We start from the raw sequence: 60,948 nt of genomic DNA on the forward strand, positions 1-60,948 counted from the left end.
CTTGCTAACATACTTTAAAGAAATGATAGAAACGAGAGATAAATATCAGCGAAAATCTAAATGCAGGCATGGATTAAAAATGGAGCCCAAAATAAGTGGGTGAATGTTTGCTAGGAGATGAGATAGCTGTATAATCTTAAAAAAAATCTTTCCGATAGATGTTTTCTAATTAAAAAGGGACAAATAAGCTGACAACAGTCACTGTTGTCAGAAATACATCTTAACCAACTCATCCGAGCACCATCACCTAGAGACATGCTTGTTTATATATAATCCCAGAAGAACATGACAACACTCTTATGTTATTTTCCCCAAAGATGTATAATATCCTTATAAGTTACAGGGTATATCATCAGGAAAACCAAAATTGAGGGCTATTTTATAAAAACAATTTGTCTGCCCTTCCCCAAGCACTAAGGTCACATGCCGCAGTCAGCCTTGAGGATTACTTCCTCCGTGAGCCTGCATCAGGCTATGCAGCTGCATTCGAGATTTCCTTCTACATAGTATTAGGCACAATAGGGAGAATTTTGAGACTCTTCTTCCTCAGATGCTTTAATAAACTGAGTATAGATCTTGGCCTGTGGTAATGGCCCCCTGAAAGTACAATTAGGCGACCAGTTTGTCCATATGACTACTTTGAAAAGTATTTAATGAAAACACTATAGCTTGAGTGTGGTTTCATGCTCTTTGTAGCAAACACTGCCACACCATTAATTCTTTATTTTTATTTTTATTATTATAATTATTATTATTATTATTATTATTATTATTAGTAGTAGTAGTAGTATTTTGGTTTTTTTGAGACAGGATTTCTCTGTGTATCACTCACTGTCCTGGACTTACTTTGGAGGCCAAGCTGGCCTAGAACTCACAGTGATCCACCTGCCTCTGCCTCCCAAGTGCTGGGATTAAAGGCATGTGCCACCACATAATTCTTATGCACTGTCTCATATCCTAAGGAATGAAGTTTTTCCTCCTAACAACCAAAAGATCTTCCATTGCTAGCAAGCCTTCATATGATTAAAGTCCAAGTCAACGTTTTTATTAGAACCTCTTAATTGACATCAAATTAGAACTAGCCAGCAAAATTGATCTCCGGTTCACAGGAGAAACTTACGATAATTCACATTTGTTTAAAGGCTTGAAAATAAAGACTTAGCAATAGGAAAGATGACATGGAATAAAAGGGAAAAACTAAAAATATTCTTGGTTGGAAAGATCCAAAACAAAAAAAGCAAAAAACAAAACAAAACAAACAAAAAACCCCATTAAACCAAGGATAGGATCCAGACCATGTAAAGACCACCAGTGTCTAACATAATTTCTTCCTAAGTATTATACTGGGCATTTTGATAAACCAAAATGAAATAAATATGAGGGCTAAATTTAATCTGTAAGTCCCCATGCCCAAGAACAGATAACTTCCTAGAACGCTGGGGACTGAAGTTCATGCAATATTAAGTCATAATGTTTTCACTTTAGTAAACAAGGTTGGTTGCCCAACTGCTTAGAATGTGTTTGATCACATGTAAGCAGTGGGTATGTCAGCAGGAATTACATCAAGATGCATCCTTGACTCTGATTGGACAAAGGTGGGAAGCACAGCAGCCTCATAGGTTTTGCCTTTATGAGCATCTGAGTAACTTAATTCAGCACCATCCTCTGAGAATCCTGGGTACAGACCTTCCAGTGTCCATATTCCTGGCTGGTATTTAATAAAACTTGCATTAATTGGACAGCCATAGATTTGGTCTTTGTCTTCACAATTTTCAGGTTTAACAATGAACACATTCTCCTCCCACCCCCCCCCAAAAGTTATCTTTGTAAGTAGCAAGTACTTTATGTCTGAAAAAGTCCATACAAAACATGAATTATTCTTACATAATTCACACATATAAACTATAATGTAAAAGCACTTTCCTAGACAGTAATGAGTACTCTTTCTATTGACTTGCATACACCTACTAAGACACAAAGCCACTGGATTGTATTCACTAAGTTCAAAAGCACATTGATTTTTTTTCCTTTCCCATTCATAAAATGTGTTTAGATTCATAAATATAGATCAGCCATCTTTCAAGGACTATCAGACTAATGCTACAGTTTGGATTCAGAATGTCTTCAAAAGTTTGGTTGCCAGCTGGCATCATTTCTAGGAGGTGGTTGAAACTAAGAATTTGGGGAAGTTGGTCCTTAGGGGCTTGGCCATGAAGGGTATAGTGGCACACCAGCCACGTCTCTCTGCTTTCTTGCCATTATGAGGAAAGCGATTTGGTTCCCAACTGATATGTTCTGGCTTGCCATAATTTCAGCAAAAAATAACCAAATGATCACGAACTAAACCTTTGAAACTATATATCCACAGTCTTTTAAGTTATTTTTCTAAGGTGTCATGCATGAAAGACACTGCCAGCCTACTGGGATCTAGAATCACCGTGGGGACAAACATCTGGTCTATGAGGATTAATCCGGATCAGGTTAATTGACGGGGGAGGCTATGCACTAAATGTGGGCAGGCCCATTTCACAGGCTGGGGTCCTAGACTGAGTAAAAAGGGGAAAATGTAATGAAGCACAAGCATTCATTTCTTTCTGCTTCCTGACATGGATGTCGTGAGACTGGCAGCTTTAAACTCCTGTTGCCAAGGCTTCTCTGACATGATATTGGATAATCTCAGAGTGAGGCAGGATCCATCTTTTCTCCCTGAAGTTGATTTTTGTCAAATGCTTTGTCACAGAAATGAGAAAGACAACCTAACCAAACATTTAAAACAATGTGAGGCTAGAGAAATGGCTGAGTGATTAAAAATTCTGGCTGGTCTTCTAGAAGACCAGAGTTCAACGCTCTCTACCCACTCACAGGGCATCTCACAATCATCTTCAACACCAGTTCTGGGATTCAGCACCCTCTTGTGGCCTTTACAAGTACTGCATACATGAAGGCAAAACACCCATATACATAAAATAAAAAGAAATAAAACAATGTAATATAAATATTCCAATTTAATAAAAATTACATATGCCAATTATTTACAGAGTTGTCAGAAATAAAGAAAATACATCTATATTTTATTTATGTCTTCTTCCAATTTACAGAGCAAAGTCAAATGTATACAATTTATCCATGTTTAAGACTTTAATATTTTTATTTGCTGCAGCTTTCAAAATCAAAATTTACAAATTTCAAGATATATTTCAATTATGTACAAACTTACATCAGGCACACCTGCAAGTTATTTTAAAATAATTACAGCCTGAGGCAAATATATATCATTTAAAAATATGTTCTAAAAGCAGCATATCAACCTACATAATCTGCATGAATTTACAAGTGGGAACAACTGAGACCATAGTAGTGTGTTTATTCCAAATGGAGGCATCTTTTCTAAATATGTATATGCACGTGTCAAAATTATTGGTTCCCTTTAGCCATTTCTACTTGCAAGTTTGTTTTTTAAAAGATGTATAAGAAATACTTCAAAATGAGTATACTGAAGACTGTCAGTATGATGAACACTAACAACTATGGATACCAATTTTTCCTGGCCAGTCCATCAGACTACGTGTTGGAATCTGTCTTCTTTTCCCTAAGCCTTATGCTCATCTGTCTGCTTTCTTGTTCTCCCTTCATGTTTCTCTCACTGAGCTTCTCAAGGCTGCATTATTGCATTAACTTATTTATAGTCTTCCACAGGCTTCTATGCTTCCACACACGGGACACAGAGAGTCTAACACCCGTTGCCCTTGGACAATGGAGGCAGTATCTAAAACGTGCCTAGAAGGCGGGAGGAATATTCTCATCTGAGGTATCATGTGTATTTACCCATCTTTCTTGTGTTGTGCCCCTGCCTGATGAAACTGTCTGCTTTCCAAATACCTGAATTTTGGCTCTATTTTTTTAAAGTTGATTTTTGGTATATAAATGTTCCTGAGATAAGCAGGTCTAGCCCTGTTTCCTGAGATGGTGTATCTTATTTAATATTCGAGGTGCTTGCGAGGCTAATGCCTAGCTCACTCCTCCTTGAATTTCGGCTTACAAGCACTGCCAGGTTCTGAGGTCACGGCCCACACATGGGTCACCACCAAAGACAGCAACGTGAATCCTCTGAATTCTAGTGTGTCTGACTGTGACTTCTGTCCAGGTCTTTTCTTCAGGCCTGTGTTGTCCTGGTTGCAAACCTGATATATGAGGCTTATAAAGAGCTAACGTTGGGGTGGAGGAGGGGGTGGCTGGCTGGCAAGGGAAACTGATTAAAGTATGAAGCTTTCTTTTGCAAAAACAACTCAAAAATAATCACCCTTAGTTTTAAGTAGATCTTTTCAGCACTGAGTATCAAATTTAGACCTTGCGTTCAGCTATAGCCTAAGCTCTTCTTTTCTTAATTAAAAATAGTATCCACAGTAGCAAGGCATTTTTGTTGATGCTCAATGACGGATTCCTTTAGTATCGTAAGCAAATTTGTTAGGAACCTGCACAGGTGGAATTAGCCACCGTGATGTAAGATGTATGAAATACTTGAGCTCCCAGTAAATGCATCAGGGAGTTTAAAACTCTCACTAACAGTATCTGATGCTTATTAAATGAAACTCTGCTTAAGTTACTATAAGTAATGTGCTAAGTGATTCTTGTTTGTAAAATAAAATTTAAAGTTTTCGATACATAAGCCTTTGTCAATAGTGTGCTATGACATTTTGTCCTGTCTAGTTGGCACTTTGGTTAAGAGAGCTGGTTCTTTTCTCTGAAAACATCATTGAATAATACTATCACAGTCATAAGTTGTAGTGTTAAAAGTCAATGCTATTAACAAATTACCTCCTAGAATTCTTATTCTAAACTGAAAATGTGCTGTCAATGTTGATGTTTCTGAGGCGGTAGGGTAGTGGGACCCAAAGAACATAACTAATCCTACATTCTATCAGCTCAGTAACTCACTGTGACAGCCTGTGCTGGAAAGGCGGTGCAGTGTAAAACCTAATTTCACTCTAAGGCTGCTTTTAATTTCAAGAGTTTTAAACAACTCATCCCAAAGTCGTCACATACATTTGATTAGTTTAAATGTTTATGCTGTAAACTTCTCAAATAAGCTCAAACTACTGACAGTAAAATTAAAGTAGAACTAGTTATGGAAATAATTTTTAAAACATCAGCATGAAACAATGGTGGTCACACAGACTTGTAACCTTAATACATTAGATAGAACGCTGGGAGAACGAAGGTCAAATGTCATCCTCAGCTACGTGAGTTCCTGTGCAGCAGGGGTATGTGAGGCCCTGTCTTATAAAAAGCAAAAGAAACAAAAACTGATGTTTTAACTGGTGTGTGTGCACCTATGGTTTTTTTTTCCAGTATGAACTTTTAGCTACTTGTTGTTGGCTAGTATCCTTGTTACCTTTTGGTGATTGCATAGGTAGACAGAAATAAATAAGAATCTGTGTGGTTTGAGGCTTTTTGTGAACTTTAAAGGCACTGGCCTGTTCTGTTTTCCACGTTTGTTTGATTTTTTTGTTTTGTTTTGTTTTTTTCATTATAACAAAAATAAGAATGTGTACATGGACAACAAACACTCGGTTGTGGAACTTGGGTTTCCAACCGTGGTCCACACAGGCTAGATGATGTGCCTTGGCGCAGTGTCCATACAGACATGAATAAGCCAGTTTTCCAAAACAGTCTCCTTTTCCCTTTCATCCTTCATTTTCCGCTTTGTTGGGATCCCCTTCCAATGAAATAGTAGACACAACTACACTCTGACTTTGAAACGACACCTCGGCTCCTGTCGGTGGTGGCTTATAGAGAACTATTGCAAGTCCGTTGAAGAATATGGTGATAACTTTACAAGTAACACCTAAATACAAAGTTTAAAAAAAAAAAAAACGGTCATGCATTTGGACCTTAACTGATCAATTAAAACACTTTGCACTGTGTAATTCTTCATAATAGAAACTTCCTATTTTAATGTGAATAATTATAAGGCACAATAATTCTATTGTTTCAAATGTTAAACCACAAAAGAGGATGTGTGTGGTAGCACACACCTGTAATGACAGTTTTCAGGTGCCAGAAGCAGGAGCTTCCCATGAGGCCAACCAGGGAACTACAAGGAATTTCCTGGCAGCTGAAACAGCAAGACCCTATCTCAAGTTACTATTATTAATGATAATAAAATGTATGCAACTTAATGACCATGCATTTATTTTCTTCCTAAACACTAAAAATAAAAATATGAAATACAAATTATTCTATTCTTGAGAATAACTACAAAAATTATATATATATATATATATATATATATATATATATATATATATATAGAGAGAGAGAGAGAGAGAGAGAGAGAGAGAGAGAGACCCTAACTCATTCCTAGCCCAAGCTGCCAGGTTCGACTCAAGGTCATGCATATATGCACACAGCCCCCAAGTTCTAGGCTCACAGCTGAGTGCCATCATGGCCAGCTAGGAGTTTTCTATATTCAGACATTGTAATGTCTTACACTGATTGATAGGAAATGTTTACCTGTCAAGTTGTTACATACTTATATGTATCCTAGTGTCCTTAATCATATTTAGTTTATCACTTAACCTGGAATATATCAACTACCATCAACAAAATGAATTAAAGATCGCAGCAAAACCTCTGAGCTGTGAAACACCTCTTGCAGCTGCAGCACATGCAGCAATTCCCCTACCATAATTGTACATAGCTTTCTGAGCCCAGACACCCATATAACAGTTGTTCCACAGAGTTTTTCAAGTTCTCTTTCATCTTTTTGTCTACATTCCAAAAATTTGAGAGAAATTTGTCCTAAAAAGGGGCATGACATGATATGCAGAAAGTGACAATCTTAGTCTTCTGATCAGAGGCCATTCTCAGCCTCCCAGATCATACTGAGTAACTGCTTTTAGCTTCACGACTGCAGAACGGCCCCCCAGGGTGGCCTGAGCATCCCGCCAAAACTAAACCACAAGTCACTAGGAGTGATTCACGTTAGCTTACTCTACAAACAGCGAGATGTCAACTTACTTATGGCTACCAGCATATGGGCCATCCTGATGTTGTTGTAAATCCAACAAGCTCCTTTTGTCCCACATTCATTGACGTCCCACAGAATACATGTGCTGTCAATCGTGACACCAAATATAATTGGGCCAGGTATCGTGCCTAGAGGAATTAGAGGCAAAACAAAAATAGGTAAAGATGATAACATTATTATCAGATTATACCTTATTATCATATATGATATATATATGTATATATAATAATAAGTTATAATTACAAACAGGCTTTACTCTATCCACATGAGCCAATTCATATGCAAGTCAAAATGTTTTAAATAATTATTTGTAGCTAACAACATTCAAAAAAACATTTCCCTAGCTTTTTAAAATGTTAATTTAGTAAATATTTTAGTTCATCACTTCTATAAGCTAAGAAATGAATCCATCTTTGAAATTGACTATGGTATTTAGAAGATAAAAATGCTTTTTTTTTTTTTTGGTGAAGAAAGCAGGCTGATAAACTACTGTATGCATTGTCTGTACATTGTGCCTGTATATACATCTACTAGTGTGACCATACGTGTATAATGTAGTGTGAATATATGTATGAGTGAACAAGTCAGCACACAGAGGCTGCTGTGTGCAGCACACAGCATATAGAGGAGAATTTCTTACCCACACAAGGAAGCACTGATCTTCCACATGTAAATCATTCTCCCCACCTTTATATATTCAACACTAATGATTTCAAACGAATGAAGACTAAGTATTTCAAAAATTCATTCTGAGTACGCTCAGTTATTAAACAGCAGGTGGTGAGAAAAATTATATGCTGAGAATAATAATTTATATTTCAAGTAAATCAGATATTCCGTTTAGTGTTATGGCTTCAGTGGGACTGGAAACCGATAACACGTCACACAGGATGTAAGTCACTGCATCCTCGTTCCATGTGACCAGTGCTACATCCTGAATGTTAGAAAACAGCTTTCTCCACCAGCAGCTTGGCATTACTTGTCCTTCATCGTCCACGTCATGTGTAACATGTCTGAACAGATCAATAACACTAATGAACCAAATACTAATATTTTATTTAAAAAAAAAAATACCTATCAGCCGAAGCAACATGAACTGCACTCCCAGTGCTAGAGACCGCTGCCTGTGATTGACACACCTGTAAATACATCCAAAGCAAATGAGGGGGGAAAACGTCAGGGTATATATTAACTATAGCCACATTTTCACATAGACATCAGTTTAGCATTTCTACTCAAGTAAATGTTGTTTGTAATAAAATAGTTGTATAATCTTACAAGTAAATTATCGTGGGATAACAAAAGAAAAATATTATCAGTAGTAAAATGTTACAAATAGCACCAAAAAATCACTAGGTTCTGTGCTTTTCAACAAGTTACAGCGGGGTGGGGAGGGGGGAAGCACTTGGTTTCAATATTTATCTTTCATAAAATCCCTAAACAAACCAGGCACGGGTGGATTGAACCTCAGCAAAATAAAAGTCGCAGACGACAAAGATCACAGGTAACACAGTCAACACCGGGATTAGGAACAGGAAAGAAAGTCCATTCTCAGATGTGCACCCTCAATGTTCAAAATTCTGTCCAGAGGAATTTGGTACCAAAACAAAATAAAAACGAAAGAAAGAAAGAAAGACAGGATATACAAACTGGAAAAGAAGAAATTGCCTATTTTTTAGTGGCAGTATACTTCTGTCATATAATATTTTTTTTAATTTTTTTGAATTATCACTATTGAATTAAAATTTTTTTTGACTATCACTATTAAATATACTTTAAATACTATCACATTGAGACTGAAACTACACATACGGGATAAGGATATAAACTGAGGCAATTATGAATTCAATAATATTAGTAGTTCTTTCTTTCATGGCTGTCCATTGACAGTGATGTGTGGCATAAGCACACAAGAAGGTCATGTGAGATGCAGAAAAGATGGCTCATCTTTACAAACAAGTAAACAGGACATGCGGAGGGGAACAAGCTTGTAATCCCAGCACTTACAAGCCTAAGAGAAATCTCACTGCAGGTTCAAGGCTCAATGGTACAATGCTGTCTAAAACAACAAACAACAACAACAACAAAAAACCCACAAGTACAAGCAAGTAAGCAGTTAAAAAGTCATTTATATAATTTTTTATATTTATATACATATATATATATATTTCTCTTTGCTAAATACCTCCAATTCCCAGGTAATATTAATCATTTAATATAATTTAGAAAGCATACACTTTCCACATATTAAAAATATGAATAATAGTGGGTGAATATTAAGAATAATGTACCAAGAAAAAAGCTTGATGTTTGTAAGGAAAGATGCAGAAAACATGCAGATCAGATGAAAGGTAGACATTCCTGTAAAACATCATAGAAGAAGAAGAAGACCCCACAAATGCCCAGGTGACCGCTAGCTTCTTAGCAGGTTGTAGGGAGTTGATTTGCCAGCATCCACTGTTTAATTTAGAATGAAAATTGTTGTGACTAGGTCAGACAACTCACAAATACAGCTGAGCAAATCTCCAACTCACACTGGTCATGTGTGGAACCCACTGAGAGACTAACACGATGCTTATGAAATACGGGCAACAGTTTGACACTTTGATATGTTAGCATCTTTAAACCTCAGGCATCTGGGCTTCTGTGGTGTCCAAGAATTCATGATGCATTGGGAAGGTATGACCCGACTCAATAAAAGCCTGGCTGAGCCTCTATGTCCACAAATGCTTCTGTAGAATGCTTCTATGGTTTCATAGCGCAATGCTTACCTTAATATAGACACAGTTATAGGAGTCCCTGCCATAAAGGTAAAGATAACTGTAATGAAGAAAATGCCAAGAAATATGGGCAAATTTGCACACCGAGTTTTACATTTTCCAGCTTTAGCTTCAAAATCAATACTTTCTCCAGCAGATGTGATTTCTACTTTCCTTTCAATACAGGAACAATTATAATATTCCTGGAATTTGAGCACAAAGAAGTGAAAGTTGTTGTTTACTTTGAAGATATATCTGTGTCATTTTGTCACTGTCCTAAGCTATACACACACAGTCAATTGTGCTGAGGGTCACTAATCCTAAGAAATTAAGGAAATAGTAACAAGCCACGTGTGCCAACTGCATTTGACTCTGTTGCTATAAGTGCAACTTGTAGCCTATAATGGCTCATGACATAAAACAACTTGACAATAATATGACAGTTACACACTTTCTCATGTTCTGCGTACATTACTTTCAGTAGACCATAATTGCCCAGATAATATCTTCCTGCTAGCTCTTCTTTTCCATTATAGGGCATGCAGAGGCCTCCATGCTGACAATCTCATTATGTGCACCAGTTTGATAGAACAAGCACTCTAATTTTTGCTGACTGCCACAGTAAAATTACCATGTATCCACTACAACTTTAATAAAATGCTGCTTTTAGCCGCAAAATTTTAAAGACAATTCTCTGAACTTCTGAGCTACTTCACAGGAAGCACGGTATCCTTCTTATAGCATGTTTAGGATAACAAAAGGGAGTTACTGCATAGATCATATTAATTATTTCTCATGTACTTACATGTAGGCATAGATGTATATGATATTGTGAAAGGCAATGACAAAAAAAACCACATGCTTTGTGTTTGTCTTTATAGAAAAAAAAATCAGCTATTTAGAACCTGTATTAGCTCCTAAAGGCATTGTATATCTCTTTAATTTATACTTTTTACACACTCCAAACTTCAACAACATCATAGTGAGATGGGGAAGTCAAACAAAGTGATGCTCTCGGTGTTCTGAAGGGGAGATTCTTTCTGTGTCTTAAAGCATTCTACGATCAGCCGTGCCAATTTGGGAGGGGCAAATATGCAGCCAATCCTCCAATATGCATTGATCAGATGGACATATAGAAACAAGGCCGTTCAACCATAACACTTATGACATGTGAATGTGTGTCACAGAACATGTTTGGAGGTAATGTGACAGCTGGTGAGAGTCTGTACCTCTACCATGTGGGCTCTGGGACTCAAACTCAGCTTTTTATGCTCAGCAGCAGGAACTTGTGCCCGCTGACGGATGTTGGGGGCTCCAGCCTGAACACCGTAAGAGTGGAAAGTGATCACAGGATTTTTCTGTCTTTCTCTTAATGTATAAAGAGTAAGCAATGTAACGATGCTCTCAGCCAATGTCACTTTTGTATTTGGGTCACAGAAAGAAAATATTAATATTGCTGGAATATGCACAGATGTTTATTATTTTATTATATGTTTACTTTTGTCAATCTGAAATAGTTCATAATAAAAGTATGTCTTGGGCTGTAGAGATGTCTCTCAACAGTTAAGAGCACCTGCTGGCCTCAGAGGATCCAGGTTCAATTCCAGTACCCATCATGCCAGCTCCGGGGGAACCTAACATCCTCTTCACTTCCTCAGACCGTAGGCCCACACATGGTACACTTCCTACCTACAGGAGAACACTAGTTACTCACTCCCTTTGCTGGTGGTTCTGACTCCACTTTGTTGCCAAGCTCACTTGGAGGACGTTGATTCCTGGCAACTGACAAACCACTAAATTCTGTCAAGGTGCTTGAAACTAAAGCTTTACAACATAACTAGAGTAAGCAGCCTTCCCTTTGCAGGCTAAAATCTCAAGTTCTCTTACATTGGTCCTTTCTTTTCTTTTTAAATGGTGCCTCACTAGGTTGTGTTTCAGATGCAGAGCTCTATCTGCCTCTGCCCCCTGAATGCTGGCATAGGCGGGCTTGTGTTTTGTGCCAACACATGCATTGTACACCACCGTGTACATGCTGGCTCCCATGTGAAAGACAAGCACACTGCCTACTAAGATAGCTGCTTGGATTCTTTGATATGATTTAATTATGTTTAAAAGAAAGAATGTCTAAGTGAATTGATAAAAGATAAAAAAAATGTATATTTGAGGCTGAATTAATGATTTGGATGTTTTACAATGCATCTGTGGTATGTACAATTTAATAATAATCAGTGAGTTTCCTTATATAACTGATTAGTAACCAAGCTCTCTTTCTTTTCTTGGGGGGAGGGGATTTGTTTGTTTGTTTTTTGTTTGTTTGTTTGTTTGTTTGAGACAGGTTTCTCTGTGTAGTCCTGGCTGTCCTGGACTGTCCTGTTGTGTAGACCAGGCTGGCCTCTGCCTCCTCAAGTGCTGGGATTACAGACCTATGCCACTGCACGGGGCATTCAAGATTATTATAATTGAGAAAGAAACAAAACACTATAAAACGGTAATATAGCTGCCATGCTGAGTTCAGCCAGAATGGCCTGATACACGAGGGAAAGAATGTGAAGGGGCCGGGGCAGCTTAACCAGGACGGTGAGACAAGCAGAGGGAAAGACCGAACAACCCACTAGGAGAGGCAAGACAGCAATCCCAACACACAGTGCTCATTGCTTGCTGAGGCAAAGAGGAAAGCGTGGCTACCTTGGGTTTCCTGTTTGAAACTGAGTTTAAACAACCTGCGAAGCAGGGAGAAAAATACTGGACTCCGTTTCTCCCACAAAGCGGGTAATAATAGGAGCGCAAACAGTTGCAATCCATGTTACAAGGTGCAGTCAAATTTCCCAGTTCTCCTGTTCTGTAAATAAGAAAAGGCAGAGAAGGTGAGATTTTTCGGTGACGGGACTCTAAAGTAATAGTTCCGAAGCAGTTGTGTCTTGCCACTGTATCATTTAGTCAACACAAAAGGACTAGATACAGAAAACAACATGTCTGCTTTCCTATGAGATTTAGCATGCAATTGGCCTACCTCTATCCCTGGACTGAAAGTTTTGAGAAAACGTGCTATGTTGCTCAGCTCCACGCTCCCATTACTCCACACAGGAGCTACTTTATCACCTGCTTCAGACACAATGCTGAACAAATGACTAGGTGGGGGCGATGGGACAGCTCCTCTGATCAGAGTCAGCCTTTAATGAGGAGAGGTGCTAACAACTCTCACAAAAGAAAAATCAAGTCAATGTCTCAGTGAGTATCAGGGTTTCCTGGTGACAGACAGCTCTCTGGTTCTTGGGGCTTATCCACGGGATGGCTAGCAGTATCTGCTACCCACCAGCTACAAGTGGCTTTTTCCTTAATTATGACAACGAAAACAAACTAAAAGCTGAGTACAATCAAGTTGTTTAACACATGCCTATCACCGAAGGATCTCTTTCTTTGCAAAAAGTCAATTTCCTGAGTTCAGACCCGCTGATGTTTTGTTTCTACCCTTCCTTCCTGCCTGTGAGAAGTCAAATATGTTTTCATACTACAGGGACCTAGAAGCCATAATAGAAATGGTCACGGAGGTTCCAATATAAAGGCTTACTCTAATCAGAGGTGCTCCCCAGTGCTTCACCCGTTCGTTCATTCATTCATTCACTCATTCATTCATTCAATAATGTGTCTGAAGCACGTGACAGCTAGCGACTGTGCTGTCTAATGTGAGCATGAAGCTGAACAGGATAGCATCTTTCTTCAAAGACTTCAGTCTAGGGATAGAGGTAGGTTGACTGTATGCTAATCTGCTGACTGTGCTTTACTGATATCTACAGACACCGTTTAGAAACCCCAAGGCAGGACAAATAACATAAGAAAAGGGTTGGAAAAAGGAGGCCCTAGAACCTACTTCCTAGGTGAGTCTTACAGATAAGCAAAACTTAGCCAGACACTGGGTTATTGGAAATGGTATCTGTAGCAGAAAATGGAAAGGTATGTTCCTGTAAGAAGCCAGGATCTAGAATAACGGTGGCTTCAGGGGCCTTGTTAAAAATTAATGAAGTTAGCTAATAAACAGATACATGCTACATTCAGTGATGATATTGTCAAAATCTCATCAAAAATGTTTTGATACGTGCACACAATGTTTGGATGTGTGAATACACATTTTTGCACATGTGCCTGAGGTGAACATCAAGTGGCTTCCCTGATTACCCTTTTAACTGAGACAAGACCTCTCACTAACCCCAGCAATCTCTGGCACAGGGAGGTCTAGCTAGACTGCTTGCTCAGCAGATCCATAGGCTCTATCTTCCTTGGTAGGCAAAACACATAAACCAGTCAACACATGTAAATATTTGAAAACAGTCTACAAAACTGGAGAATGGTGCTCAGGTAGTAGGCAGAGAAGGTTTTGAAGGAGGTGGATCGAGGGAGGAGGTAGAAAACAAGTCAGTGGAAATGGAAATCAAGAGCTAAGGTTCTCAGCGCTTGGAAACAGTGTGGCAGGAATAGTAGGGGCACTTGTCACCAAGCCTGATGGCCTGAGTTCAGTGCTTCGAGCCCACATGGTAGGAGATAACCAGCGCCTACAAGCTGTCCAGACCTAAACTTACATACATGCATAATGAATAAGTGCAAAAGACCGCCCACAATCTGTCCTTCTGAACAGAGTATCTTCTCGTGCACCTGTGCCCTACAAAGTGCTATCATATGGGTCTTTTATTACACAAAAAAAAATTACAGTGGACCACAAAGACTATAGAAAATCCATCCTTGCAACTCAAGCTAGTAATATAAAATTAACAATAGTTTCAATTTAAAATTTCTGGTACTTCATTGTCACATTATTTCTAAGCACATACTGAAAATACTTAAAGTGTAAGATAGCATTATGCAAAGCACAGCAGGAATAATGAAAAAGCTTTTGGCTTAATATCAAGCTCCTATCAATTTATCTGTATTTTAAGTTATGTGATGTATGTCATTTGATGAAAAGGAAAAGGAAATGTAAATTATTATTGAAAACTTCTAAATGCTGATGAAATATATATTTCTTCTTTCCTTCCTATATTTCTTCTTTTTCTGTCTTTTTTTTTTCTTCTTTTCCTTATAAGATAAGATCTCTTTAAGTAGTCCTGACTGTCCTGGGACTTGTTATGTATATTAGGTTGGCTTCAAACTCTTAAGAGATCAACCTGCCTCTGCCTCCCAAGTGCTGGAGTAAAGGCATGCACCACCACACGTGGCTTCTAAGGTATATCTTCAACATTTCTAGGTTTGTTTTTTTCTATTTCTAGACATGTTATCCAAATTCCACTCAAAATGCTTGCTGAAGGTAGCCTTTACTTCCAGCACCATCTATGTGCCCAGTAGTGTGCCCTCCCTCCCTCCTCCCCTTCCCCATTGCTGTGCATCCACTATTTCTCTTCCTTTGGCAGTTAGTTCACCTTTTCTCCTTTTGCTCCTTCTTTGCTTCTTAAACCTTTATGCTCTCTCTGCTTTTAGATCATGTGCCTTTCCTAGTCAAATAAAATTGAAAAGTCCTCCTTTTGCTGGGCAGTGGTGACACAGATCTTTAATCCCAGCACTCAGGAGGCAAAGGCAGGCAGGCAGATTTTTGTGAGTTTGAGGTCAGCCTGGTCTACAAGAGTCCAGGAAAGCCAAGGCTACCAGAGCTCTTATTACACAGAGAAACCCAGTCTCAGAGCAGCAACAACAACAACAACAACAAAAAACGAAAACAAAACAAACAAACAAAAAAGAAGAAAGGACTCCTTTTGTGAATGCTACAGAACTTTCTAGAGCTCCAGTTACTGAGCCCATTGTTCATTTAGTTTTTTGTTTTTCCAATCTCTGTTTTAGAGTAAGAATTTGCTGCCTCTGTAAGAGGAAGTTGAACATATTTTGATTAAACGTAATGGAGCTTAACCAAACACTGATTTAGAACATTCTGCATCATATTAACGTAAATGAATGACAGACATGTGATTATAACTACAAATCAAGATTATTGTTTTTGGGAAAAATTCCTAAACAAATTTAATGTCACGTGAATACATTATTACACAAAATTATGGAATCTCATGCCTACGGTGACACCTCCCTCAAAAGCCACAAACAAGGAGTGAAACAATTAAAACAGCACAATGAAGCGCCAAGGAACAGTGCTGTGACCTTTCACGTGCCTGGTCTATTACTGGTGGCTTAGGACATCACAGTAAAACAAACCTGGCCAAGGAAACTGCTTAGCGGGAGAAACCTCTCCGCAGCACAGAACAAGAAGTTATTTATTTCTCTAAAACAAACATAAATTTCAAAGAAAGCAGACCAATAAATATGACGCAGGCTTAGTTATCTTTTAATGTATTTTTAGTATGCTTAGCAACCCAAATAAGAGAGTTTTATCATAAAGAATAGCTCCTTTAAAAAATATTTTAGTTAATAGGAAAAATAAGATGTCAAATTCTCTCTAGGATGTTGCCATAGTCTGCTGTTTGTAGCCATAACAAAATATCTGAGGTGAACAATTTAAAAAGACTGTACATTGGCATGAGGATAGAGAAGAGCTAGAGGAAGTGCCTGGCCTCTGATAATAGATGAGGATATCCCAGAACAAATGAGACATGAGGCTATCCCAGGACAGGTCAGAGAAGACAAGCTAGCTTGGATGTTTCTTTTTAGAAAACCATTAATCATAAACCTGGTGCTCCTACTTATTTCATAAAATCCTTTTGTCCAAGTGCCATTAGTACATGGATCTGGGGACTGTTCCTCACAAATGAGCCTTTGTGGAACGTATTCAAACTACCATACATGAGTCCTTCCAGACAAACTCTCTGTAATGTTTTATTCCTACTTGAATCCCTGAGCCAAACACATTGCCCTTAAAGTGCTTCCTTAATTAACACCTACAGCTGTCAAAGGGGCACTAAATATTCAAATTAAAACAAACGAACAAAAGACAAAAATCCCACACAGTGTTACACTCAAACAAATAAAAGGTATCAAAATTTTTTTAAACGCAATTCCTAATCATATATTTTGAGAAAGGAAACACTAATAAATGTGTACATAATATCTGACATTAATGTAAAAAAGCAGTGAAATATATTTACCCATTATACGATTCAGACACACCAGCAAATGGCTCATTTTCACATTTTGCATAAATAAATACAAAACTCAGCATAAGTGCTGCTCCGGATGTAAACAATGCAAACTTCATTGTACTTTTACACTTCATTTTGAATTTTGAAACAAGAACACCACCTAAGATTTGACCAAGAGCAGCTCCAGGGATTAAAACAGCCCCTAATGAGAAGTGAGATAATGAAAAACACAGTTATACTCAGGAACCCACACTGACAGCTGGCAAACACCTAAACCAGCACCAGAAGGGCTCCCAGAGATAAAAGCATTCACCAGACAAAAAACACATGTGCAAAAAGTGTCATGGGTACAGTGGAAGGCTAATAAAAGTGTTACCCTAATTAATATATTCTTCTTAGCCCAGTTTTGTCTGTGATAGGTTGGTACAGAACACTGACTTCATAGAGTCAGAAACTTCTACCAAAACTGTGGGCTATCCAAACTGATGTCCTCTCCCAATAAAAAACAATGCACTTAAGTAGAATCAATATACTAAGTGATAACAAAAATAAAAGCTCTTACCTCCGAGCGTAGCTGCAAAGCTGGATGTCAATCCGAATTGATTTTCTATAAATTTAGGTAAGAACGTGGCAAATCCCGTAGTAACTAAAGCTTCAGAAGTGGTTGATAGAACCAAACATACAAAGACAGGATTCCTCATCAAATTCTAGGAAAAAACACAGTCTAAATGAATGCTTGTGATTACACTGCCAAGTGCAGCAATGAAATGTGAGCATTTAAACTAGAGTGTTCCCTCTGGCAGGAAAAATGTAGTTATTGTTAATTCACACGCGTGCACACACACACACACACACACACACACACACACACACACACACACACACACACACTCAAGGACATTTGTGTGAGGAGCACCCAGAGAACTGACAGCTGACTCACTAAGAGGTTCATTGTGCCCTGATTGCCCTCAAAGGGCCAGCAGAGGAGCTTAAAGGCCATTTGTGAAAGTTCCCTTTTCTAGGATTAGAGTAAATGTCTATACTATAAATCTACATTTTATTAGACTTTAAAGAATATATTTAGATCCCGGTATCCACTAAATGGGGAACTTGAAACTGAGATGCACGAATGTGGTTTCACAATTAAGGACTCAGTAATTAAGAACCTTAGATACAAGGTTAAGTAACTTTACATAGGTACCTGCCACTTCTCTCATAGTATTAGTGCATAAGCCATACACACCAAATTTCCAGATATCAAGGTCAGATGAAATCAGTACGGGTGGTGGTGTAGTGGCGAGCACAGCTGCCTCCTAAGAATACATGAAAACGTTCACATACCTACACGGGATGAATGTTAACACCGGGCAGCTCAACTTTCAGTAGAAAGGAGGAAATAGTAACCAGAAACTACCAAGAATAAGGAGGGGTGACATAAAGCCAGCCAAATTCAGTGACATCTGATCAATGCCTGACATAAGGGAAATAACGTGGCGTGACAGGCTATATGCTAATGAGGAATCACTGAACATTTACACTGTCAATGAAATTTTTAAAAAATGCTCTTTCAATTATCCTAATCTGGAGCTCAAAGGGCAACAAAATCCAATCTGAAAAGTTACATAGAAAAGTGTTACTAGTAATAGTTAAGAAATTAAGTTATAAAATGATATGAGTGTGCATATGTGTTTGCTTAAATATGTATGTCATATATACACTTGTGTAAGTACTGTGTTCCTATGAGACACACATACAGAGAAAACTACTATTTTACCTTTACAGCAGTTGGAAAATCTTTAATACTTTTCCCAAAATTTTCATCTGTCTGTTGGAAGGACGTGCTATTATTCTGATGAGTCTGGGAAGTTTTGCCAGCTTGAATTTTTGCTGTCCCTAAGGGAAGGTGGGGTGCAGGAACAAAAGTAAATGTGTTTGTGTTACAATTTCTCATTTCACTAATCAGTTTAAATATGTTTACTCTTTAACTGATATGCACCTTTTGGGTATGTAAATTTCACTAGAATTCAGCTTTTTTTCTGTTAATAAAATTGTCGTAGAGCTGTGCTAAAGGCTACTATCCGTTGATATTCATGAAGGGCAGCCAGGTGCTATGGCTCTGCTGTATAACCTCAGCACTCAGGATATGTCAGGAGGACTGGAACCAGAGTCAGCCTGAGCTATAACGTAAGACCTTGTCTAAAAATTAAAAAAAAATACCAAACCAAACAAAACACCCACTAGCGAACAAAGTTCCAATCTGTCTAAACATTAATGTTTAGCCAGTGAATTTTAATTTAATGACATAGTTTTGCTCCCAACACATATTTTTTCATTTCAAGTCTCATGACAGTCTGTGTTTATTCTGAAAAGGGTTTCTGGCAGTCTTAACAGATTAAAATACATGCATCGCTGTTTTCCTTTGTTTACTAAAAGGGAAGGATAGGCACATGCTTGGAAGATGAAGTAATATTTGCTATCATTGTGGCCCTTTGTTTTAAAGCACAGTAGCTCTGTGAAGAAGCCTTAGAACAAAGCATCGTGATGTGGTGTTACAATGGGATAGCTCAGCACGGGAAGAAACCAGAGTTGACTTGCCTACAGTGTATCTAGTGATCTTCTGTCCCCCTCCACCTTGTTCACGCACTTCCATCCACCTCCACCCACCTCCAAACACTTCCGAAAGCTTTGTTGCAAATGACAATGAAAAATAAATGCCTTCAAATTTGAGTAAAATGCTCTAGAAGTAAGATCTCATAAGAGAATGAATATTCATTTCTACTAAGATTTTTTCAGACTGTCTAATATTCAATATAGTTTACAAATTAATATGTGACAGAACGAGTTTGATGATTGACAACATAAGTAGCAGTACAGTTATCAATAATTAGCTTGAATGATTTAACACAGATTGGTCCTTAAGATCAGTGACTAACTGAACATGGAACATGAAGTAATAGTTTATTAGTGTATCTTGTATGTACATAAGAAAAGAGTTAAAACACAAGGACAATTTTAGCAAACCATAGTATTTAATACTCATTAAATGTAAATGAGAATAAAAAAAAATCACAAGTATTAATGCATCTACTGGGTTTTCTCCTAAAAAGTTAGAATTCAAAGGTTGCCCTGGCAGAGCATAAAGGTCTATGAAAAAACAGGGTGATCTTAATCTTCTTGAAAGCAACCAACCTAGAATTACAGTAAGGCCCTCAGAACTTTCAGGCGATGCATTTACCTGGTAAATACTTTGGAAAACAGGAGAAAGGCATTATCAAAGACCAAGCAAAGAGCCAAGCTAAGAGAAATCCAATCCACCAAGCTCCCAACCACCGGGGGTCATCCTCAGTGACATCAGAACTATAAGGATAGAAACAAAACAACACAAGACAAAACAAAGAGTTAAAACTCATCAGTCTCAATTAGAGGCCAGTCATAACAGTCATATGGTATGTAATTCAGGTGCAAAGTGCAGGTTTTTACTGTATCCGAAATTGTAGTGAAGCCATAGCAATGATAACATGGTGGAGACACGCAGGTATAGATGAGGTTTAAAAATAATAGCTTGGAAAACATCCTAAAATGGCCAACATGGAAGCATAGGGGAATGAGTCAGTGGTTAACAGCCCTGACTGCTCTTGCAGGAGACCTGGGCTCCATTCTCAGCACCAATATGGTGACTCACACCCAGCTGTCATTCCCTTTCCCAGAGTCTGGACTCTTCTGCACTAGACACAAAGATGGTGCACAGGCACATATGCAGCAATACATTCATACACATGGAATGGAAGTTAATACATCTTTTATAAAGCAGCAAATACAAAATAAAGGCTTAAATATTTAATAGCAGATATAAACACATTTTTAATTTCAACACATTTAGGTATTTGTTGTTGTTGTTTATCGCAAACTAAACCTCACAGCCAATCACTGGTCTATGCTAAATGTCTCATATAGTGTGCTTCAAAGGACATTTTCTTTAAATTATTATTTTGAAATGACTTATTAAAAATTTTACAATGGTTCTCATATTTTAATATCAATAAGTCCTCCCTACAGGCATATCACTCTGACAGTCTTCCCCTGATATTAAAATACATGATTTTAAAAACTGACTGTCCTTTCCCAGGGACTGTCCTGCTCAATTCAGAATTGTTAGGGGGACTGACCAGGATAATATGTAACATAAGCTAACACAAAATGTGCTTTGTGCCAGGCATGGTGGTATATGCCTTTAATGCTAACACTCGGTAGACAGAGGCAGGCGATCTTGGTGAATTCAAGGCTAACCTGATCTACAAAGTGAGTCCAAGACAGCCAGGGCTATCACACAGAAAAACTCTGACTGGAAAAATAAACACAGAAAAAGTAAAAAAAAAAAAAAAAAAAAAAAGTGCTGTATAAAATATAAGTACTGGATACATAATATTAAGTATCATTATCTTGACTACCTTCATTATAAAAGCAACATGGTTTTTGTCTTGTTTTTTCATATTATCAGATCTACCAGAGAACCTATTCTCCTTCAGATACGTGTAGGACAATTCATGTTATCTATTTGCAACTAAATGCACCGAGAAGCTATTTTTTTACTAAATTATATTCTTGAATGACACAAAGTGTATATAAAGTATTTTTTTAAATCACCAGTAATCTCATTAGATGTCCTTATTTATGAACAAATCCAGGAAGCAGTGAAGGAAACAATATGCCCCTTGTGTTTCATTTCCTGAAATCCTTCATGGCATTCTGAGTGAGACATGAGGTTCACGTTACAGGAACAGAATGAAAAACTAAAAGAAACACAGAGTGCCTTGCCTTTGTCCCATAGCAACATCAATGTACATTTTCAGCAGCTGTCCACCCAACACATAGCCAATAGCAGGGCCCAGGATTGACATGGAATAGCCGATTCCTAGGAAAAGATGAAAGGCATCGGGAACAGTCATTTAAAGAACTTGGCTCCACATTCAAGAAACAGGGAAGAACAACGTTTTATTTAAAGAAACATTTTAATGATTAAACCTGCATCAAAATTACAGAGATTTAGGGAAAAAAATATGTGAAAGGTATCATTTGGTTGACAGTTATGTCAAAGCACCTAAAAATAATGACTCATTATAAAAAACCACTTGATTATAATAACAGTTAAACCCATAATTATAAATCCGTGTAAATCCGTGTATAGTGTGTAACTAACTGGTGGTGAGGTGCCACATATACTGTTTTCCTTTTAGCAGTAATTATTGCTTACAGTCTTGTGGAAGAAAACAAGGTGAAGTAAGAAGCCTTCCCACTCTGTACCCACTTAGACAGCTTTTCTTTCTTTTACTCTGTAGCAGATTCTAGCATGTGGATCTGCTGCTGGGCTTTGTTTTGTTTTGTTTGTTTTGTCTTGTTTCCAGACAGAGTTTTTCTGTATAGTCCCAGGTGTCCTGGAACTCACTTTGTAGATAAGGCTGGCCTTGAATTCAGAGATCCACCTGCCAAGAACTGAGATTAAAGGTGTGCACCACCACTACCACCACCATCCAGGAATAGATAAGTCTATTACTTAAAAGCAAGCCATTCACCCTCAGACACTACTCCTAATTAGTTCCCTCACTTTTACTAGCCATAGAAGTTAAATAGCTTATTTCTAGCTATTAGATATTTAAAATGTTGTCACATGTAACAAAACATTTACAAAATGAGATTAGCTGTATTGAGACCTTCTCAACTTTATGTGCTGCTATATTTCTTATGTATACACCAACATACACGCAAGAAACCTTTCCCCCCTCTACCCTCCCCCCCAACTAAGCATGCATCAATGGCAAAAGGACTTGGGCACTGATTAGATCAAGTGTCTAATGTAAAGTTGATAATTGATGCAAGGTAATAAGAAAAAGTGTATCAATTTGTCAGATATCTTAAAATTCATAATGCCCATGTTTTTAAATTTAGAAAATATACTAGAAAACTTCAGGTATATAGTTTATAAGTGAATACATATAAAGGATTGTGTTCAAAATAGTTTCTAGACTGAATATTAAAATGCTAAGAATGGGCTAGACGTGTCGGTGCATGCCTTTAATCCCATGATGTAGAAGCAAGTGGATCGCTGAGGCCAACTTGGTTTACGTAAGAGTCCCAAGCCATCCATAGACTACATAGCTAGACCCTGTCTTAACCCTCCTCCTAAAATGTTAGAAATTAGTGATTTGTAAATTCTTTTGGTAATAGATTTTTTTTAATATTCCCAATTGGATTTTCTTAAGGATTCCTTATAACTTTTGTAAAAGATATAAAAATGGCTACAGAAGCCTCTGTGTTTGGGGATATTCCCAGTGGACAAAGTCAGGACTGAGCTGCATACACTGACTTTCCACAACCGTAGCAATGAATCCTCTATCATACAGTAATAGAGGTGCTGGGAAATTACAAAAAATACTCAGGGCCTTCTATAGACTAGTGCTTGACTTCAAAGACAGAATTAGAGAAAGGAATAGCTTCTAAATAAAAATTTCCGTAGTGTTTTGGGGAACTGGTGTTTTGTATTGATTTTGTGTTTTCTCATGATATCTGTCCCATTCATATAAGATATAAGAAGTCTCTGTACCCTGAGTAAAATCTGCTGACCTGGTTCCTTCCACTCAGGAATGCCAGGCATGTTCAGTATAGACCACAATAAAAGCATTATGCATCCTAATGACTGGCATGGTGGGAGCAGTAAACAATTAAAGTACAATTGTATTTATCTAAATGAAATGCCCATGCATTACAACTAACTTGGTTTTGTTTGTTTGTCTTTTCTCCCTTAATGATAGGAATGGAAGCCGTAGTCGGCAAGCTCTCCACCACCTCTCCCTACAAAATGATACCGAGAGTTCACTCACCTATGTAAAGAGAAGATTTGTGTGTGGGTACAGAGTCATCAATAAAGGCTGTCCCCAAGGTGTAGAGCGGAGTTCCTCCGGTCCCCAGCAACAGTTGTCCCAAGACAAAGACATATAAGTAGTTAGAAAGCAAAGAGGTTGAAGATGCACATCCGGTGCTGTTCCTTGTTGTTAAGCAAGTATCTTCAGAGGGGAGGAAATGCGAATTTACAGTTTAGCTAACAATTTACATATCAATTTAGCAAATTACATTCACCTAAGATATTGCTTCCAATCACTTCGTTTTTGTTGCACTTAAGACAAATGAAGGTACATATAAAAACAAAACAAAAAAAGGCATATAAGTTCCTTGAGAAAATTTAGAAATTGCTATCATGATTAAATTTAGAATATAAAGAAATATTCCTTAAGATCTGAGTCTAAGACTTTGCGGGTAACCAGTTTAACTACACCAGTGGTGATGAGGGGTCAAAACCAACCTCAGTGAAGAGCTCATGATATAAAGTCTTCTGAGCTCATGGAGATGATGTGAGAGAAAGCTCAAACTAGAAATATAAGAACAAACTACTAAATATAAAACAGGCAAAGGGAGTATAGAGTGGAGGACTCACAAGAACAAAAATACACATGGCACAATATGGATAAATATGAAAAACCTCACATCTGTAAGACTTTGGAGAGGGCTGGAGAGTGGGCTCAGTAATGAACCATCACTTCTACTCATGTAGAGGACCTAGGTCTAATTTGCAGTGTCCACATGGCATCTCACAAGGCTTCTTCTGACTTCCACAGTCACCAGGCATGCATGCCATCCATATACAGACATACAGTCAGGCAGAACATCCATGCACAGAAAATGACAAAATAATTTTAAAGATAATAAAAGACATAAAAGGTAAGACAGCAAACTTAGGATAACAAAGTCATACAAAAGCATGTGCGCCTACATATATGTAAACACACACACACTCCAACACCACACACATGCATACATTTGTCAAAAGAGAAAATGTCTAGAATCATCTGTTCTGTACATTTTGAGTACTATTAGTTGAGAAAACTATTGTGGCTGCCTTCTAATAAGCAATTGATTTCTGATTCCCAATGTTACCTAAAGTTATTAACTATTTGCAGTGTTATTTATGAGAAGAGGAGGGTGTTCAGCATCTAAGTAGTTATTTTTTTTTACTTTATTAATTTATTCTTGTTACATCTCAATGGTTATCCCATCCCTTGTATCCTCCCATTCTTCCCTCCCTCCCATTTCCCCCTTATTCCCCTTCCCTATGACCGTTCCTGAGGGGGATTACCTCCCCCTGTATATGTTCATAGGGTATCAAGTCTCTTCTAGGTAACCTGCTGTCCTTCCTCTGAGTGCCACCAAGTCTCCCCCTCCAGGGGACATGGTCAAAGTTGAGGCACCAGAGTATGTGAGAAAGTAATATCCCACTCTCCACTCTACTGTGGAGAGTGTTCTGTCCATTGTCTAGATCTGGGTAGGGGTTTAAGGTTTACAGCCTTTTTCATAATAGCCAGAACATGGAAACAGCCTAAGTGTCCATCAGTAGAAGAATGGATAAAGAAACTGTGGTACATATACACTATGGAATACTACTCAGCTATTAAAAACAAGGAATTCCCGAAATTTGTGGACAAATGGATTGAGCTAGAAATGATCATAATGAGTGAATTAAGCCAGAAGCAGAAAGACTCAAATGGTATATACTCGCTTATATCTGCATACTAGCCCAAGGGGCATGTCCCACGAAAGCCTTCACTTACCAGGAAACTGAGACAGAGGGGAGGACATTCTAGTGGGACTCTAGATGAGAGAAGCATGGGAGAATGGCAAAGTAGAAGGATCCAGAGGGTCCTAGAAACCTACAAGTAGAACATTATGATAGGCAGATTTGGGCCCAGGGGTCCCTCTCAAGCATCTAAGTAGTTAAATTAAAGGGATACACTCACAGGAGTGCTTTACTTTCAGTGCTTAAGAATACCACAGGGTGGTGTCCACTGGTATTTAAATTATGTGGGTGGGTCCTTCCCAGAAAGAGCTGACAAACACCTTGCTGCTAGAGGGCTCTAAATTCCAAGGGTTCTAAAGCTCCAAGAAGCTAGACAGACAAGTACAGGGTTAGAGGTGAAAGAAGATGCCCCCCCCCACACACACAACCCCGGCTTATCACGATCTACTCTGGACTCCACCTACTAGGTCCCTATATAAAATATCAGGTTCAAAGATAAGGAACACAATCCCACCTCCTAAGAATTATCAATCATGTGTGAAAGAAGGAAACAGCAATTTTCCCTTGAGATTTAAAACACCATATGAAAAGGGGCAGTGAGCAAGGCTTTGTTAGAGTTCATTAGTAGAAAACCATTTCCTCCTGTAACCCATGGTCATTGTATATATATATGTAGTGTGTGTGTGTTGTTGTTGTTGTTGTTGTTGTTGTTGTTGTTGTTGTTGTTGTTCTTCTTCTTCTTCTTCTTCTTCTTCTTCTTCTTCTTCATTATCATCATCTTCTTCTTTGAGACAGAGTTTTTCTCTATAATTCTGGAGGTCCTAGAACTCATCTGTTGACCAGACTGAACTAAACTCAGGGATGTGCCTGTCTCTGCCTTATGAGTGTTGGCATTAAAGGCTTTAAAGTGCCACCACACTTGGCATGTCATTTTATTTTTAATTCATTTTCAATATTCTTTAATCTACTCTGTTACATGAGTTTTGGGGGAGAGGAGGGGAGACAGAGAGATAGCAACAGAGAGAAAACTAAGTCATCTCTGAGGACTAGGATTCTGGGTTGAGACTAAGATACTGGTTGAGACTAAGATACTAAGCTGACCCAAATATTACAAGGTCATAAAGTCAACTTTTCTCTCATACTGTTATAAATGGTCTTTGAGTTTCTGAGTCTATTTTCTTTTTCTTTTTCTTTTTTTGTCAACAAGACTACGAAATAGCAACCAGGCCCTATGTTCCCCAAGTAACACAAAAATAAAAGATCTTAACAAGATTAAAAATTTAAACATGATCATTACATATTACACACATGTAATTAATTACCACATTCCATTCCATTAACATGTGTAAACATAACATTGAACATAAAAAAATTTCAAACAGAATACAACATGCAATTTAATAATAGCCACAAGAGGGAGCCCCCATATCATTTATGAATTCAGAAATCAACTACAAGTAAAATAAGGATCAAACTTTGCTCTAATCGGCCAACCAGTACATAGTCCTGCCTATTACTAATATTGGCAAAGCCCTTAGCATGAAGACACAAGAGAATCTCCACACACGTGCTCAGCCCAACCTTACCCCATAATCTCCCCAGCCCTGGACCTCTGCTCAGGTCTACAATTCCAGGCATTTGCCCTAACAACCTAAATGCCAGGCCTTGTTTTCCCCTAAGCTCACCCTATGGCAAGAGTGGAATGGGCAGCCCCTGGGTGTGAGATGGGATTCTGCCTTCCCAGTCCTAGTCTCCAATGAGAACGCTAGAAAGGAAAACTCCTCTAGAAGACTGAAGAGGATAGTCATCAAAAGAAACCAAAACTCTCCAATTACTGCAGCAGGTACTTTATGATAACTACGTTTAAAAAAAGCAGCCCCACTTCCTCACTCTGTGTTTTGGTTTGTTTGAGCTTCTTATTAGTGCGTGTGTTGGTGCGAATGTGTTTTCTTCTCCTGTCCCAACTTCCCACTTAGTAACCCCAGCTCGAAGGAAGGAACTCCTGTATTTGTTTACACCGGAGGATCCCAAGTCACCATAGACCCTCCTGGCCTGAGGAACTTAGCTCACTCCTACCTTCCTCTCCTCTAATCCCCTTTTCACTTATCCTGTTACCAGTATTTCAAACACTTCTTATGAAATGTGGCAAACATAACTAAAGATTCTCTGATCTTAGACATGCTGCGGTTCCCTCCGAGCACCTGGCTCGAGACAGGGGTGGGGGGGTGCAGGGATGGGGGGGCGATGGGGGGGGGTGGGAGGGCGGCGGAGGAGGGGCGGCAGGGGGGTGTGAAGCACGGGGCGGGTAGAAGGAGGGGGGCTTTTTACTAAAGGCAGCTGGTGACAGGAGCCCTAGAAAAGATGCAGGAACAATGCTTCTCCTGAAGCTGAGGAGCCACCTTCCCCTATTCAAGTTCCAGGTGCTGCCTGTAACAGAAGAGGACCCAGGTGCAGGGTGCCGGCCTAGCAGTCCTAGTCTACATCATTTCTAAAACACAGAAGGCAGAGTGGGAAGAGCTCACACAAAAGAATCCCACAGACAACACAGCAGCGTACCTCCCTAAGGAACTAAAATCCAAGAGCCTTTGCTTGACTAGCCCCCCTGCCTGGCCAGTGTTTCCTCCGAGAACTTGACCCTAACCTGGACCAAGAGTGGAATTGAACTTGAAATTTAAAAAGAGGGAGATGCCACCATATCTAGAGAAATAAAATCTACATTTTTCTTAAAACATGAAAAGTACAGTTTCATTAAGATTAACAAAGGTCTTCAGCACAAAATTATTTTCACGGAGCAGATGAAAAATGTGAGGACATTTCGTGGTGAAATGAAGCAATTGAAGCAACAATTGGATGCAAAGGACAGCAAAGCGGAAACAAAATATAAGGAAAAGAACTGTGAAAGAAGAGATGAAAGCTGGGCTGTCAGGACTCGTAAAGGAAAAGTTAAAACCCCACAGATATGAAGACACAGTGGAAAGTGGCACAAAAGAAGAGCCTGGAAAGAAGGAGAGCAGGGCAAACAGGACTGGACATGCGGCTGAAAGGAGACTCCTGTGGAAATAGATCACAAAAACAGAATAAGAAAAAGGGTACAGAGAATGTATGGGGCCCGAGATGGTGACCTAAAATGAAGAGACAAAACACCCAAAGACCCAAATAACAATCAAGTTAACCAATAGGAATGTAAATATGTACTATTTACATAATAAGTAGGTGTTTGGGGTGGATGAATCACTAAGCTACAGCACTGATTGACTCCAATATGCACACGTTTGGTCTATTGCAATCTTGCAAAGAATACTTACACACGACACGTCATGAGTCACAAGAACTAAGCAATATCAGAACAGAAAAGTGGAAAAAAGGTTGTTGGGTATTTTGTGCCTCCACCCTTAGAATGTAGAAGGTTAAGAATATAAATCTGACAAAGTTTCACACTAAATTATCTTCATGTACTCACTTATTTTGTGTCCCCGCTAATGTTCACCATGTCATAGGACGCTCTTTGGAAAAAAATACTAGTTAAAAGTATGACCTAGGTATGAGTAAAAGAAACAGTTCAAGATAATTTAATTATGCCAATTGAGTATGACTACCAGTGCATTTAATTCTTGGCATAAGATTCTACACAGAATTATCTAATGCTTAAATTATTTTCCGCGTGTATTGATTTATAAACATTACATTCATGATATCAGACTTTCTTTTTTAAATTATTGTGCCTGTGATTGTGTCTGTGTACTGTATACACACTTGAGGAACATGGGGAATAGAGATGCATGTGAAGACCATCAGGTGACCTGCCTCAGCACTCTCCACCTTATTCCCCTGAAACAGGATCTCTCTTGAAACTGGAGCTAGACTGGCCATCGGTAAGTCCCAACAACTGTCATGTCTCCCACTCCCATGGCACATGGATTAAGGGTAAATGAATGACCACATCTTGCTTTTTATATGAGTGATGGGATTTGAACTCGGGGCCTGGTGCTTATGTAGGAAGTGCTCTTGTTTGCTGAGCCAACTGTTCAGCTCCCTTGATTAATCTTTTCTGATGCATTTTCCAATGGCTAGGCCAAGGGTTGTTATTATACAAAAATCACCATCAGGAATAGGACTATAATACTATGGTAGTCTTTTGCCTAGCACCCTCAAAGCCCATCGCTCAATTTTCAGCATTGAAAAAACCTGATATTTTATACAGACAGAATCTCTGGTAGAAATGCCTTTAATTTCCATCCCAGATTATTGAAGTCACTGGCACACACACTTTCATTCTATTTCAAATACAAGACACAGAAGTACAGGCCAGGGCAAACTGTAATGCGTAAAGAAACAGACAGTTGGTCTTTATTTCACTAAGACAGACACAACTCCATTCATTCATTTCCCCATGAAAGCCAGCCAGAAGTTGTCTATACCTACCTACTCTGCAACAGACACAGACAGCATCAGGTACAGAACTTTGACTTATTTTCTTCCCAATAAAACCTGGCAGCCATATACAAAGTCTAATAGATGGCTAAACATGTACAGCGTGTTTCTGAACTCCAAGCAATCCTAAGTGCTGTGGTTCCAGCATAGTGTGTGAGCCAAATAACAGACACCATGAAAGAGTCCCAGATGCTGAGTCCTAGAAATTTAGACCTTTAAATGACTTGCAATCTGTCCTTTATCTTCTGCCATGCATACACTTTACCAGTTGTTTTCAGTACATTAAATCCAATTAGCCTAATGTCATCAGTACTGAAGTCCAGCATGACATTCTGTGGCTTAATACAATTATTGCAGCTTGGAAATACTGTTATCAGAGGCCCGGTAATTGCTGTGGAGGGATCTTATAGGCTTTGCATGATGGTAAGCTGTGTCACTGGTCCTACTCTACAGATAGCAGAAGCATCTTCCACTCTCTAGTAGCTGTAATCAAAAACATCTGTTTGCATGGTTAATTGTCTACAACAGAATGTGCCCCCTCCCACATGTGTTTGCAGTGACTGACAGCTGTTCGGCATTACTTTGTTCTGAGTTTGCACTGGACAAACATGAGGCAAAGAGTGATGATGTTTTAGCAATCATTCCTAAATCCTGCAAATCATTGACGGTGTTGCAGAGTTACTTATTCTCTGAAGTAAATAGAGTCAGGATGTAAAAGTCAGAATGTTTCTTTTCCTCCGTTAGCCTCTCCAGAATGAAAAGGTGTCAGAACTCTCTGGGATAAATGTGAGAGACTAGACACATCCTATAATCCTAGTCTGCCTCCCATATTGAGGACCCTGGGTCCATGAACCCATTTAGGCTTCAAATGTTATAAAATGGTAAGAATTCTCTATTATATAAAAGACTCAGAATTTTTTTTAATCAGAGTTACATTTTTCCCCCACTTAGATACACAGTGCATTTGCCTGAAATCTATCTGGGAAGTTGGGCCAACTTTGCTTCTGAAGGTTAACATTATTTTGTATCTAAGATCAGAGAGGGCAGACAGAGCCAGGGCATTTAGCGCAATAAACATTCAGAAGATCTGTGAATTTATTTTTGAAAAGGAATGTTCATGCTAGAATATGTTTTTAAATGAAATTTTATAAGAAAAAGTGTTCTGCACTAGTCTACTTATTAAACATTTATAAAGCCATGCTTACTCTAACCCCGGAAAAAGATAGCCCATTATGACTTCTGCACTGCTGTAAGACTGATCCAGAAACAATGGAAATGGTACAAAATTAAACCCTAATAATTTATACATTCATATAACCTAAGTATTATAATAATGTTTTAAGAATTGGTAGAAATGCAAACATATGAGAATGTCAGAATGTGATCAGAGAGACAAAAATGCAATTATAAACTATCACAATACATGGAGAATGTAGCAATAAACAAGACCAGCTTGTTCTTGGGCCCAGCAAACTCACCAAATGCAAGGTTGTTAACCTTTAGCAGATGGAACATTCTAGAGCCTTTTCTCTATCAGGAATTCAGTTCTGCCCAAGAACAAACACCAGTAGCCATAAAGTTCAAACTATACCCCTATTCCTTCCCCCAGAATGCTTTTATATGCAGGAGTTGACTGAAACAAAACACCCATTTTTTTAAATGTGTTGCTAGGTCCCTTTCTTAACACAACAACGGTGTTAAGCAACTGTAACAGACAGAATAGATCCAAGGCTACAAATTTTTACTACCCTGAAGTTTATAGAAAATGTTGGCTGGCACCTCTTACACTACACCATGGCTGTTCAAGCACTGTGTCTCTTTTTCTATGCAGTGCCTGTATGTGTGCTTGTATGTATGAAAAGTAACTTCGTTTGCCTTATTGTTGTGGAAAGATTAAAACAAACAAAATGGACAGGGCTAAAGAGTAAGTATGCAGTTGGCTGTATTGTTTATTATCTAAAATTTATTTGCGTTCCCCTAGAAAAACGATTAAACTTCATTTCCCTGTTGACATTAGGGCTAGCATACTCAGCACTTAGCGTGTCAAACACTTGACACAGTAAAAGGCGGGGGTGAGCTAAGTCACTTTCTGGCAATTGCTTTGAAAACCTGAGACTAACTGGTCATTTCCTGCATTCTACAATTTACAGAATGTAAATGAAAAAAAAGTTACTCAACAATGTCAGCTTTCAGATAAAGGTGGCTAGAGATTTGCTGTAGCTCACTAATGAAAACCATTTGGAATGAATTTGAAATAGGAATGATCAGTGAAGCCACACTGATTTGGGGCTTGTTGCTAATATATAAGACTGTCAATTGCAGGTGCCTCCTTCAGGGATACCATAAAAACCTTCAAAGATTTACATTTTTATCAATGTGATACAAAATGCTGGGGACAAATGCAATGATAAAGCAGACATAGAGCATTTCTTCTGAGAGGACAGTGTATACACATTTTCACCTAATCCCCCTCCTTCTTTGCTTCTTCTTCTTTTTTATTTTTAATTTATTTTTATTTTAATTTTTTAGTTTTTCGAGACAGAGTTTCTCTGTGTAGCCTTGGCTGTCCTGGATTTGCTTTGTAGACCAGGCTGGCCTCGAACTCATAGTGATCCACCTGCCTCTGCCTCTGCCTTCCAAGTGCTGGGATTAAAGGTGTGTGCCACCATGCCCGGCCCTTCTTTACTTCTTCTAAGGGAGGGCAAAACGAAGCCTGCCTGGCAAGTCAGGACTTTCTGCATAGCCCAGCAGGAATGAGGTCAGCACACTCTTCTCCTGTGTCAGTGTAGTCGCTCCTGTCTCTCAGAGAGCATGGTGTTGGTAGTGTTCTAAGTAGGTCCAGAGCATCCTCTCAACAAGGAGCCTCTTTCCTTGTTCATAAAGACCAACAGGGATCCTGGACTTCTTTATCTGATGATAGCAGAAGACCATTAACACCCTCCTCAGACGCATCAGAGCCTTAAAAAAGCCAGAAGCTAAGCAGGAATTGGTAGCTGGGTGTGCAAGATGACATCCACAGGTTTCAGGCCACTCTACTATACAAAGAGAGCTCCAGGCTAGCCAAGGCTAAATAGAGAACTTTACAAACAAACACACAAACACACACACACACACACACACACACACACACACACACACACACACAGAGAGAGAGAGAGAGAGAGAGAGAGAGAGAGAGAGAGAGAGAGAGAGTAAGAGAGAGAGAGAGAGAGAGAGAGAGAGAGAGAGAGAGAGAGAGAGAGAGAGACAGACAGACAGACAGACAGACAGACAGACAGACAGACAGACACACACAGACACAGAGACAAAGACAGACACAGAGACACAGAGACACAGAGAGAGACACAGGGCATAGCAACAGAGAGAGACAGATTTTCAGTACTAAAAATCAAAGGGTTTCATGACAGACTCTAAAAGACAGCAAAAGAATGGGCAAGTAAAGAAGAATCTCTGTTCACACTCCCACCAGCAATAGAGGAGTGTTCTTCTTTCTCAGCATCCTCACCAGCATGTGCTGCCACTTGAATTTTTGGATATTAGCCATCCAGATAGGTGTAAGATGGCATCTCAGAGTGATTTTGATTTGCGTTTCCCTGATGACTAGGGCTGTTGAGCATTTCATTAAGTGTTTCTCAGCCATTCAATATTCCTCTGTTGAGAATTCTCTGTTTAGCTCTGTACCCCATTTTTTAATTGGGATATTTGGCTTGGTAGTGTTTAGTTTCTTGAGCTCTTTGTATATTTGGGATATTAGCCGTTTGTCAGATGTAGAGTTGATGAAGACCTTCTCCTAGTCTGCAGGCTGTCTCTTTGTTCTCTTGACTGTCTCCTTTGCCTTGCAGCTTTTCAGTTTCATGAGGTCCCACTTCGTTATAGAGTTTCAGGTTTCTGTTCAGGCAGCAAAGTGTCTCTGTCATTTTTTTTCTCTCATTTTGGAAGCTGCTAACCTGCATTTCTGGTTCACTCAAGTAATTAAGTTTCATTCTTTCTCACGTCTCTGATGGGGTTGAAGAGCAGACAGCTTAATCTTACAATTAACCTTAGCTATTTAGGGGTTAAGATGATTTTAGGTCTAGATAGATGTTTTAAGTTGACAGAGATGAAATATGATAGGTACTGACTCTCATTTAGAATTTTAAAATCACCAAGATAGGAAGGATGGTTTCTACAAGTATGCCGAATGCAATCAGCCAAAACACGATGAATGACATTGATATAATCCCTGATTGTTTCATGGTTCTTATTGCTGTATGTAATTTTTTTATTACGTGTAATAATATAAATGTATATGCCAAAATTAAAATAAAATAAAATCTTTAGAAGTGAAAAAATAAAGAATAATCACTTACTACACATAAATTGGAAATTTTAGATGAAAGGAATGGGTTCCACAAAAAGTACAAGATGGAGGTGACATTTGAATATTCCTGTAACTATTAGGAAAGTTAATATTTGAAAAAAAGGACAAAAAAAATGAAAAATTCTCAAGTGAAAATATGAATTACCATATGGTCTCCCTTAGTACTTCTAACACACACACTAAAGAATTCAAGTCAATTCTAGAAATTAGTAGGCAGAGGCATGTGGATCAGCATAAATTTGGGGCCAGCTGAGCTTACACCAAAAGCAAATCTAGATAATTTCTTCCAAAACTGTGACAGCATTTTCAAATTTATTTAATGAACTCAATGATCCTCTGATATCAAAACAAATAGATGGAAAATAAAGAAAAATAAGTATCTCTTAAGAATAGAAAATTTAAACTTGCTGACAAAAATATTACTAAATAGAACCCAGAAATACATCACACAAATTACAAAAAATTACCAAGTACAATTTGCCCTGGAATGCAAGGTTGGCTCAACATTCAAAAGGTACACAAATATTCAAAATATGTAAATATTCAATATTTTAAAATATATAATAGCATGCTGTTTATTCAAAAATATATAAAAAGTATAATCTACTATAGTAAGGCTTTAACAAAGAAATATTTCACAAACTTCCACAATCACCACTGAATAAACTGATTGTTGTACAGTCATGTGGAACCACCCCAGCCTTGGTAAACATTTACAAAAACCTGCAGTATTGGTAGAAGATTGAAAAAATTTCCCCTAAAATAAAAATATTAATTTTACCATTTTCTTTAAATAATAGGGTCTCTCTGCATAGCCTTTGGTACCTTAATACTCACTACTCAAAGTCAAGGTAATCCTCCTGCCTCACCCTTGGATGATGGCAATGCAGAGATGAACCACTACACCTTTCATTACTCTTATTCAATTCAATCAGGATATTCTAACCAGTTTAGCCACACAGGAAAAGACTATTTATGACAGAAGGAATATTTTAGAAAGACACCAAACTGTCAGTATTTACAGATGACACAATCATCTGCATGGAAAACAACAGAGTCCGAAAATTAAGTTCAATAGGTAATGAATATATCAATTAATTCACGATGTACAAGATAAAATATAAAGTTTGTTATGCTTCTACTTATTAAAAACCAACACAGACCTGGAAATTTAAGGTACAATACTACTTATATAATCCCTCCAAAAGAGCAAAGAAATATTTCTGTGTGAGTCTAAAAAAAACAAACAAACAAACAAACAAAAAAAATCCTGCATATCGCTTTCACACTGAAGTGCAAGATGCTGATGGCAAGCTATTTTAATGATTGACTTAGTTTGGTCTCTATTGCTATGATAAAGAATCCAAAACCAAAACCAACTGGATGGGGCAAGTGGGTTTAGTTCACTGTACAGTTTACTATCCTCTATGAAAGGAACTATAGGAAGGCACTCAAGGCAACACCCTAGAGACAGGAACTGAACAGAGGCCATGGAGGAGGACTATTTTGATTTTCATGGCTGACTCTGTTAGCTTCTTGATGGCACCTGGACCATTTTCTGAGGTGCAGCGCCACATACAGTAGGCTGGGCCTTTCAACATGAATCATGAATCAAGAAAAAGGCCCCCACAGACTTGCCTTCAAGACTATCTGGTGGAGGTACCTTCTCAATTGAAATGCTCTCTCCCCCCACTCAACAATGAAAACTTTAAACATCAAATAAACAGAATATTATAGAAGACCTCACATGGCCACAGATCAGTAGAATCAATACTATAAAACGGCTATATTAACAAAACCAATCTACAGATTCAACCAAATCCTCCTCAAAATTCTAATAACCATTGTCACAGAAACAGGAAAATCAGTTTCAAAATTCATACAGAAGCACAAAAGACTCTGCATAGTGTGGGAAGTATTGTAAACTTTGTCACAGGTAAAAACAGTCTTGTCAGGCTTTGCCCTTGAACACACCACAGATACTCCCTGAGATTAACTTTGAGATAGCCTGGGTAGAGCCATCCTGTGCCTGGAATTCAGGAAGCAGACCGGGGGACTCTATCTAGATTACTGTGTTTCTAATCAACCATCGATAGGAGGAGGAGACTGGCCCTTACTCATGAGAGACAGACAGACAGAGAGGACAAGAGAGGCAGCAGGTTCAGACCAAGCTTGAGCTCACATGGATCGGGGAAAAGGATCAGCGAACAGGCCAGACCAGCACGAAGGCCAGAGACACCTAGGGACCAGTCCCCTGGAACGGATACTGGAAAGTTCACTCTTGTTTCCCCTTAGCCTTTTTTTCCCTCTTGTGTGAGATAGTTGGGTTGTATAATAAAGTTCAGTTGTTAAAAAGCAGAGCCAACAGAATAGCCAAAGTCAAACTGAGCAACATAACAAAGTCAGAGGTATCACTGCTATTGATTTTGAGTTATGAGACAGTCATGAGAACAAAAACAGCAACTTTGGAGCACTTAAATGGACACATGAACAGAACAAAAAACCCAGAAACAAATGCACCCAACCACAGCCAGTTGTTTTTTAACCAAATTGCCAAAAAACATACAGTGGATGATGCTTTTCCATAAACTGTACAGGGAAATTTGGATAACCATATGCTAAGGAATGAAATTAGACCCTTACCTCTCAGCCTGCACAAGGAATGTGTTCTGAGAGTGGAGGGGAAAAAAAAAAGACAGCAGCTTTGAAACCGCCTTAAGAAAACAGGAAAAACACTTTAAGGTGTAGTTGTAGACATGGATTGCCAGAAAAGGTTTCTGAGAACTCACACATGGCAATACAAGAATTTGAAAAATCTTCTGCACAGCAAAAGACACGATTAACAGAGTCTGAAAATAGTCTACAGAATGGGAGAAAATCCTTGTCACAGCTGACAAGTGATGGGCTTTTAGACTATATGTACTCAAAAGATAAACACAGAACTCTAATAATCCAGCCAATAAATAAGCTATTGAAACAGCTGTTGCTCAATAGGCAAAAACACATACTTAAAGTTGTTCAACAACCTTATGTACCAAGAAAATACAAATTAAAGCTACATTGAGAGTCCATCTTCCCGCATACACAATGCCTAACCACCAAGATAAGAAATGACAAAGTGCTGGTAAGGGTGAAGAGAAAGAGGGTGTTTATGTAGTGCTAGTGGGAATGTCGTACTAAAGTCAGGGCAAAGTACCTCACAAAACTAGAAACAGCACTACAATATGACCCAGTTATACCACTCTTGGACACATGCCCAAAGCATTCTGGATCAGTGCACCGCAGTCAATAATACGTATCCATGCGTGGATGTTGCAGTATTGTTTGTAAGAGCCAAGTTGTAGAATCAGTGCAAGTGCTTGTCAACAGATGAATGGACTGCAAAGAAAATGCAAAACACATGTGCACAGTGGGAGATTTTTCATTTGGTTACACTTATTTGTATTTGCATATCTATGTAGGTAGAAGTCAGATTTGTGTGGCTTTGAGGGATGGAGCTTAGGGCATCACTCTTGAGGGCAAGCACCTTTAGCTGCTGAAGCAAGTCTATTCAGCCAGAAACAAGCATTAACTAAATCCTTTCGTAGCCAGGACCATAAAATGCAAGAAAAGCATAATAAAGTGGGGTTGATTAAATAAATTACCTGTAAATTAAGTAATATAAAAGTATTCTATAGCTCCACCTCTATTAATAGCAAAGATAACATAAAAGTAAATTATTTTTAGCCGGGCGTGGTGATGCACACCTTTAATCCCAGCAGAGGCTGGTGGATTGCTGTGAGTTTGAGGCCAGCCTGGTCTACAAACTGAGTCCAGGACAACCAAGGCTACACAGAGAAACCCTGTCTTGAAAAACCAAAAAAATCAAAAACAAGAAAACAAACAAAAACAAAAAACAAAAAAACCAAAAACAAAAAAAACATGTTTATATTCATAGGTTCAGCCATTTGTTTTACTAAACTGGAACTTAAATACATATGTGTAGCTATGTACTTGAATGTGGCATAATAACAAATGTTACTGAAGAGTGTGTGGGAGTACAGTGGTAGCAGTGAGGACAATACATTGACCTGGGATCATTTATATACAAGTACATTTAAAAAGACTAAACAATGTTAAAACATGGGTAATCCACATAATGCTATCCTAAGATATACTTTCTTTTTCACTCTATTTTTATAGTTTATCTTTTTCTGGAAGTCTTAGAAAAATCTCATTACTATGCTTAAAATCAGAGAATGAAAATACTTAAAATCAAAGAAGGTGTTTACTAAAAAGCAAAATTCACTTGTGTTATAGATGGATCCAGTTATCCGAGGTACACTAGGTAATTTTCCTCTTATGTCTCCAACATGAAACCTTGGAGACCTAGCTTATCTTTGCAAATGTGCTGCTTTCAAAACATTTGGCTACTTTTGGCAAGACATCAAGACAAAGTTGCTTCGACTGAACTGCAAATACAATCCCAGGAAACAGTTTTTCCTTATATTGCATTGGAACTGCCATTGCCAATAATAAGATACACACAACCATTTAATGACCGTGAACTTGATCATAACTCTATGCTGCTGTTGAGGCAGCACGGAACCTTCCATCAGGCACAGCCTTAACTATAAGGTTATTTCCACAAAAACTTCTAGTGAAGATAAATGGGATCCTAGACCTGTCAGGTAGTGCACAAACAGAACGTCTGCTTAACTCTCGGCTGTGCAATTTCATCTAATGTGCAGGAGGAGGAGGAGAAAATCGCATTAAGGCTGGTTTTGATCAATTTGTGCACTTTTAAGGAACATGACTACAAAAGTAGAATTTCCTCTTTTTTTTTTTTTTTTTTTTTGCCACAAACCACATTTTTACCAATCTTTCTGAGGAAGCTAAAAAACAAAAAATTACTTAATTTTTACCTCCCAAGCATTGTATCTGTGCAGACAGAACAACTATGCTACATCCTACATCAGACATCACTTAAAAACAACCTTGCATTGCACCACCCCTTCGAACAACCTCAGTGAAATCAGTATTTCATCAAGTATTTATGACAAAATCAAAAGTAGTTTCAAAAAGTCCATAGTATTTTAAATTCGCTTCTCTTTTTAGCTTCCTTTTTTGCACTGTAAAATTTCTTATCTGAAACATTACTAATAAAGCCTTTTATGGATGAGAAATTTTGCTCAAATTACTAAATTCAACATACACACATACATGGAGAGAGAGAGAGAGAGAGAGAGAGAGAGAGAGAGAGAGAGAGAGAGAGAGAGAGAGAGAGAGAAATGCACAACTTTGGCAAATATTATCTACAAATCCCAATGCCATTCTGAACTTGTTGACCAAAGGACACCGTTGTCATGCTTGCGCTGTTCTTGGGTGATTGTTATGGGTCACTGCTCTTGCCACACAGGTCTCTTTGATATCCATTTTAAGGACAAGGCTGTTAGTATGGCAGCAGTGGCCCCCTTTATAAATTTGGAAGCTCCATACCTGTGAAGTTCTGCGTTTGGGCAATGGGCACAGCTCGTGTTTGTTCTTGATTACATATATCCATGCCTTTCCCAGGAGCATCTACCATTTCACCTCTAATCTCATCATTGCCTGTCTCTGTGATTGCGGCGTCCATCCTAGGATGTTTATCAGTTAGCAAAGACCATGTGCCCACAGGAGGTGGTTCCTCTTCTAGTGGACAAACATCACCTGTTCTCTCACAAGTCTGTCTCCAACAGAAAAACACTGCACACCCTCACACAAGTCTGTTTTACACCCCACACTTGGGATCAAAACAAACACACATTTACATCCACTACGGTTGATTTCATTTCTTGGTATCTCCTCTTCCAGTTCACCATCTTACCAAGCATGTGCTGAAAATCAGCAACAACAGAAAGTCTTGGTGCTGTCATAGGTCTAAGAATACGATTATGTTATCAGTAGCGTGTGAGGTAGAACACTTGCTGAACAAATGACCACTGAGCTGTCAAATACTCAGTGACTGGATGCTTCCTATAGAGTCTCAGAAGACAGCATGTCCCTCCATGGTGGGCAAGAATAAAGGAAACACTAAATGAAAAACAACCACCCAGAGTATTTATTACTATTTAAGACATTATGGGCAAAAGGGCACACCTGTGGTGATTTGCGTGAGAAAAGGTTGATATTTGAATACTTAGCAGCCATCTTCTGGGAAGAATTAGGAGCTATGGCCCTGTTGCATGACACATGTCACTGGGGGTGGGCTTCGAGATTTCAATGGCCCGGGGCCACCCTAACGTCTCCCTGTATGCCTCGTGCTTGTAGAGCAGATAGAAGCTCTCAGCCGCTACTCCAAGGCCACGTCTTCCTGCCCAGAGCCTCTGAAACTGAAGCCTCCAAAGAAACTTTTTCTTCTATAAGTTACCTTGCTCATGGCATCTTATCACAGCAAAAAAAAAAAAAAAAAAAAAAGTAGCTAAGACAGGCCCTGACTCAAAAATCATAATTTCATCTGAAGCGTTGACTAGCCCTGAGAGTTAGCTCTGCCCTTGCACTGCATGTTTTACATTTAAGCCGGAAGCTTTGGTTTCATTCTGTCGTGACGGCGTCTCACCGCTTCTCTGAATTCTTTCACTTGTTGCAGGGCAGTACACTTGAAATGACAGAAAAATAAAAGTGAATACTCATGATCAAACAAAACCACAGCGCTATATAGAATTGTGAAAGTACCTTAGGATTCTTTGTCCTATCTTATGTAATATAGATGAGCAAGTATTTCGTATTTCAAGTGAACAGAAAAAGAAAACTCCGGGGCTGGAGAGATGACTCAGTGGTGACAAGCGAGCACTATCTGTACTTCCAGAGGTCCTGAATTCAATTGCCAGGAACCACATGGTGGCTCACGCCCATCTATAAGGAGATCTGGTGCCCACTTCTAGCATGCAGGTGTACATGCAAATAGAGCACTCAAATACATAAAATAAATAAATAAATAAATCTTAAGAGAAAGAAAGAAAGAAAGAATGAATGAATGAATGAATGAAAACTCTGCCAGAGTATAAGGTAGAAGAGATGACAGAAACTGGGACTTAACTCTTATTATGCACATTTTCTTGGGGCATGTGATTTAAGTGAGCTACTTGGGACAACCAACATCCTTTGTGCAAAATTTTCTCTACCCTATCCACATTAAAGCCTTAGAAATCTAATGCTCTACAAGCAGAATTCTCTCAGTGAAGATTATCTTCTTTGAGGGAAGAGGGGACAGATAATAGCTGCATGGCAATTGGCTGACACAGAAAAAAAGAGCTTTCCTCTAACTACTTAAATAATTACTTTTCATGTTACTTAAAATAACTTCTCTGAGTCTCTCAGAGAGATGCAGAAGTTCTTTGATAAGCAAAATTAAAATAATACTCATCCAAGATGACCTTGAATAGAACCAGAATGTTATATGGCAAAGATCTGTTACATTTGTAAAATCATACTTGTATTACTGATTAGCTAAGATTACAGTTCACTAAGAAACGTCAAAGGGCCTGTCATGGTTGTGCACACCTTTAATCCCAGCACTCAAGAGGTAGAGGTAGGCGGATCTCTGTGTGTCTCATGATAAGCTGGGCTACAAAAGAGTTGCAAGACAGGCAGGGACACATCCAATACAGTGTCATGCTGCGTGGTGGTGCATGCCTGTAATTACAGGGAAGGTGGAAAGACCAGAGTTCAAGATCAACCTCAGCTACATAGAGATAAAAAGTCAAAGCCAGCCTGGGGTTGACCTTCACACAAAATCCAGTGTGAAAACTGACTATAGATACCAAAAATGAAGAGGTAAGTTTCAAACATGTCAAATAATACTTATTTGGACATGTCTTATGGCACTTTTCTATTTTCAGATCAATAGGGTCAAAACTTTACCCCTAGAAGGATTTATTTCTCTTACTCTTAAAAACTTTCTTTTCATCCAATAACAACAGCCAAAACTTCCCTGTGATAAATTCTATAGTCTCCATTCAAATTTACTTATCTTAATTCTTACTATCCCTATAAAATTTCCAGGTGAGAAAAATTATCCTTTCTCCCAAATCTGCTTTGCTTTTATAGGAAACAATAGGAAACCATGCTATTCCAAATTCCCCCTTTCTGCCCCTGCTGACTCTCACACTCCTTTTGTGTCATTCTCACACCTGTAGAAATTTTACATGCTACTCATATTTCATATTTTGTTTACATCCACTTACTAACTATATCACATTACTTTAATCTCCTTGTAGTGATTAACTCATCCAAAGTGATTTCTCTTAAGTTAAAACACACACACACACACACACACACACACACACACCAAACAAAGCATGCAATTCTGTCAATTTCCTCAATGTTCATTTCAAATGAAACTACAGGGGTGATTTCTGTAAACAAAAACATGCTTTTCAAGTTATTTTATATCAAGGGCATTTGTGTTTATTTTTGTTTTGTATTTGTGTTTATGTTTATTTTGTATTTTGTCTCCTGTATTCCAGGCTGCTCTATGAATTGCTATCGAACCTGAAGATGACCTTGAACTTCTGACCCTCTGGCCTCTGCCTCCCAGGGCTCAGATTAAGGAGGTGTGGCACCATGCCCAGTTTATGTTCTGCTGGGACCTGCTATAGCATTAGAAAAGCAGTTACTGTTTTGCGGTCCCATGCCAGCTCCTTACCTTAAGTATCACATCCCTTATGGCCACACTGAACTCAGGCTTCTAACTTAACTTACTGATGCTATCAACCCATTTGTTTTCCTTTCGCTCTTAAATCAACAGTTTTATTTTTCTATATTTCTCTGAGTTAGGCAAATCACTCAGATTTTCGTTACAGGTTTCCATATTTGTGAATGTGAGTTAACTTACTTGAGCTAAGTTGTTGTGATTTTTTTTTAATGTGATACTTGTAAATAGACTTATAACCTTCAACTGTCTTATTTGTCGGCTTATTATGCAATCTTCCCCAAGTAACAAATGAAATAAAATGTTTTACCATTGTCTTTTCAGGTTGTGGGATTATAGACATGTGGCGCTATGTTCAGTTTCTTCACTGCTGTTATCTTAGTACTCAGTGGACTCCATGTCAACAATGTTTATTACAGACATGGCACAGTAATATAAAGGCAAGCTAAATTTTCCTATTTCGGTGGCCTACTAACTCTAATCTACTAAAATTTCTACAGGAGCAGTAGGAATTTTGTGGAAGTTTGCAAAATACACAATGATAGCCAAGTTTCTGCTCTTGCTTCAGTAATATGTCAACTTCAGTTCTAAGGCAATTCTTTTGATATGCCACAAGCACCCTAATTTATAGATGCTCCCCTTTGGGATAGCAAGAGTTCAGCTCGACTGTATCTCAAAGCTGTGCACTATGGGAAATGCACAGTGATGTCTACTGGGATAGAGGTCAAAGTTCTGTCAGCGAAGCACTTATGTTGGGCTTTATAAAACCTGAGGCTTAAAAAACAAAACTCCTGTAAGAACAAGAAAGTTTGCCAGGCATGGTGACAGGCACCTTTAATCCCAGCACTCGGTGGCAGTTTTAGGACATCCAGAACTAAACAAACAAGCAAGCAAAAACCAAGAAAGTTCTTACACAAAGAACCACAGGAAACTAAAGAAAGCCAGCCAAGAGTAGAAGAGCAGCCTTCTCCAGGCAGAAGACGACAGTTGGTTATCAAACACTACATAGCCACTCTGAAAACATGCAACACATAACAATATACAGACTGAGAAGGTTATATTTAGGAATATATATATGCATATATATGTACAAGTAATAACATTACTAGGAAAAGAGATTGAATTTAGAAGAGAGCAAGAAGGGGTATATGAGAGATTTTGGAAGGAGGAAAAGAAAAAAATCTTATAATTCTATTATAATCTCAAAAATAAAAATTACATACATATGCTAATCTGCTCCCCCAAAAAAGAAAGGCTCCTGGTTAACTGCAGCAGTAAGTGTCCAAACACAGCAAACACAAATGCATTTAACTCTATCACAGAATCAGTAGGATGTGTTCTTCTGAGGCAGATTGGCTTGACTGTTCTGTACTGTTTAGATTTCAAGGTGTAACAGCACAGCCTGTGCTGCAACGTGTGCTTGTTCCTAAAACTACCCCCAGTGAAATTATACAGTTGGTCTTATGCAACGTTGCCCAATGTCATATAAAAAAATCACATAAGTATTCATTCCTTTGGCAGTATCTTATCCTATCCTACTTATTCTAAAATTTTCATATTTAATGCATCCTCTCTTCATCCATATGCTTGTGTTTTCCATTTTTATGTCTAAATGAAATATTCTTATGCAATAAGTGCAGTCCTAAGAACAAGTGCATAATACAAACCTTTTCATTGAGAATGGGGTCTTATTACTCACTAGCTTGCAATTGGGAAGTCTTGGGAAACATTATCATGCTAATATTGTTTTTTAAAGTTTGCTTTTATTATATATGTACACACATATGTGTAGTATATCTTGTCTGCAGGTGTGTATGTATATGATATGAATACCTGATGCCCCCAGAAGCTGGAAGATCCATCAGAATTGTAGTAATAGATGATTACTCCATTAAGCCATTATATGGGGGCTGGGAACTAAACCCAGGTCCTCTGCAAGAGGAACCAATGCCCTGAACTACTGAACCACCTGTCCAGCCTGCTTTAATATTATATTTACTAGTAAGAGAAATATATTAAAATCTTCACTTTACAAAAAGAGTGCCTAAGGCTGGCAAGATGGGTTAAGAGCAATGACTGCTCTTCCAGAGGACCTGGGTTCAAGTCCCGGCACCAACATCTCAACTCACAACTGTCTGTATCTCCAGTTCCAAGGGATTCAATAGACACACATGCAGGGAAAACACCAATGTACATAAATAAAAAAGAGATGATTGTTTTTTAGTTAAAAAAAATGTTTGCACTGCAGCATCTCAATTTCTCCTTTCTCTCTAGACGTAAAACTTTTTGTGTGTTAAGGTGAACTTCCACAATTCAAAAGCATGCACCTCTGGCTCTAGTGCAATCGTTTTCCCATTAAAAATGATTGTTTGGGGAAAAAAAGGTTCATTAATTTTCCTCCCAAACCTCTGAATAATGAACTTTGTTTACTCAAGGTAATATGGTCTTCAGGTCACTTTGAAGCTGCAAGTATAAACCAGAGCCAGAAAAGAATCTGGGCATCAGTTCTGAGAAAATGCCCCGCTAGGGCAATTCACCTGTCATGTCTTAAACCAGGAATGCACACATCTAGTACACAGAGCTGTAATCACTGCAAATAACAACAGTACAACAGAAAATCTGCAAGTCTCAGAGTCCCAGGGAGCTCAACACCTACAAATGTGATGTGCTCCTTTCTTTTCGGAAGGAGACTGTGCACAATAAGGGTACAGAGAATCAAAGAATCACAAACCCAGAGAGCCATTGAAGTGGCAAATAACGTACAGTCAGTCTATCCCTGCAGTTTCCAGTCTTATGCAATTCACACAAAGCATCAGAAGAGACCTTAGACCTGACCTTACTGTACGCGTATCAATGAACTTCTTTCTGTGTAACCATGTGGACTAATGCAAACAAAAACACAACAGAGACTTACCTTCAAAAATGGATCCGATTTCGTATCTTCCACTGAAAAAGTGTGGCAAGGAAAACACCAGTGCTCCCAGTCCTATCATAAAGGATGCAAATGCGAGCCAGCGAGGTTTGTGTCCCCTCTCACCAAAGAACGACACAAATAGAGACAACACGCAAAAGGAGATATCATAGCTTGACGATATCAAGCCCGTGAGCGAACTCTTCATTTCATAGCGTTTCTCAATGGTGGAGATGCTAATATTCACCAGGCCATTTACCACAACACCTAGAAGAGAGCAAATGCGTTGTTACCGCTTCACTGTACGTCCCATTAGCAATGAACAGCCCTAGGGGTGTTTCACTGTTGCTTCCGCTACCTCTCACGTGGGCCAGCTTAATAAGCCTCTCGAGCCCCAAATTCAGACAGTCCAAACACGTTTCCTCCAGACCCGTTAACACTTTTTTCTATTGGACGGCGGCCTATTTTCAGGTGCTCGACAAAAGCGATGCTTAACCACGTGCTAAATTATAGCAATTCACCTGAATTCACTTTTCTCTAATTGAAAAGCAAAGACAGAACAAAAGTCAGACTGGTGAAGTCCTGTGGAAGCAGCTTCTACTCTCGAGGAGAAGTACAGCAGGTACAAGTGGCCACAGAAAACGGACGTTGGAGCAAGGCCTGAATTGCCTCCTTAGCTTCAGACGTAGTTATCTGCAACTACGGCTCACCCTGAGCTAGTTCAAGAAGAGGAAGTAGAGCTCTCCGCTCTCTTCTTCTTAACACTTTCACAAGTGCTAGCGCATTCTTTACCCACTTTGAGATATGGTACTTTGAAATCCCTTGGCTGGCCTAGAATCAATGACCCTACTGCCTTGGCTACTCAAGTGCTGGGTTTATAGGTTTGGGTACCAGGTCCATCTTAGAGGTATCATTTGCAAGATTGAGGATTAAATATAAACAAAACCAAGCATCATTTTGACCACTAATGTTCGAAATCATATTCAAAGTATAATATAAAGGTAAAGGCCACATATAGTCCACCTGCCTGCTATAAGAGTACTAAAGGACTAAATAATAATATATCAGTAGTTATTATAAAGTAATAATATCCGAGTCAGTCTCTGCTCTCCATACAATTGTGGAGAATGTGCTGTCCATTGCCTAGATCTGGATAGGGCTCTAGGTTTACTGTATGCATTGTCCTTGGTTGGTACAGTAGTTTGAGCTGACCTGCCTGTGCCCAGATCTGGCAGCCTTAATGGTCTTCTTGTAGGTTTCCAGAACCCTCTGGATCCTTCAATTTTCTCATTCTTCCTTACCTCTCTCACTTAGAGTCCCAATAGGAAGGCCCAGTATCTATCTTAATCTCCAGCTAAGTCAAGACTTCCAAGGGACGTCTCTGTTGGGCTAGTGTCCAATTATAAGTGAGTATATACCATGTGTATCTTTCTGGCTCTGGGTTAACTCACTCAGGATGATCCTTTCTAGTTCCACCCATTTGTCTGCAAATTCCAGGATTTCATTGTTTTTAATAGTATTCCATAGTTTAAATATACCACAGTTTCTTTATCCATTCTTCGACTGAGGGACATCTAGGTTGTTTCCAAGTTCTGGTTATTAGAAATAAGGTAGTAATGAACATGGTTGAGCATATATCCTTGCTGTGTGGTGGAGGACATGAGCTCTGGTGCCCCCTATTTGACCATTTCTCCTTGGTGGGGAGACTTGTTGACACTCAGAGGAAGAAGAAGCAGGCTACCAGGAAGAGACCTGATAGGCTGTGATCTTATAGTGGGGCACGAGGTCCCCTTCTGTCACAGACCTAGGGGAGAGGAATAAATAGGATGGAGGAGAAAAGAAAGGGTAATAGGAAGATACAAGTGAGGGGATAACAATTGAGACATAATCTGAACAAATTACTTTAATAAAAAAATAAAGTAATAATAAAGTATAAAATATTTAATATGAATTTATGTAACATATTATATATAAATTTATATTACCTATAATGCACATATATAAAACAAAAATGAACAATAAATTAGTAATGATAATGTAGTAATAAAATAGTTAAAGTAATAGATGCTAATAATGGCAAAGTGTCCAATGTTGTCTGACTTTAAGATGTCCTATGCAAATAAAAGTTAAATACACAGCAACAGAAATGTGAAAATAAGCTAAAAGCTGAAAGTGATGAAAAGTTTTAATTAAATGTGCTTTTGAGCTACTAAGAATCATTTTCATTATTAATTAGGCTTACTATAACCATTTCATAATATCATCAATCCATACTGTTGCTTTATGAAGACTGCAACTGAAAATACATTTTAAGAAAATTGGTGTCACAACTTTCAACATCCTGTCCTAGAATTATGTTTGTCTCAGTTTTTCTTTGTTGTTTCTTTTTAGGACAGTAAACCAATTAGTAATTTGGAGATTGTAAAACGAAATGTGTGAAAAGAAATGACATTTACATGGAACTAGTTACCTATTAACACGAAAAATTTCCCATCTAAACATCAACTTTCGAATACACCTGCAACACTGATTAAAACTTACTCATGTTAGACATGGTGGCAAACTCCTTTAATTCCAGCACAGTGGAGGCAGAGGCAGGGGAATCTGTGAGTTCAGGGCCAGCCTAGTCTACAAAGAGAGTTCCAGGACAGACAGGCCTAATGGAGAAAACTTTTCTCAAAAAAACAAAAACAAAAACAAATCAAAAATCAGTCACTAAAAATCACTGCTATTACGGCAAACCTCACTTTTGCAAATATCTAGAAGACAGCACTTAGCCCCCGGAATCCCTGGTCTTATTCCAGACACTTTCCAAGAGAGAACGGGCTCAGAAAAGACTGTGGACTAAGTTTTCTCCCCTTTGTGATGTGGGAAGACAGGAGCCTCCCTGGGAAGGTGACCACTAGAGAGACCCCCCCCCCCATTGCTTTTGAGATGTTCTGTTGAACTCATTCCTTGAGGTTTTCTTTTTTAACTTTCCTAATCAAGCATCTATTACTATATGTAAAAAGAAATTTTATTCTGCCTAACTCAATTGCTGCCTGGGCTTACTGTCTCCTTTTGCCAACCTAGGCCTAGAATGTTTTCAGAGATATACTGCTTCATAAACTTAATAAGCTTACCCTTGCTTTCTTTCCGAGCTCTGGGCTGGCTGGTTAAACTCAGCAGTTTTGGCTCAAACTCTTCTCCCAGTTGATTTACTTAATTTGGCTTCTCAACCAGAATTGCTTTGCTTAACCTTTAAACTAACTCAGAAGTCTGCTCTAACCTGGCTTCTTCTCATTTTCTGGCTCATTTCTGAGTTCTTTCTCTGTCCAACCCATTTCTCTATCACTTTCCTGGTAAAATACTCTCTCTCTCTCTCTCTCTCTCTCTCTCTCTCTCTCTCTCTTCTCTCTCTCTCTCTCTCTCTCTCTCTCTCTCTCTCTCTCTCTCTCTCTCTCTCCCTCCCTCCCTCCTTCTCCTTCTCTCTGTAATACTGCTTCTTAAGTAGCTCCGTTTTCCTCTCTTTTTCTTGTGAGAGTTGAGTGTATCCTATTCTGTTAAATCTTCTCTGGTTCATCACCTTTTCTGCCCACTCTATTAGATATCACTTTCAAACATGGGTGCTTCCTTCTACAAACTAACTTTACTTTTGTTTGGGATTAAAGGCATGTACCACCACACCTGGACCTAAGCTTTTCTTTACCTAATATTTGCTCTATAGCAGGCTGGCCTTGAACTCGGATCTATTTGCCTCTGTCTCCTGGATTAAAGGCATGTTTGTATGCCAGCAGCATCACACAGACCTAGAAGACCTTTGGATGTGATCTCCTGCTAGAACAGCCATGTTCTGAATTAGCATTCCTCTACAAATATATAATGGAGACAGACTTCCCTAGGGTAGCAAATACACTTTCAGGCATTGAAACCTAAACTTTGGCATAAAGTAATATATTGGGTAATTTTCTTCTCAGACTTTTCTTTCTTTGTCTCCACCCCCATGCCCAGAACACACACACACACACACACACACACACACACACACACACACACACACACACATTGTTTTATGGTTGGTTGGTTGGTTGGGATTTGGAGATTTTGCTTTTTCAAAACAGGGTTTCTCTATGTAGCCTTGGGTGTCCCGGACTTGCTTTGTAGAGTAGGCTGGCCTAGAACTCACAGGCATCCTCTTGCTTTTGCCTCCCTGAGTGCTGGGATTAAAGGTGTGGGGCACCAAGCTCAGATTCAGACTATTTTTCTTAAACTAGAGTAAATGATGCTTTGAACTAAACTGGGCCCATGTTTTTCCTGAGACTATCAATTCTATTTGATACTAAAACAATGTTTTACGTCGAATATAAAGTGTCTAGGGATAACAAACGTTGCAGAGTAAAGTTTAAGGTAAAACACAAGGTATATTTCACTTCTCCCGTCTATACTGCTCTATCAACTATGCTCTGCTAGCACTGGTTTCAGATTAAGTACAATGCAGACAAAACTGTGGGGGGGGGGACCATTTAGGAATAAGAAAGGGAAAATGACTGCAGCACAAAACTTCAGGAAGGGAGCCAAGGTCTACTTATGATCAATAAATATTTACCTAGTACCAACAGGGTGCCAAAAAAAGAGGTACTAAGTTCCTTGAAGTGGGAGAAATAGAAATAAAATAAGAACAGAAGTGATTTCAGTTTAGTTTTCTATTAATTTAACAAAGAACAATTTCCAGGAACCCTCCATTATATATCTTGGGTTACAGTCCTTTCAACCAATCCTTGACAAAATAGTTTAGGAATATGGCTTAAATAATACCAAAATGCCATCATACCAAATTCAACCTAACCTTCAGCACAGCCATCAAGCTGTCCCGCCTTCCGCCTGTCCCTCCTAGGCTTGTCCCTTTATTGTATCTTTTGAGTTGGAGGCAAAGCCAGCAACTTCAACTTCTTTCTTTCTGCTTCCTTTCCAAGAAGTCTCCCTTCCTTGGCCACACCTCTCACTCAAGGAAACTCGGTTTAGTTAGGGAACTCCTGGGGGCATAAATTTAGGCTTAATCTGTTAGTCCCAAGAGAATTACAAGGAGATCCTAGAACAAACAGACACTAGATAACTCTTGTGACAGAAACGCTGATAAAAGTTTACCTCTCAGGGCTGGAAGCTTTTTCTCTTTTACTCACCGGGTGGTATCTCAAATATCCAGAAAATAACATTGATTACATCTAATCTATGCTGCACAATTTAAATCCTCGCCCCTCCTTTTGCCCACTCCTATTTGTAAAGCTTTTTAATTCTTCTACTGTAAAAACAAGCAAATAAACAAATCTCTTCGCTAGATCCCAGTAGAGTGTATAGTTTTAAAATTCAGACCAGACTACCCTAAGGCTTACTGGTTTCCCAAAGGAAGGTTCTCACAGTCTTCCCTAGAGGAATCTACTCCGCTAAGATGAGTCAGAACACAAAGTCGTGAAAACGTGCATACCACGTTTTAAATGATGCTAGCGGGGAGCTAAAATGTGAAGGGCAGAAAGTGGTGGACACTCCCGAGAAAGAGCTTCTGCTAGTACCAAGCCTAAGTATGGCGGAGTAAAGGTGGGAGTTACCTAATCCCCAGTCAACTACATAGTCAGTCTGCGGGTAAGGGGGACGGCGGGGGGGGGGGGGGGGGGCGGTTCTCCTGCACCTTCCTTCTCCACTCCCCAACTCGAATCCCCAACCACCAGCTCAGCCAAAGCCCCCAGAAGTTGACTCTGGACTTTACCTTGAGTAAGGGCTAAGAGGCAGTAGTGAAGCAGAAAGCCTTGGGGAGTGTTGCAACGCTGGAGGCACCGGGGGTTGAAGTCCCTCCACCCGCAAGGTCCCTCCTCAAGCTCGCAAAGCTGTGACCCTGGCGGCTCATCGGAAGCTGGAGGAGTTGAAGCTGGGAGAGATGGCTCGGATGACTTCGGGGGCTCTTCAGATTCCCGAGGCTGCGAATCCCCATCCTCATTCCTGGAGGCTAGAGCAGGGACCTCCACCTGGGAGGGTGAAACAGAGGCGCGGCGTGGGGTGTCCGGGCTGGAAGGGACAAAAGCCGGGTTCTCGATTCCTTTGGCGCCCTGCATGGTCAAGAAAGGTTCCCCGGACTCCAGTGTCTTGAGATCAGCAAAAGGTTGGTTTCCTCGCTCCGCCCCTGGGCAGGTGACAGCGCCCTGGGGCCAGACCAGTCTCCGCCTCCCGGCCCATCCCCTCTGGCACTTTGCGGCCACCGCAGTTCCCAGGACACCGCTGGCGCTCCGGGTCTTAGGCAACTAGAGACGTCCGGGCTGCTCAGAGCCTTACTTGTCCACGCAAGCGACAAACCCAGTGCTCTGCGTGGGCGTTGAGATCCGGGCTCCACCAGGTGAGAGAACAGGGCGACTCTAACCGTGGGTGCGAGAGCCGCTCCCCGCCGCGTTGTTTTCTGAAGCCCAGGGACTGAAAACAAATAGAGACTGTGGGAGTCTGTGGGCCAGAGCTCCTCCTGGGTGCCCGCATGAAAGCAGCGAAGACAGTTGCATCAGGAGGCCTTTCATGAAGGAAAACTTGCCGCTGCTTTCTCCTTTGCTGCTTATTTGAAGCAAGAATCCTGTGCTCCAAGAATCAGTCCGCCCTCAGGTATAATACTTTGAATTCCAGGAATAGTGTAATAGGACTTTACCACCAGCCCTTTCTCCACACCACCATCACCAGGCACAGGGAAACGCCTAGCCTGTTTGGTTTTAGATCCTCCAAACTGAAGGAATAACAAAACTTTAAAACACATGCACGGCATTCTCTGGGCAGCGCGTTGCAAACCTAAGGTGGAAAACAATGATATTCATGTAAATAATGTGTCTATGAAACAGAAGAAAACTGAATCGAGGACATTAGTATTATTACATAATTGACAGTAATTCCAATGTATTTATTTACTATTTCATTGATCATCAGAAGGTATTTATTTCCCGTGTAACTAAAAACTGTTGGCATGCGTAAGAGTACACTCACCAAGACAAACTGACAAATACCTCAGACACTGCGGTGCTCACAGTCCAACAAGAAGCCATCCCTAATACTATGTGTACAGAGTCCTACATAACACTATGATAAATGTTCCTGTGAAAAGTTTCTGTTGTACAAGCTGTACTTAGTGGGTTGAGGGATTGAGACGCAAGCTTTAAACATTCACACACTAATCTGAACTGTCACTGGGCCTAGATAAAAGCTGCTATGTTCCTTTTTATTGACCCTTAAAAGAGTGTAATGACAGTTATGTACATTTCACACATTGAGAAAATCTGTGCCTTAAGGAGAAACAAAAACCCTCCCAGGACAGCACACTGCCAAGAGGCCTACTGCTTGTAGGGAACTGAGACTTTGTTTTCTCCATAGCTCCCAATCTGTCTTTTAATTACCTCGCCCCTCTTGTGACTGCTAGATTATTACACAGCCGTTGTCAAAGATCAAAACCCTTACGGAGGCCGGTGTGTTGGCACACGCCCTTAACCCTAGTACTTGGGGTGCAGAGGCAGACAGAGCTCTCTTGTGAGTTTAAGGGCAGGATGGTCTACACAGTGAGTCAAGAGCAGCTGTAGCTACATGGAGAGCACCAGTGCCCCAAACGAACAGAACCCTCATGCTGCTCGGCCGTGAGGATGAGAACACAAGAAGCCGCGAATACTTCCGATCCGGGGGAACTAATTAGCTGTCCTCCTAGCCCTCTCTTCCAAGTGAATTGGACTTAAAGTGGATTATCAGTATAAATAGAAATCATCATATTTTCTGTGGGATACGAAGTATTCCAAAAGAGCTGGATTTGACGGGATGTGGTTCCCTACAGCCGTGCTTATGTTGTACATTTGGGTGAACCGCTAGAGTACTCCCACAGCGCACCTTTACGTTGAAACTGAGGAGCTAGCTGTGGACTTTTGTTCAAAGATTAGCTAAAGTGTTGTTTCTTCATCTTGAATGCACACTGATGTTACTAAAAGTCTTACCCCACCATTTTCCTGTTACCTTACATTCTCTGTGTTGCAATGACGAAAGAAAGGAAAGAGCCTGAAGTGTGTAACTAAGATGAAAATGCTTTCTCTTATAGGTCGCCTTGATAAGGTGTCTCCTCACAGCAAAAGAACAGTAACTAAGAGGATATATGAGTGTTTCTCCTGTATGTATGTATACATGTATGTATGTATGTATGCATATATGTACATATGTATTCTACATGTGTGCCTGTCACTCGCAGAGACAGTGAGAACTACTGGAACTCAGGCTATGCACAGTGCCTTGCAAGTACTAGAAACTAGACCCAGGTCCTCAGCAAGAGCAGCAATATGTGTTAACAGCTGAGCCACCTCTCCAGCCCCTTCTCCCAAATGATTATGACAGAATCGTGTGTGTGTGTGTGTGTGTGTGTGTCCATGACTGTGTGTCTACCACTGGGAATTAAACTCAAGACTTTGTGAATTCTAGACTAGCATCAACCAATGAGCTACATTCTCAGACATAGCATTTTTATTTTTGTACGGGTCTTTCCACATTTTCCAAGTGGGCCTTGAACTTGGCATCATTCTTCCTTGGCCTCCAGAGTTTCTGAGGTAACAGACACGTGGTATTCTCCCAGATTCATGCAGTCTTCCACTAACTAAATAAAAGCAAAGAAGCAGCCTAAGTACTCATATTTTAATACTGTAATTTCACACAGACATACTTACATTAAAAAGAAATACAACTAGGATTTTTAAAATGTTGTCTTGTTTTCCAGGCTAACCACTTGGTATTGGATAAGCATTTGGCGTGCTCTTCGCTCTGGAAGACTGTTTCTCCTGCTCTCAGCATTCCTTAGTTGCCTATAGCTCTTTGTGTAGAGTTCGGGCGTTGTGGGTGTTCTCCCATCCAGTCTGGCATGCATCATTGTCCTTGTTCAGCTCATGTTTAGACAGTATTGTTTGTGAAACTTTGCTGGTCTAGCTTCAGGCACTCCTAGGAGACAATCTCACAACAAACTCCCTGGTCCTCTGGTTCTTACAGTCTCTCCAACTCTTCTGTTACATTCCTTGAGCTTTTGGTGCAGTTGTTGTTTTATAGATTTAATACTGAAATTGCACAAAGATATATTTCTACTGAAAAGAAATATAATTTTTTAAATGTTTTCTTGTTGATGTGTGTGTGTGTGTGTGTGTGTGTGTGTGTGTGTGTGTGTGTAACCAAAGAAAAAAGAGACAATTTGAAAGACAGCGAGGAGGGTTACATCGGAGAGTTTGGAGGGGGAAAATACTGTAATTATAGTATAATCTCAAAAACAATTAGAAATTTTCTTTAGATTTGAAAATTTCATGTACATAGGTAATGAAATATGATCACATGTAGCTCCTCTTTCCCTTTCAACTCTCCACATGTTCTCCATAATGTCCCTGGTGCCCTATAACGCACTCAAGTTGAGTCATAAAATCAACGATGACACATGAGACAGAAGAGATGAATAGTCAAGGCTTTCCTGCAATTTCTAGCTTTGGTGAGACTGCTTACTGAGGTGAGCACCACTCCAGGGAGCAGAAGCAATTTTCTTTGGAAAGAAAGGGAGATATCATTTTAGGAGAAAAAAAACAAAAAACAAAAAAAGAAAGAGAAAACCCTTAAGGAATACTAACAGTATCTTCTTGGTTCTTCAGACCTTTATTTATGTAACTAAATATATGCATTGACTGTTCCACTTTAATAATTTTAGTACATGAGTCAATGTCATTTACATAGTCTCTCCTGCTCTCTCTGTCTCTCTCTACTCCCACCGTGTGTGTGTGTGTGTGTGTGTGTGTGTGTGTGTGTGTGTGTGTGTGTGTGTTTCTCTTTCTAAAGTTTTTGGGGCATGATCTTATATAACCCAAGCCGACCTGAAACTTGCTATGTAGTAGAAAATGACTTTGAACTCCCAAGCCTCCTGTCACCACCTCCCAAGTGCTGGGATGCAGGGTTGCATGCCCCTCCTCCATAATTGTATTATCTGCATGTTTTCTACTTCACACCTGCATGACTGCTCTGCAAAGACGACAACTGCCAAAGCTTGAGAAACAAGTAAGAAGGGACAATATATCCCAGGAAGCTCTTTGTCAACGAGGAACTCTTTGCTCTCTCATTCCCTCTGTGATAATGACATTTTCAATGATCAAAAGTTTCAGACAGACTTTGTATTTTTTTTTTTTATGAGTCATTTCATAGACACAGTTTGACTTACTATCTATTGGATCGGGACCAAACAATATATCATGCCTTTGGCAGAAAGTAGACAGATCATTAATACTTCGAAATGTCTTGACCAGAACAGACGTGTTTTTATTTTTTAAATTTCTATAAGGTGCAAATTTTGTTTTGTCTTGCATTTATTTGTGGTTTTTCGTTATTTATTTGTTAGAGAGAATCTAACAATAATGCTCTAGGAGGCCTAAAATTAACTACATAGACCAACTTGGTTTCACACCCACAGAGAGCCACGTACCTCTGCCACCCCAATGCTGGGATTAAAGGGGTGACCCTTCATGTCTTCTGGGTGCAAGGTTTCATGTGTTACTACTATGTGACTTCAAGTGTTTCCCAGATTTGAAAATAAAGAGATGCCAAAGCACCCTGAATCAGCATCACCATGGTGCCTCAATACAAGAAAGCCTAGGAAAAACAAAACAAAACAAAACAAAAACAAAAAACAAAGAAAACCAACAACTTCAAAAGTTACAGGAACACCCTGTAGCACATGGCAGCTGGAGTGCACCCCTAAGTGTTATCTCTTTCTCCTCACTAAAATAAGTTTGACAATAATATAATTTCAAAACCTGTGTCACTCAAAGGTCAGTCTACCCTATCCTCTGAACACTAAGACGCCGCATCTGGAACAGAAGTATGCCTGATGCCCGCTCTAGCACAGTTCTGATAGAGAGAAGCTGTCTAGACAGCAGTGCGCTTGCTCTATCCCCATCACTGGGACAGTTTCTCTTCCCTTATAAGCTGTTATCATCAATACTGTATTTCAGGTATAATTCAGACATTTTTTCTTAGTAATTAAAGTCTGCATTTATTATCAATGAGCCTCTTGAACGCATGGAATAAAAACAATTTCTGAACTCTCTTTACCCAGATGTAAATGGTATCTGGCTTTTGGGATGCAAGGAAATGTGATGTGAAATTCTAGCAAGTGTCTTCTTCTGTTTTCCTCTTGTTTTTTTGAAGTTAGAGGTGGCAAGAATTTCAGGCACTTTTTTGGAAAAATTAATCTGACATCATATAGGAATTGAAGATGGTATAGAGACAACACAGGAATTGTTTGTGCCTTGGACTCCAAATCACCATGGATTGATAGCTCCAAGAAGCTTACAAATACTTATTTCAGCAATGATTCTCTTTTATTTCTTCTTTGTAACTAAATTTAAAGCAACTCCTTAAGATATCCCACCTTTTCCCCCCAGACCAAGTTCTACAAAGAAGATGTATTTTGTCATATTTACATGCAGAATTAAGTTTATCCTTTGTATAAATGCCTACAGATTGGCTTAGCTTACAAATTCCTTTAAGATTGTGCATATATGGTTTTCTTGAGTTTTCCTCATTAAACTTCTATTTAAATATTAGTCCACCAAGAGGCTGCCTTTGACCATCCCCACTCAAGCATTCACCAGGCTTATCTAGTTTGATTATCTTTCAAATTATCTTCTGCACATATTTCATCAATATATACTATCTTAGATTACATTTGCTTCTCCTGGTGCTATACATTTGTCCATTAACTGAAATGCAAACTTGTGAAGGTCAGTGACTTTCTCTGTTGTATAATAAGCAATTAGCATAATACTTTCATTTACAGGGTGCTTAATCTGTATAATAGGAATATATGAATTCCCGAATGCAGCCTTCTCATGTGCTGCCTTTCTGCTAAGGCCATTAGTTAATTAACTGATTTAACTGTAACACCAGAGTTTTTATGGCATAGCTGCTATCAGTTCCATTGTACAAAAGAGAAAACTAAAGATATCCGAATAGCATGGCCAGGATTACAGAGTCAAAACATGGCAAGAAAATTTTATCTATAGTACCTATTACTTTAAAACCTTTGAAATGCACATTATATTTGCCTGTTTTTGTTTGTCTGTTTGTTTTGTTTTTTACACACAAGGCTCACCTTTGTTTGCTTGTTTATACCTTTTTTTTTTTTTTTTATCTTTTTTCCAAGAGGTTATACAGGAATGATGCTTGTACTTCTCCCTTTGGCTATGAGGCTGAAACCATGATCTCCGAGGAACTGGAATTTCCCTGTCAATCTCTTGCTGGGAGAAGAAAAAGTCTAAACCTATTTATTACCAGCCAGAGGGTCTCTAGCCTCCAGGGAAGGGACTGTGCACAGCCCTGACTATTTGTCAGGCAGGGCTGTGGGAAAGCCTGGGGCCCAGCCAGTGCTGATGGGTGGAGCCACAGCTTGACCAAGTTTGCCTAATTAAGCATACCTTTGCTTCCGTTTAAACTTCAGCTGCCTGCCAGTCCTCCGAAGATTTTCTTGAGGAGTCACCGAACTTCTTGTCTATTGAGTTGGTAATTATTTCTGTTTTGTGTTTGTGAAAATATATATTAAAGGCCCATGATGTTTTTATGAGAATCAAGTCATAGGAAAACACAAGTTTTATATGACTGTCTATATTCAGTATTTTCTCTTCAAAAGTATCTAAAAGGGTATTGTGACCTTGATTTTTCTGGGGGTGGGGGTGGGGGAAGACCTCTCAAATTCTAATACAAAAGAAATAAGAATTGTAACAATAAATATCCAGATAATAATTTCCAAAACATTGGAGTGTTGTTGAAATTTTCCTTCAAGTTGAATCCACATTTATTATCGTCTTATAATATTCTTGTGCTAATTCAATACTCATAGACCACAGAATCTCAGTGTGCTCTTTTTCACTCTTCCATTCAAAGCTGAAAGCCCTTGTCACACTCTGTTTATCCCTGTAAAATCTTAGCTCTTGAAGACAAAGTCCAACCTCCTTGTATCTGGTGTCTTCCTCACACCCTCACCTCTCTGGCGCTGGCTCAGAGAAGAAAAAGAAACAGAAACTGTATGCGTGTATTGCAGAAAGATTGTGAGCCATAAATTGCTTAACTCTTATCACCACATTGTTTGGTTTTTGGATTGGGACTCTGAAAAACAAGTTCTCTAATCCCTATCTGATCTAAGATATTTCCACAAGACAGTTTTTGTTAACACCTGAACTTTATAACTGTTTTTATTTCCCAACCTTACTATGACACATGCCTGTCCATTTTTTTCTTTCTATTTGTATCGATTTCCACAAAATAAGCAGATAAAATTTTAAGCCTGCTGTTACAATGTGTGACATCTACATTTTATCTATCTATCTATCTATCTATCTATTTATCTATCTATAATCTATCTACCCATTGACTAACCTGACATCACTTATCTATCATCTGTCTCATCTTGGTGTCTTGTCTCTCTTTCTGTGTGTCTCTTTGTCTCAATTCCTGTGACATTAAGCAGACTCTGAACTGCTTTTCTCTCAAGGTGCTAGTCACAGAACCACCTGCTCTCCAAATTCAATCTTTGAACATGTCCAACTTATAAAGCATCAATTATTTGTGTTTGATATATAATATATAATTTGATATATAGAAATATAGAAAAATAGAACTGAGATATCTACCTTGAACAAAAATATTTTCCTAGATTTTTCAAAAAAGAAAAACATAAAAACACTCTGATGGCTTATTTATACCACCTAATGTTACCATTAAATTTTCCTTAGTATAAAATGTATTAGTTTGTTCATGCAAACTCATGTAATGAGTTTCAGCAATTCTTTTTATTTTTCCTTAATAATATTATCCCTCTTTCTTTAGTCACTAGAGTCATTTACACTCTTTTTAATTGCTCTGAATGGTAGAGAGTAGAGGGAAAATTAATCTAATCCTGATCAAAAGCCCATAGCTGGAAGTTCGTAGACCCTGGGGTAGAATCTGCTATTTTTAAAGTCTGTTGTACTACTAAACAGATAGGCTGTTAAACTGCCTTTTAAATATTTATGCTTATACCCATTGATGTGATATGTTTGCAAATCTGCAGAGCGTTTTGCAGTGGCCAGCAGTCAATGGAGAGATACATAACTAGTCAACGAGCTGAGAACAAGAGACTGATTGGATGCTTAACCCTACATGGGACACATATTAATTCCTCCCCATCACTCTGCATCATGGATCAGGAAATACTACAGATGGAGAGGCAGAAAGCATGGCAAAGAGTGCTGTGAAACGCTCTCTTACAGGCATGATGTGGCCACCACACTCATGAACTCACACCAGCTGACCTACATGAGTGCCGCAAGACCAAGCTAGCCAAGATCCCAGTGTAATTTCTCAGTAGCAATTGCCAGCTGATAATTGCTGGGAGTGGGAGATCCCTTTGGACAAGTAAGATTCTGCTGTGTCTGTGTTTCTGCATAATGTTAACATTTAAATCAGTAGACCAAGTGAAGCATATTGTCCTTTCTGATATAAGGGCGCATTAATCAGTCAGTTGAAGGCTTGAGTAGAAATAAAACCTGGCGTCCTCTGGACAAGAGTATTCTCTTGGAGACTGCCTTCAAATTTAAATGGAATACCGGTTTTCCTGGCTCTGCACCAACCATGCAATGCCAGTTTGGGACTTGCTAGCCTCTAGTAAAGGATGTAATTTCTTCCTTCATATTTACTTACATACTCAGCCTCCTCACACACTTTGGCTCCCTCTTTCACCAGACTAATACATCATGTTAATTCATCAATAAGCATGTTTTATTCTGATTTCAAAAGATATTCAGCATCCATCTATTTTATTCTGTTTTCACTGCCATTAAATTCTAAAAGTCACAACTCTCTTACTAAATGATTAAACTAGCCTCCGCTACAGCTCAGCTGAAGAGAGTTTGACAAGGGTGTGGGTATTAAAAGCTTGCCTGAAAATTGTTGCTAATGGGATGTGATAAAGCCTTAAGACTTGGGGATCTAAATGGAGATCTTAGGTGATTAGGACTTTACACTCTCTCCTACAAGCACCTGTCTCAGCACAAGTTCATAAGCAATGAT

General features: G+C 39.1%; 1 protein-coding gene across 1 annotated transcript; it reads right to left on the minus strand.

The window, feature by feature from the left end:
* Positions 1–2,985: 2,985 nt before the first annotated feature.
* SLCO4C1 (solute carrier organic anion transporter family member 4C1) lies at positions 2,986–52,075 on the minus strand. Its single transcript, XM_084780658.1, has 13 exons — positions 51,596–52,075; positions 45,859–46,122; positions 23,735–23,917; positions 21,675–21,771; positions 20,095–20,216; positions 18,634–18,752; positions 17,422–17,566; positions 16,866–17,061; positions 12,475–12,628; positions 9,802–9,992; positions 8,105–8,169; positions 7,021–7,158; positions 2,986–5,845 (listed from the first exon to the last, which is right to left on the minus strand). Exons 1-13 carry the CDS (start codon positions 51,936–51,938, stop codon positions 5,685–5,687), a joined length of 2,178 nt encoding a protein of 725 aa, XP_084636784.1. The 5' UTR covers positions 51,939–52,075; the 3' UTR covers positions 2,986–5,684.
* Positions 52,076–60,948: the final 8,873 nt, after the last annotated feature.

Source organism: Acomys minous, assembly GCF_964271855.1.
Source record: "Acomys minous genome assembly, chromosome: 4".
NCBI lineage: Eukaryota > Metazoa > Chordata > Mammalia > Rodentia > Muridae > Acomys > Acomys minous.

Bases quoted from the DNA above. Each gene is read 5' to 3' on its own strand.
- SLCO4C1 (XM_084780658.1), bottom strand. From the start codon at position 51,938: ATGCAGGGCGCCAAAGGAATCGAGAACCCGGCTTTTGTCCCTTCCAGC. The intron at 18,753-20,094 runs GTAAATGCATCG...ACCTTCCCTTAG, and splicing joins TTTTCCAAAGTATTTACCAG to GGACAGCAAAAATTCAAGCT. The intron at 5,846-7,020 runs GTAAGTTGACAT...CTTTGTATTTAG, and splicing joins CCATATGCTGGTAGCCATAA to GTGTTACTTGTAAAGTTATC.